This window comes from Cupressus sempervirens, chromosome 7 (genome assembly GCF_028749045.1).
Source record: "Cupressus sempervirens isolate cs-2001-9-10 chromosome 7, ASM2874904v1, whole genome shotgun sequence".
Lineage (NCBI taxonomy): Eukaryota > Viridiplantae > Streptophyta > Pinopsida > Cupressales > Cupressaceae > Cupressus > Cupressus sempervirens.
In genome coordinates, this window is record NC_143124.1 from 530,467,580 (window position 1) to 530,539,668 (window position 72,089).

General features: G+C 34.3%; 1 protein-coding gene and 1 pseudogene across 1 annotated transcript; both read left to right on the forward strand.

Annotated features, from left to right (window-relative positions):
* The first annotated feature begins 1,220 nt into the window (after positions 1 to 1,220).
* LOC149547852 (uncharacterized) lies at positions 1,221 to 10,006 on the forward strand. The gene is made up of 14 exons (XM_089794194.1): positions 1,221 to 1,334; positions 1,417 to 1,539; positions 1,627 to 1,919; positions 2,003 to 2,097; positions 2,324 to 2,424; positions 2,508 to 2,627; positions 2,711 to 2,997; positions 3,072 to 3,229; positions 3,375 to 4,387; positions 4,573 to 4,830; positions 4,931 to 6,149; positions 6,515 to 7,479; positions 7,871 to 8,182; positions 8,292 to 10,006. Exons 1-14 carry the CDS (start codon positions 1,221 to 1,223, stop codon positions 9,792 to 9,794), a joined length of 6,561 nt encoding a protein of 2,186 aa, XP_089650320.1. The 3' UTR covers positions 9,795 to 10,006.
* A 6,887-nt stretch (positions 10,007 to 16,893) lies between these two features.
* On the forward strand, positions 16,894 to 52,763 carry LOC149547853 (monothiol glutaredoxin-S11-like; annotated as a pseudogene).
* Positions 52,764 to 72,089: the final 19,326 nt, after the last annotated feature.

A 72,089-nucleotide genomic window follows, 5' to 3' on the forward strand; every position in this document is an offset into this window, starting at 1 on the left:
ATTACAGAGAAGTCGTGTCATATGCCTTGCAATGAAGGTCATATTTTTCACAGGGACTGCATTGAACAATGGTTAAAGAGGATAAATCAATTCCCCATCTACAGGAAGGAAACATAGTCCAAAACTTAAATTATATCCTACAGTCATCGAAGACTTGGGATGTTGGAAACCTGGTCTTGATTTCATGATAAAGTCTAGTAATTGGGCACAATTCATGTAAGATTTAGTTCAAATTGTGGGAACACAATAAATGATTATATAGGCCCTGAGTATTTAAGAATTGCATTATTGTAACAATTTCAACAATTTGAAAAAGTAAATTTTTATATCTATTTCACTCTGTTTAGATGAAGGATAACAGATTCATAATTGCAAGTATTTTTACGAACTAATAAAAAAAATATTTTATATTTGAAATGAACTTCATAACCCTATATAACTCAATATCAAATACATCAATAGTACGTGTATAAACAATATTAAAAATTATAAAAAATTGTAAACACTGTAAACGAAAGTCTCCCAATGTAACTGTACAAACTCCTGCTAACTTAAAGCCAAAAGCTCACCATGTTTAACAACGAGATTCAAACAATTGAATACCTAGATGAAGAATGGTAGTCTGGAAATGAAGTTGTTAGAAATTTATATTGATCTCTGTCTTCATTGAATGCCGTGTCCCCCATGATTTTATGGAGCACTATCTCATTGGGATCCGTCAGAGTACGGCGTTGCCGGACGGACGGAGGAGGCCGGATGGGATGCATGGGGATGGCATAAGGATGGGGCATCCAGGCAGTCGATCCTCCTGCCTGGGTAGCCGTTGCCCTAATGAACAACCTTATTTCATGTTTCGAGGAATGGAAGCACATGTTCACATTAAAATTCATTACTACAGAAAATGTTCAACGCGATAATGCACATTAAAATACTACCTTTGTTCTTTGATAATTGTATAACGATAAACAATTCATTATCGGTATCCTCTCCTGAGCGTTTTTTCTTGAGGTGAAAAGTCACAAATCACCTTGGCGTCCGATTCTGGCGCAATGCAATCTGGTCGAGGGGAAGGGTCACGATGCTACATATAAAACAAAGCTTTTATGTACTCCGACTCTGGCATGATTGCATTGGTTTGCATTTGTCTGCATTGATCTAGTGTTATCGCAGGAGACCAAAGATCAGAGATTGACAGATCTCATTTTTATTTTCCATACAGAATGGGTAATATGTTTTCCTGCTGTTCAAATGCCATTCCTTTTCCTGAGGTGGACCATCTTGAGGAAGTAATCTCCTTCATTGAGACGCCCTTGGACGCCATTTTCATTGACAAGGTATTTACAATTTATTCCTAATTGCTTTCCTTCTGTTCTATTTCAAGGAATGCTTAACCTCCAATAAATCATCTTGTGGCAGCCAAAAGAGAGCACATTTGAAGCAGAGATTACAAATATTTCAGCTGGAGTGGCTTCTTCCATCGACTACGGATCCTGTTTCCTGGAGAATGTAGCTGGACGTGTCAAAAGGCATAGTTCCAAGGTCTTAAACGAGTCTTTAGTTTTAAGTAATATCATGCCACAGATCGTCTACACTGTTTGTGAAATGTTCCATATTGGGTGTTTGCAGATTGACATTCAGAAAGTAGTTAGTGGGACTCTGAGAGGAGCAGAGCAAATTCACTGGGTTGGAGCTGCTATTTCTGTCGTGGCCTACGTGTTGGACCAAACTGACAAGAGCTCTACGCTAATTAGCAGTAGGAAGGAATGCGTTGAGGTTTTGCGCTTCATGTGTGGCGTGGTCAAACACATTCAGCAACGAATCAAACGCTTGCCCGAGGAAAAGTTGAACGATCTGGTTGCGTTCATTGTAAAAGGATCGTTTTTCTGTATGTCACAAATGCAATCTACCAGCCTCTCTAGGTAATAAATTTCATAGACTACCTGTTACTCTTGACGAGACTATAGTCCGGTGCAACTGATAAAATTTGAGGTGTACGGAACAGTTATTTTTCAGGGCTAGTGGATGGGGTGGAGATAAACAGTCTTCAAGCCAGATTGATCACCAACTATGAAGAGCTCGAACCGTACCCAGATGAAGGTAACCATTCTCTCTCATTATTTTGCCGAGCACGGATGCCGTGAAAATTCTTTCATAAATCACATGAGTTGTACAGCTAAGTCGAGAAAACAATATGATACTTTCGCATACTATTTCTCTTTTTCTGGATCTGCTTCTCTCTAGTTGGTTTACACTCACCAGTTTAGACCATTTCGCTTGCCAAAATCATAATGGGTAACGCTGGGTTTGTCCTGTATTTCTCCAGATGACAAGCAGAAGATTTTCGATTGGCCCAAGGATGTTGTTACGAGCAACCTGTATGAATTAATTTCTTACATTGAAAAGTATTTGGCAAAACTCGACAAGGTATGCGAAACTCGTTTTATTTTAGTTTTCCCGTGTATTCCATTGCGACGTTAAATGTAATAAAAATGTTTGTAACTTTTCAGGCAGAAGAGATCACATCTGAATCAGATGGGATTGCTTCGGGTCGAGTGGCCTCTTCTATCGAATATGGCAAACACTTGTTGCGGAGAGTATGGAAACGTTGTCAGAGGCATGGTTTCAAGGTATTATAGTACCTTTATCTTGTTGATCTCCATGGATTAAGATGAAGAAGTTCTCTTAAAAGTTATTAATATTTCGTCCGCAGAGTGGCGAAACGATCAAAGTGGTGATAGATGTTCTGAAAGAAGCGTCTCAGATCCAGTGGGTAGGAGCAGGGCTAACCGTGGTAGCATACGTATTGCAAAAAGTGGACGATGCTTCCACCATCAAGGAGGAATGCGTTGATTTTTTAAAGCATATGTGTCACTTGGCTACACACATCAAGGGACTGGATGGGCAAATACCTCAAGAGAAGCTGCATGATGTGGCTGAGTTTATTTTCGAAGGATCATTCTTCTGTCTTTCTCGAATACAATCTAGCAACCTCTCCAGGTAACATTTCCCACAATTTGATTATAGTCGAGAGTAATTTAATGTCCATATTATTGATTGATTCTACTGTACAGGATATTCTCTTCCGTGGTGGATAGTGAAGAGATGAAGAAGCTTCAATCAAAACTGGGCCAGAGTCATCAAGATTTGACGTTGGAAGCTCTGATTGAAGCTTTGCATCGAATGCCTAAGGCGTTACCTCTCTCACAGGGCGAGAAGAATCTCAATGCAGGTTTTTTCTCGCGGCGGCTCCCTTCTTAGTGTAATTAATTGGGTTTATTTTTCGGGCATTAGTAGAAATCAGTCCCCAATAAGTACGCATAATCGCTTTCAATAATCGTTTCACCTGATATAGGTAATTTCCATTGATTTTGCAGTGGGCATCGATGAGTCGGTGTTGGAGCTCACAAAGATGTTGGCCATGGACGACAAGCAAGATGTATCAAGCAGAGCGGTCGTGGTTTACGGGGTCGGCGGTATGGGTAAGACATGTTTGGGGAATGAGGTCTTCAGCTGCCTGGATCTCAGAGGCTTCAAATACTGCCATCTGATCATCAAACAGGACTGTTCTGAAGACGATCTTCAGAAGCTCCAAAAGCAGATCTTGAGCGATTTGTTTGGCCAAAATTCGAACTTGAGGGATTCTGATGAGGGTCATCGAGAGATCTGCAAGGTCTTCAGAGAAAAAGCAAGAGAACACTTGTTTATGTTCATAGACAATGCGCTGAAAGGCAGTGATCTTGCCAAAATTTTGCCCGACGACTTGTCAACAATGCCTAAGCGTAGCCGAATGCTTGTGACCACCAGAAAACTGGACGAGACTGACATGCTTAACAAGCCAGATGTTATTACTAGAGTGGCATATCCTATAAATTGTCTTCCTCCCAACGAGGCCAAAAAGTTGTTGTCCACGAAAGCTTTAGGCATTCCCCTTGGAACATTTGATGCAAGCTCGGATATCGATGGCTTGCTGAGTGCCTGTGGTGGCATTCCTCTAGTCTTAAATCTTGTTGGTATCAGACTGTGTAAACATCGTAACAACCTGTCCGCCTTCAACAGTACCATTGAAACGTTCAGGGATTCGCTGGAGAAAGGAGAGGATGAATCAACTGAAAAAGTAGTAGATGTGGTGTTTAAGAGTTTGCCGGGGGATCGATATAAAGATGCTTTTCTGGATATAGCAGCTTTCTTTTCTTCCTGTGAGAGGCACATTGTGAGTAATATTGTTGGTGAAGATGAACTTCTGGCGCTAGAAGAGGCAGCATTGGTGAAGATATCCGATGGCAATGTAGAACTTCATGATGTCGTTCTAAATCGGGGAAGGAAATTGTCAGAATCGGATAGAATAACAGATCTGATATCTCTGGCTGATATTATTGAAGATACAGAGGTATATTTCCTCTCTGATCTTTACTTTTCATAGAATTGTTTACAAGAGACCCTTGATGAATAAATCTTTCGTCACTGGGGTAAACTCATATATACAACATGAATCTACTCTGGTCTATAGGAGAGCTTTAATGTGTGTTATAACTTGTTTGTTTATTATTCTAGTCTTATACTTTCTACTTGCAGCGACTTGAGAAATTGAAAGGAATTCGTCTTGAAGGGGAATTTCATCTTCAGGCCAAACATCTGGATAAGATGCACAAGTGTTTAAGAGTTTTGATTCTTGGTCAAAATGAAGTCACTGGAGCATGCTCTAGAAAATTCGAAAATCTAAGGTATCTAAGCATTGGTAATGAAAATTGTTGTTCCCCAATGGAGTTAAATAAGCTTCCGAGGCTAGCAATTTTCAAGGGTCGCATAAGGAGTGATGACTGCTTTTGCAACGTAAGTCTACCATCTCATTTCTCTGTCTATTGTTTAAAATAGAAATTATAGATCTGCTTTTCTTTCTAGGGTTGATTCGGAAGATCAACTGTATTTGCAGGCACCTCATTCCTTGCGCAGCTTGACAGTGTACGGTTTGGAATCCGTTTGGTTAGATGGAAGCTTTGACAAACTGTCTCATCTGGAAGAGCTGAGTATATGTCGAAAGGAGAATTATGTCAAGAGGCTTCCAGAGAGCTTTGGTGAACTTCGATTTCTTCGTTGCTTAGATTTGTACTATTTTACAGAACTCACTTCTTTGCCCAATACTTTTGGTCAACTGAGTAAGTTGAAGGAGTTGACTATACGGGACTGCCCAAAGTTGTCTAGTCTGTCTGACGATTTTGGGCATTTGAGGTCTTTGGAATCTCTTACAATTGAGGAATGCGAAAGTTTGGAGAGGTTTAATGATACAATTGGCCAATTGAGCAGCTTGAAGGAGCTGATTATAGAAGACTGTAAAATGTTGTGTAGTCTTGGTGATACCTTTGGTCAATTGAACAACTTGAGGAAGTTGACCATAAAAGAATGTCCAATGTTGTCTGGTCTCTCTGACAATTTTGGACATTTGATGTCTTTAGAATCTCTAACAATTGAAGTCTGCTATAGTCTGTTGAGTCTCGGTGATAGCTTTGGTGAAATGAGTAATTTAAAGGAATTGATTATAAAAGAGTGTACAATGTTGTCTGGTCTCTCTGACAATTTTGGACATTTGAAATCTTTGGAAATTCTGAAAATTTTGCACTGTCAACGTTTGGAGAGGCTTAGTGATACTTTTGGTCAACTTTGCAGCTTGAAGGGGTTGTATATTTTCAACTGTACAAGACTGACCAGTCTATGTGATGATTTTGGGCAGCTAAAGTCTTTGCAATATCTGGAAATAATAGACTGCAGAAGTTTGAAGAGGCTTAGCGATACCTTTGGCCAACTTAGCAACTTGAAGGAGTTATGTATCGAAGACTGTGAAAGCCTGTCCAGTTTGTGTGACAATTTTGGGCAGCTAAGCTCTTTGCAAGAGCTGACAATTTCTGGTTGCCAAAGACTCGAGAGGCTTAGTGATGATTTCGGATCATTAACATGTTTGACAACAATAGACGCGAGCAAATGTCCTGTGCTGGAAGGAAAGGCAGTGGAGCAGATGACTGAGTTAACGAGCTTGATGGAGTTAGACATCCGTGAAAGTCCCTTATTGATAGAATGTTGGCAAAAAATAGAGGACGGACACCCTCAAAATGTATTGACAGGAAGAGAACGGGACATCATGTTGAAATCCAATGCAGGTAATTTTTTATTTTCTTATTCCTAATTAGTAGATTTTGTTCAATTCGTACACGAAAGCACAAGATAAACTTTCTTGATAAGGAAATTTGAAAAGTTGCATTTTTATCGAATATAATTACATAACAGTTTATATTAATAAAAATACATCTCAGAGGCCAGCCTCTTAAGTTTATTGCATCAACAAAAAGTCAATGTGAAGATTATGTTTTGTATCTTTTCGCATTGAATTAAAGCTGTTTAGGGAATACAGTATATATATCATCTTAATCCTCTGCTTTCTAATAAATTTAAAATGCTGGAAACTAGTGTACTTTTTAAGCTGGATCTGATATAAATTAAACTCATTATATTCGACTCTTTGAAGTTGACATCATTGCGGCACGAGATGAAGTCATCAAGCTACTCGCCCTGAGGAATAAATCAGATACAAGAGCTGTGGTGCTTTTTGGGGTTGGGGGCATAGGGAAGACTACCCTGGCGATCGCTGTCATAAGCTCTCTCAAACTCGATGCCTACAAATACTTTAGAATCAATGTTCAGGGGGACAACTGTTTACAATCCCATTACTCCTATATGGAACGGCAAATTTCGTATTTATTGAGGTCCTCGTACTACATGTCTTCACCAAAGCCCATATTTTTGTTTATCGACAATGTTTTGAGTGGACGGGAGCTTCATAAAATTCTTCCAGGGAATCTCCGTTCGCTTCCAAAGGGAAGCAGGATGCTAATAACAACAAGAAGGCTAAATGAGACAAGGGTGATCAAACAGAGAGGCATCAAGCGCTATCCATACAAGATAGACGGCCTTTCAGAAGAAGGTTCAGAGAAGTTGCTGTGTAGAAAAGCTTTAGGCAGTGCTGACAAATGTTTTAATGGAAGCTTTGATATTGATAGTCTTGCGAAAATATGCGGCGGTATTCCACCGGTGTTAAATATGGCAGGCTCAAAATTGCGTGAACTTGGCAATGATGTTAGCGCTTGTGACAGAACTATTCAATTTTTAAGGGATACTCTCTCGAAAGTAGAGGGAGATTGGAGGGAAAAAGTAGTTGATGTGCTGTACAAAGGTCTGCGAGAAAATATGTACAAAAATGCTGTTTTAGATATAGCAGCATTTTTCAACAACTGCCGTGAAAGGACTGTGGGTTACATTGTTGGGGAGGCAGCGCTTAAAGCCATCGTAGATGCAGCCCTGGTACAGATATCCGAACAAGGGAAAGTGATTGTAGACTACAACGTCCAAGTTCGAGGAAGGGAGCTATCAGAACTAGAAGAGGGTCGAATAACAAATACAGAGTCCCTCCAAAGTGCTCTGAAAGATACAGAGGTACACTCTACCAATACATCAATGAATTTACCTATAGACTCTACTTCTATCTTTTTGTATATTTTGTTTCTAAGTTAAAACTCCTCGGAACACAAACGTGAATGACGTTGAAAAATTTAGATGATTTTACTCCGTAGGTAATAAAATTGTTCTGAAATTCGTGACTTTTTCCTTCGATTTTAGGGCTATAGCTCTCCCACTTAATAATTTTTCTCTTGCCTTAAAATTTTGCTAAGTTCCGCTGTTAATGAAGGAATTGATTGGAATTCCGGACAAGGCAAATGTGATGATTTATACAAGATAGTTCTGTTCTCTACACAAGTTTCTATGTGGTTTTAATCTTTCTCCCAGAAGCTTATTGTTTTTGTAATCTAATACTTCATATCTGCAGAGGCTTGAGAAAACTCAAGGAATTTGTCTTCTACGGAAATACTCCACTAGACTATCATTGTTTCCACGGACGTCCTCCTTTAATGATGCCGACATCCATCTTCAGGCAGCACATTTGGATAAGATGCACGAGTGTCTAAGAGTTCTGATTCTTTGTAAAGGGACAAAAGTCACTGGAGAATGCGCCCAAAAATTTGATAATCTAAGATATCTGAAAGTTAATAATGGAGATTGTTCACCGATTGAGTTGAACAAGCTTCCCAGCCTGGCAATTTTTGAAGGCCGCTTAAGGGGTGATGACAGGTTTTGCGACGTAAGTATAGTAATATCTTTATTTATCTGTTGTTTAGATTCTAGAATATAGGTATCAGATCTAGTTTTCTTTCTCAAGGGCTGATTTGGAATATCAACTGTGGGTGCAGTTACCCCATTCTTTGCGTAGGTTGAAGGTGGACGCTTTGGAATCCCTTGGGTTCGATGAAAACTTTGGCAAACTGTCTCGTCTAGAAGAGCTAAGTTTATCTCAAAATGAGCAGTATTTGACTAGACTTCCAGAGAGTTTTGGTCAACTTGACTCTCTGCGTTACCTAAAATTGTCCCATTTTAGAGAGCTCACTTCCTTGCCTGATACCTTTGGTCAATTGAGGAATTTGGAGGAGTTGCATATTAATGATTGTACAAAATTGTGTAGTCTCTCTGACAATTTTGGTAAATTGAGCAAGTTGAACAGGTTAAAAATAATTAACTGTCCAAACTTGCTTAATCCTTCTGATGGGTTTAGTCAACTGACCAACCTGAAGAACTTGGTTATAGTAAATTGTACAAACTTGGCTAGCCTTTCACATAGTTTTGGTCAGCTGAGCAACCTGAAGAAGTTGGTTATAGTAAATTGTAAAAACTTGTCCACTCTTTGTGACAATTTTGGGCAGCTAAAGTCTTTGGAATATCTGAGGATTCGTGGTTGCCGAAGGCTAGAGAGGCTTAGTGAAGATTTCGGATCGTTGCCATGTGTTGCTGCTATAGATGCATCAGGGTGCGCTGTATTGGAAGGAAATGCAGTGAATCAGATGATTGAGTTGAAGAGCTTGAAAGTGCTAAATATATGTGAAAGCCAACTGCTGTTAAAGCGTTGGGAAGAGGTAAAGGAGAACCACCCTCTACTTGTGCGGACAGAATCAGAAAGGGACATCTTCTTCAGAAATTCAATGTTCCGAGCTTTATTTGACGCAGAGAACAGGTTTCTGAATGTTGACGGAATGGTCGGAGAGTGGTCTCCAACCTTCGTGGAGGGTGAATATCAAAGAGTTGCATTCCTGGTGTCATGTTGTGATCTATGCTCTCCGTCAAACAAGAAGGCCTGTCAGATGGTGTTGAAGAAAATGGCGGAGCTTTCGAGTAGGGGTACTTCGCACATAATTTATGTGGGATTAACAGAGCAAGATGGGGAAAGAATTGGCGAGACTCTTCGCCACTTATCGCAAGGCATTAATAGCGGTGCTACTCTTTGTGCTTGGATTCCTTCCCATTACAAATGGAAGGAATTGTTTGGCTTTTCTGCATGTATGATGTTGAGCTCAACGTGGCGACTGAATACCTTTGTTGCATTGGCAGCCCTCTCGACTAGCGAGCAAGGCAATCCACGAGTGCAAGACATAAAGCAAATAATCCCCGAGGATAGTGACGAGGAAGACGAGGACAGGGCTATGCGCATGCATTATTGTATGGAGGAAGAGTTCAGGGACAGGGCTTTGCGCAGGCATTATTTTATGAAGGAAGACGAGGACGACAAGGTCGAAGACGAGGATGACGAGGATGGCAAGGATGACGAGGATGGGGATGATGAAATAGCAATGGTAGATTTGGGAGCTGACTTCTCAAGTCTATATTCGCATCTGCATACTAGTTTTGCTTTCTTGCACTCCTAGAAGCAAATAGTTGTGAAAACTTGAAATGATATTTAGGTTTCCTATTTTGATGGGATTTGAAGTATCTTCTTAAGATAGACATAATAAGTAGGTAAAGCTGAATATAATTGTAATATGCTTCTTACCAAAATATTATTTAAATTATAAATATTTTTGTAAAATATAATTTTAATATTTACATTTATTATGATAGCAGTGATGTAAATTTTCAATGTTTTTAGAATAGATTAATTTATTATATATGTTATTTGATTATACAATTTATTATATATCATGTTTTTTTTGAAAATTGTGTATTCTTGAAATGATATTTTAATGTAAAGAAATATAACATAAATAATAAATATAGATAGATTAAAAGTAAAAAAATATTAAAAATTTGTTAATTTTATTGTTCTTCAAAAAATAACTTACAATCTTATGTCTAAATAGAGGACACTAAACTATCATTTAAGAAAAACTAAATAATATTAAATTGTACGATGTAATAGAACTATGCATTGATAGATCTTAGATAAGTGGTTATATATGGGGAGGATAAAGTGACTACATTTTAACACATAAAATTAAAGTTTTAAACTGGTACACACATACATAAACTACCCTTATTCTTAGCAACTATAGATGGCAGGTAGAACAACATTCTTTATTAACTACAATTATATTTTGCTTGACTTCTTATGCCCTATAGAAAGAAATTAATGCTCTCTAACATTCCTCCTTAATCTCTTCCATTAATAACTTTAGCATCAATTATTCAAACTTTCTCATACATATTCAAAGTCCTCTTTTGGTAGAGCCTTTATGAAAATGTATGCCAATTGATCTTAGATTTATGAAAACCAGGATATATTTCACCATTGTTAATCATATCTATAATGAAATGGTATTTGGTATTAATATGCTTGCTCGTTTGGTGGAAGACATGATTCTTTGATAATGCAATTGTTGATTTATTATTGAAAAAGCTTGGTATTGGTTCCTCTCATGCTAGCAATAGGTCCTTCAATATTCTTCTCATCTAAATCTCTTAGTGTATTACTAACGTGGCAACTACGTCCTCAACTTCAACTAATGAAAGTGCCTTGACAACTTACTTCTTGCATGCCCCTAAGATTGCCCCTATACCATAATGAAAGAAATATTTGGATGTACTCTTCCTATTAACTATATCACCCATAAAATTGTTAGTATAACCAATCAAAGAAAATTTGAAAGTTTTTTAATATAAAGTTTTGTATCCACTTATTATTGTAGTATATCTTAGTAACATTTTCCCAACTTGCCAATGAGAATCTTGAGATGGATCCATAAACCTCAAAATCAAGCTAATACCACATATGATAGCTAGCCTCGTAGATGCCAAATATAATAAATTTCAATAAGTCTCATAAACAAACTTGAGTTAACATGTGACCCTTATTCTCTTTGCTAAGTTTGATTCCTGTTACAATTAGAGTTATTGCTAATTTTATAACCCATCATACAAAACTTTCTCAATACATCCTTGGCATACCCAGTTTCAAAAATAAAAATACCTATATCATATTGAAAAGTATCTCATCATCTCAAATTATTTAATCATTATTGTATTAAACATATCAATAGAGGGATTACACATAAAATTTAGGTAATCATACTAGCTTAAAATTAAAATGTGATTTTTTCATTGATTTTTATATATAATGTAGGCTCACTCCTACTTTTACTAAATCCATCACTCAAATATGAATTAATATGACTATACCATGATCTAGTTGATTTTTTAAAACCATACGAAGATTTATTCAATTTATACACTTTTCTTACATGTCTAAATACTTGATAACCTATTGGTTCTCGTCTTGAGTTCAAAAATTTAATAAATTCTTATAGACAAGAATCAAAACTTAAAAAGGTATTAAAGTAAAGTTGTAATCTTGAAAATTAAAATAAGTTGATTTTAGAATGGTTATGTGTTGAGGAGGCCTAAGATTATACAAATGTAGACCGTGTGTCAATTTATTTTGATTAGAAGTTTCTCTTGATTTTAAATTTGCAATGTCAAATTTTTTTTTTAATGATGTCAAGACTCTTTGTTATTAAATGATTATTTAGGAAATGCAAATTATTTAATTCTTAGTAAAAAAAGATATAAAATAAATAAATATAAGAAAATTTCTTCTCTTTAAATATTATTAATATTCTTAAAATTGATTAAAATCAATTTCTAATTATAAATTTCTTCAAAAGTTTAATCTAAAGAGTAGAATATTTAAACAATTTATACAAATATCAAATGTTATTGAAGTTGAGATTATATCCTTAATTCATATTTGACAGTTAAAATGACTTTGGAAAAATCAAATAGTATAAAAATTTCAAATTTTGTTAAAAGTAGACACATATATGCATTAAAATATAAAAAATTAATATATACCAACTAAAAAGATAAAATTAAAATATTGATATGAATTACGAGGGTGGGAAAGAGTTTTAGAAATTTAAAAAGTTAGTTACTCTTATTGTTATTTTTATTCGTTAATAGAGCAAACTTTTCATCCCCTTTTTAAATATTTTTTTTCCAATTTAATATTTATTTCTTTAATGAATTAAATATTTAACATAAAGTGCAAAGTAATTAAATATTAAAAATGTGGAGCTAAAGTGGAACTTACAATCTTTTAATTTTTCATAAAATAATTCCTCCAAGGATTAATTTTAATTCAGTATGTAAAAACATGTAAAATGTGGTGAAATAGGAAAATAAATTATTGGGAAAAGGCGATCTTGGAAGAAAGAAGTTGAAAAGGTAAAAGTTACAAGAAGTTATTCAACAACTTCTTGTGGAATAGTTTATTTAAGGGGGCAATTTTATTTTAAAGAGGGTTCTTTTTTGGCTCTAAAATAAGAATTTTGTAACTAGATTTAAGCTTGCATTTAAATGAATACTTTGTCAAGATCTTTTCATTTATCATGCATTTATTTACTTTGATGGCCATTCTCCTATTAAAGGGGAGTGATCTATGTATCACTATTTTAAGAGATTATAGGTAAATTGAGTTTTATCAAATTTTGCAACAAGTATATTTGTAGATTTTTTGAGAGACACTGTGTTGATATTTGCATGTATTTTCATTGACGAAGTATTTATTTCATGTTCTTGATTATTAATGTACTTTGTTCCATTATTAAATATTCAAATCTTTTTTAGTTAGGTGAGAAGAGAGATTATTTTAAATATAAATCTGATCATGAATGTGAGGGAAGTGGGCTTTGTGCCATTTTATTGCATTCACATTATTCAATGTTCAATCCATCTGTATCTGCTTGCATGTTTATGGGTAGATGTTAATGATCTTTTTTTCTTTTTGGTGAAAATAATACTTGGTGTTCTTTCATTCATTGCATAGCTATCAAGAGGGGGTTGTACCTCTCAATAGTGAATGGTTATCAATTTAATGATAATCTCTCCAACTATTGGTGCAATTTGTTCTTCTCTTTGGGCTCCAGAGTCAGTTTGTGCATTTAATTTGAAGAACAACTATCTAAACTAACATATTTATGGTACTTGAAGATTTCATAATCATGGTTAATGAATGGGGTGAGAAAATGAATTGGTTTAAAAGAAGGTTCCTGCCAACTATTGAAGAAATATTGGCTATAGATGACCATACACTTCATCTATTTTGGAATGCCTACAAATAAAGTATATGTGAACTTAGAAGGAATAATAAAGCCTTGTGAAGACCACCAATTTTTGTGGTTGTTGAAATGTGTTCATAAGAGGTATTATGTGTTGAAGGATTTTTAGTAGGAGAGATACCAAGTCATGATAAAAAATTTGCACCAGGCCCAAAATTAAAAAAAATTGAGATTCCTTCGATACACATGCAAATAGAAAAGAAAGATCAAATATTCATTTCATCCATGGAGAAAACATCATCAGATGAATACACTAATATCTATGTCTTTGATCGTTTCTTGAAAGGCTCAGAGGATAATTTACTATGTGGAATTGTAGATGCAAATGACAATATCACCGAAGTTAGGAGAGGTGTATTTACTTGCAAATCTTGTGAATCAAATAAATATTCAAATGTTGATGAGTATGAACTCTCTTTTCTTCCTACTTTATAAACTTTTATTTTTGATATTTATCAAAAAGAGCAAATCCTAGAGAAAGTTTCTAATGAAATTCTTAATTTTTTTACAAATCATAATTTAGAAAAAGGAAGTTTTATTTTTAATGAGGATGATAAGGGAAAATTTTGATGGTTGTGGAAGAAAGTGATCAAGCATATTTTTGTGTGGTAAGGTTTGAACAATCATTTTGTCAAAAATTTGAGCAAGAAAGTGAAGAAAAGGAGGTACCCATGAAGGTAAAAAATTCTTATACTTCTCAGAGTAGTGACAAACTTGTTTGTGTAAAAATAAAGGAATTCTTAATCATCAAATTTGATCCCATACTAGAAGAACACAACCTTCAGAGATCAAACCAAGTCATTACATGTAAAAAAAAATGGTGCAATATGTGGTTCTAAAGAAGAGGGTCTAGTCTTTATTTTTTTCACTTTGTATTATGAAAAGTGGCCATATAGGCTTGAATAAATTTATAGAAAAATTTTGTAGGCAAGTAGTCTAAAATCTAAAAGTCAAGCAGTCACCAAGAGCAATTGTTCTTGGCTATAATTTAATGATCACAATCTGTTGTTGAGGAGTGGCTCATATTTCTAGAATCATGCCAATGGTTTGCATGAAAACCCCTAACACTTTCTCAAGGTAAGAATTTTATCCCTATAAATAGTTGTAAATAAAGTTTGTGTGTACCTCATTTTCCCCTCTTCTCCTTGCAATTTATTCCCTACATTATGCTCTCCTATGACTCTAATCCCATTTCATAAAGCACTAGTCTACTGTCCTCTTCATTCAAAATCTTTGTTGGACCAAAAATTTGGAGCTTGCCAATAATAGTGCACATCCTTAGTTATATGTGTTATTCTTGATCTCAATTAATAATCAATGCATCCCCACTCTATGCCTTAATGATCCAATTTATAATAGCTAGAATAATATAATCTAGGGTTTCCCAATGTCTTAGGATGTATTGGTTTCCAACCCCATGGTTGAAGAAATGTGCTTTGTACAACTATACAAGGTGTATGTTCTATTAAAGTTTTTTGCCATCCTTAAACCTCACACACTAAGGGAAAACTTAAGCTTTGAAAAAAAGTCAACTTTGATTATTTAATACTTCTAGTCTTTGAATCAAGCCTTAGCATGTGATGTTTAAGCTGTTGTAAGGTTCTTTTAGATTGGATTATCATTTCAAAAAGTGCATCAAAGTCCAATCAAGTTTAATACTTTCCAACTTCCCCGATTGTCCGATCAAGTGAAGAGGGTCCAATATGAGGACATGCTAGCCACAAAAATAATATGTGTCATTAATTCAGGAGATACATTTACAAGTAAGCTTATTCATCATTAGCTCTCATATTGGTAAAATGACTTCACTACTATGGATGACACCATGACCAATTGTAATGGAGTACCTTGTATGGTTAAAGAATACAATTATAGGTAGGTTGAGGCCATCCTTAAACATCACATACTAAGAAGAAATTAAGCTTGGAAAAAATAATTCAATTTTGTCTTCTTCAAATTTTTAGTTTATAAATTAAGCCTTATTATATGATGTTTAAGCCATGGTTGACATTAGTTGCAAAAAGAAGACTATCAAGCCTGATTAAATGTCCATACTTTGGAGGAGCATGTCACCTTTGTTAACTTAATTGATATCTACTCATTTGATAATGTAGTCATAATCCAAAGGTCATTTACAATGAGTACTTTGATGTGCTAGTTTCTAACCTAAGATTGAGCCCAATTGGAATGCTCACATTTTAAACTATGTCAATCATCCCAATTTGGAAAATTTCTAAACCTCCACAAAAACCTATAAATGATAATAGGGATAGTTTCTCCAATTAAGATAACACTTATACTTTTGGTGGTAACCTTCATCTCTTTATCAAGCCTCTGAAATATAATGACCGTCAAATGAAGAATGTAATTGTAGGATTCAAAGAACATTAAGGAAGATAACATTGCTCATTGTTCATGTCAAAATGGATAATTATGATGCATGGACTATGAAATCAGAATTGACATGTTGTGTAATCAAGTTCCATAACTTGGAACACAATTCATTTTGAAGTGTCTTAAAATTGAATATTTTGTGTAAAGAATGAGACCACGGTAGTTGGTACACCAAATTCCTAGTAACACAATTGGTTGGGCACATGAGTGCTTTCAAAACCTTTGTCAGGCATAATCAAAGTTAGTGGTTGTAGGGAAATTTTTTGTCCAAAAAAGGTACTTAGCGTAAATATTGCATTGTGTTCAATAAGCTCTTTGAATGAACTAAAATCCAAATCTACATCAAGCAAAGTATGATGAGAGATTATGAAGTTCTCTACATCTTGATGCAAAATATAGTCCCTAGATAGAGCCAGTTTTAGCACATAAATTTTTTTTATCCCCTTTGAAAAAAATTTAAAAATATTTTTTGTATTTTAATATTTATTTCTTTATATTAAGATCATTTACACATCTGGTGTTCCTTAAGAGCAACAATTACAACTTATTCAAGCTCCTTTCATGAAATCGCACTAGAAACAACAATTGGAAGATCAGGAGTCACAACTTAGAATCCACTTCTTACAATGAAACAAATACAATCAATAGAAGACCATGAGTCACAACTTATAATTCCACAAATATATGTCCACAATTAGAACTCATTGCTTCAACCAACTAAGCTAAACCCCTTGGACTAATATTTAATTCTTAAAAAATAAAAATATAGAATATACAGAGCAAAGTAATTAAATGTTAAATATGTGGAGATAAAGTAGAAATTAGAATATTTTATTTTCTCATAAATTAATTCCTTGAAGAATTACTTTTAATTTAGAATGTAAGAACATGTAAAATGGTGGTGAAATAGGAAAATGCATTAGTGGAAAAGGGGAACCTTGGAAATAAGAAGTTGAAAAGGTAGCAGTTACTCAACAACTTCTTGTGGGGTAGTTTCTTTATAGGGATTAATTTTATTACAATGGGGTTCTGGGTATGTGTAGGATTATGATGTGCCAAAAAGTGGCAATGTGAAAAAAATAGAGTTTGAAAACATTTAAAAGCGTTTCAAAATCTGCTCAGACTTTTTTCCACCCATCCTGATACCAAAACTAAAAAGTTAGGACCAAGTCTTATTGGGTATTCGATATGAAATTGGATACTCAATACCTGTAACATTGATTTAAAAAAACAAAAAAACTAAGGGCTCTTTTCACATTGCATTTTTTGTGTGTTTGAGAGTTCCCTCTGTTCCAATATCAGATCTTAGAACAGGTATACAATATTAGTATTTTTTTTTAATGTTTTGAATGAATCTTATTATAAATTAGTTATTTTTAATTGAATTTGTTAAAAATTGGGTTTTTGTTAATAGAAATTGTTGAAATTTAGGTTATTTTTAATAGAGATTATGTTTTGCAAATTAATAGGTATGGCTGACCAAAATGATGATACTGAGGCAAGAAATAATGTTCCTTGTAACTCTCCACCAAACGATCTAGTGCCCCCTCAAAACTGTCCACCAAATGATCCCCTACCCCCTCAAAACCCTCCTCAAATCGAAGATTTGATATTTGAAAATCTCACTGAGTTGAGGGTTTTGCGAACTACATATAATACTATATCTGCATTGGCTCCTATGTAATCCACGATAAACACCATAGTGGATAATATTGAAACACTTACCAATGAAAAAATGCCACTTTTCACCGGCATGACCAAATGCATACCATGTTTGATGATGGGTTGGACTATGATGAGTTTGCGACCCTAAATATAACTAAAGATGATTTGGTTAGCCTTTTTGCGAACCCAAAAATTGGTAAACAAGTCGAATGCACAAAGCCCAAACTATCAATTAAAGGGTACACAAATGAAGCTATGCATGCAAAATTTTGGGATCATTGGTGGATGGTTTTTGATGTCCCTCCACACAAAAATTTAGAGGTTCCATTTTATTTCCTTAGAAAATTGTATGCAAAATTTGTGTTGGGCCTCAAGGTGAACTATTGGAGCATGAAGCCCAACATGGGTGTAGGAGGAGGAGCTCCTTAAGATAGACCCTTTGTCTAGTGGAAGAAAGTTGGCACTTTTTCCCCCCCCTACTAATGTCTCCCCCCTCCTCAAGTGAAACATCCTGATATCATTGTAGAGGCTAGCTCTCAGACTATTAGAACCATCCATAGATTGAGTAGCCTATTGATATCCCAGGCTAGGTCAGTGTTACCTCCCCGTGTTGATGATGCTAGAACAAGTTCATCATTGATGATCTCATCACATGTTTGTGTGCCCGATACTTGCATAACATGCAAGAATATTTTTCTGGGTCCCATAGGTGATCTTTTTGAGTATCAATTTGTATTTGACGAGGATACACTAGATGTGCATACAGAGGCTACACACCCTAATGTGAGAGAGGAGGGGCATGGATTCCTTCTATGTTGGTACGTGTATACATTTTTTTGTTATGACATGTGTGATTTAAAGTTAATCTTTATAATAGAGTAATTTTAATTTTAACCCATACTGACTTATATATGTATGTAATTTTCATTCATGTTTAGTTGATGACTGGGGAGGAGCTCAAATAGGTTGATAATGTCACGCTCTTGGCTATTTCATTTGGCCTTGAGACATCTACGGTACATTATGTTGTGTTCTCATTGTTTTTTCTATTTGATATTGTAGCATATATGGTTTCTAATCTTTCTTTTTTCTTGTAGGTATCACTTGTCAATGGAGGACAGAGTGCGAGGGATGAGGTAGGACCCATTGACAAGGGAAAGGTAATTAGATGTTTTCTATTTGATTAAATATCGATGCATTCTTGTAACATGTTTGTGGTAAAGAAATTTAATTACATTCTTTATTGCATATAGCGTGGCTATTGGTGATGAGTCTAGGCAGATTCCATAGCACAGACGCTTTGGCATTTCCATTTGCACTGAGAGCCCCATTGTATGTATAAGTATCATTCATTTTTTATTTTCTTTGTTTTCATAAATAAATTCAAAACTGATTTCCATGATATTAACAACTAGTATTTTGTATCTCATAGGAAACACTTAATGCACAGGAGGTTGGACGCTAGAGGTTTGTATCTTTGCTGACACAACCATTATATCTAGAGGAGCTGACATAGGTAAGTTGTAGTTTGAATTATTGATTATATGTTATAAATTTAGTATGCTATGATTTATAATGTTATAGTTTAAGTTCTAGATTCATCTAACAAACATACTTGAACATACATAGGCCACAATCAGCAAGGTTCAAGTATTGCTGAGGACATATGAGAAGACTCCTGACCAGTGCAAGAGGTCAACAAGAGAGGTATTTATGATGAAATTTTAACACTATAAATCTTCATTAAAAAAATATCATTATGCATTTGAGTAATTCAATGTTAGATACATAGAATCATATAAATTTAGTAGTTTAACTTTGGGTTTTCCTTTTTTGTTTATGTAGGAGGCATCTGATCCACCTAGTGCAGTGAAGAGGATGCATTTTGATCATCCACCAACAACCTAGGATAGTATAGTTGTTATAGGATGCGTCATGAGACATTTTGAGATGGCATATACCACATTGTTTACAGAAACATTGATATTATACACATTCCGATGGCATGATTAGCCACATTTTGTAGATGGATCTATGTATTTTGATATATATTTGTGTAATTTGTCTATGGATACATGAACTTTGATATATATTTGTGTAATTTTTCTATGGATACATGTATTTTGATATATATTTTTTTCATTTATATGCACAATGATATACAAATTAATTTAGTATAGTATTGTTCAATTTATCGTGGATCATGTGTATTGTTCATGTTTATGGAATATCATTCATTTTGATCATGTTTGTTATATTCGATTCAATGCAATAATTTGTGAATAACATTTTAACAAAATTTATTATCAAATTTTGATGCAATGTTTAATTTGAAATGCTATCATATATTTTTAATTTGATATAATCTCTACAATCTACCTCCTTCACTTTGGTACATCAACTTTACAAAGAAAAATGAGAACAAGTGCTATTATGAAACTTTACTACACATTCAAATTACCAATCCCACATGACATTTTGGCAATGCAAGAAAGATTTAAAGCTTCTATCATCATCATGACATTGATATGTATGAGTTTGGATCAACCAACAACTCTACAATAACTAAAAATCAATATCTCAAACAAATTTCTACTAGATGTTGTTGTTAGCACATTAAAATCACAGTCATAGCAAGGTCATTTCACACCTTATATAGGTGTTTCCAACCTTGTATGGTTGTGCTCAAACCCCTAACTAACTCTTTGCACTCATTTTCAACTTTTCAAGAAAAAGTTGCAAAAGTTGAAAAATTGCGATTTTGTAGCTTTTTGCCATAACTTAAAATTCTTAATTAGACGAGTTCAAAAAACTTGGTAAGGGGTCCTATTAGGTTGATTTAGACATTCCAAGATGGTTTTTGACCCTTGGTCAACTTTTCTACCACATTGGTTAACTAACCCCTATTGAGCAACTTATAGGCATAACAACAACCTAGGAGCAAAAACCCACTTAGCAACTAAGTTAACTTTACCTAAGGACCTAATAGGTCTTATTAAACCACTAGTGATGTGGCTAGCATAACTACAAGTCAAAATGACAAGAAAGAAGCACTAGGAACAAACTAGACTACCTAGGTGCTCCTACACCAGGGTGGCCATGGATAATGAAGGCTCTCTGTGGCCAAAACAAGGTTGTCAATAGGGTTCACCTACCCATTTGGAGCTAACGGTAGTGACGATTCAATGCCAAGATCAACGGTTTCAAAGTTATGCTGTGATGCACCTATGAACTGAGGCACACTACGAGTTTTGACATCGAGCAAGATCGTTGTGCTGAATCCAAATGAAATGTGATCTCTCAAAAATGAGAGAGGTTATTTTAAACCTCAAAATGACTATCCTGTAGCATTTTCTATTTCATTGATTGCCCCCACGAGCTTTGAGTTACAACCCTTAGAAGATTGACCTTGACACATACTTAGAGCACCTTAGAGACTCTTCAGTACAGGGTGGCCGTGAATGATGGAGGCTCTTCATGGCCAGAACAAGGGTGTCCCTAGGGTTCAGCTACCCATTTGGAGCTAATAGCACTGACAATTCGATATCAAGATCAACGGTTTCAAATTTACACTGTGATGCACCTATGAACTTAGGCACATTGTGAGTTTTGGCATCGAACAAGATCCCTGTGCCGAATCCAAATAGAATGTGATCTGTTGAAAATTAGATAGGTTATTCTAGGCCTCAACATGGCCATCTTGTAGCATTCAAAAATTTCATTGGTAGCCCCCATGAGCTCCGAGTTACAACCCTCGTAAGATCGACCTCAACACACACTTAGAGCACCTTGGAGAATCTTTAGTATGGGGTGGCCACGAACGATGGAGGCTCTCTGTGTCTAAAAAAAGGGTGTCACTAGGGTTCACCTACCCATCTAGAGCTAATGGTATTGATGATTCGATGCCAAGAATAGTGGTTTCAAAGTTACGTTGTGATGCACCTATGAACTGAGACACATTACGAGTTATGGCATTGAGCAAGATCGTTGCACTGAATCCAAACAGAATGTGATCTCTCAAAAATGAGATAGGTTATTGTAAGCCTCAACATGACCTCATGTAACATTTGAAATTTTGTCGATAGCCCTCATGAGCTTTGAGTTACGACCCTTAGAAGATCAACCTCGAGATGCACTTAGAGCACCTTGGAGACTCTTCAGTACGAGATGGCCGCGGATGATGGAGGCTCTCTACGGCTAGAAAAAGGGTGTCATTAGGGTTCACTTTCCCATCCAGAGCTAATAGCATTGATGATTTGATGCCAAGATCATCAGTTTCAAAGTTACGTTGTGATGTAACTATGAACTGAGGCACATTGTGAGTTTTGGCATCAAGCAAGATCACTGTACCAAATCCAAACAGAATGTGATCTCTTGAAAATGAGATAGGTTATTTTAGGCCTTGACATGAACATCTTGTAGCATTCAACATTTGATCGATAGCCCCCATGAGCTCTGAGTTACGATCCTCGAAAGATCGACCTCGACACACACTTGGAGCACCTTAGAGACTCTTCAATATGAGGTGGCCGTGAACGATGGAGGCTCTCCATGTCCAGAAAAAGGGTGTCACTAGGGTACACCCAACCATCTAGATCTAATGGTACTGACAATTCGATGTCAAGATTAGTGGTTTCAAAGTTACGCTGTGATGCATGTATGAACTAAGGCACACTGCGAGTTTTGGCATCAAGTGAGATCGCTGTGCCAAATCCAAAAGGAATGTGATATCTCAAAAATGAGATACATTATTTTAGGCCTTGGCATGATTTTCCTATAGAATTTTACATTTCATCGATAGCCCCCACGAGCTCCAAGTTACGACCCTTGGAAGATCGACCTTGACACACACTTAGAGCTCCTTGGAGACTCTTAGGTACGTGGTGGTCGCGAATGATGGAGGCTCTCTACAACCGAAACAAGAGTGTCACTAGGGTTCACTTGCCCATTTCGAGCTAATAGAACTGATGATTCGATGCCAAGATTAGTGGTTTTAAAGTTACGCTATGATGCACCTACGAACTGAGGCACACTACGAGTTTTGGCATCTAGCGAGATTGTTGTGTTGAATCCAAATGAAATGTGATCTCTCAAAAATGAGATAGGTTATTTTTGGCCTCACCATGAGCATCATGTAGAATTTTACTTTTTATCAATAATCCCCACGAGTTTCAAGTTATGACCCTCAGAAGATTGACCTTGACATGCTCTTAGAACACCTTGGAGACTCTTCGGTACGGGGTGGCTGTGAATGATGGAGGTTCTTTGCGGCCATAAAAAGGGTGTCACTAGGGTTCAACTACCCATCTAGAGCTAATGGCACTGATGATTCAATGCCAAGATCAGTAGTTTCAAAGTTACACTGTGATGCACCTATGGACTGAGGCACACTACGAGTTTTTGCATTGAGTGAGTTCACTGTGCCGAATCTAAATGGAATGTGATCACTCAAAAATGAGATAGGTTATTTTAGGCCTCAGTGTGACCATCCTATAGAATTTTACATTTCATTGATATCCCCCATGAGCTCCAAGTTAAGACCCTCGAAAGATCGACCTTGACACTCACTTAGAACACCTTGGAGACTCTTCGGTATGGGGTGGCTGCTGACGATGGAGGCTCTCTGTGGTTAGAAAAAGGGTGTCACTAGGGTTAGTATTAAGTAAAAGCATTATTTTTTACCTCTCTAAAGTTTTTGGCATTGGGCATAGCGCAAGTTTGGTGTTAGCATTTATTAAAATCATCATTTTTTAGGTCCCTCCACATAAATTGCATTAAGTAAGATCATCTTTGTTTCTTACATTAAATCAACAAGTTTACATTTACAATGTCTCAAGTGTTTCATCATTATTACATCAAGACACAACTACCAAAAATTGTAGTGTCAAAAATAGAATAGATTTTTCTTAATTTTGCTCCTTATTTAGTTTTTTTATCTTCATGCATGGCTACTCTTCATGATGTACCTACATTCCAATATCATAAAAAATATTAGTAACTTATTGTATTAAACAAGATAATCATCTGCTCACTGAATCATTATAAACAAAATAATATAAGAAGTAAATATACCTAGTTGAGTGTTCCAGTAGGGTCCTCTCTCTGTTTTAGGGTCTCCAATAGGGCTTCATAATCAAGTTCTTTTACTTTTGGTCTTCCTTGATGCTTCAACAACTTTACATTTGTTACTATAGTAAGATGCGAATATATGCGAGTTATTTTGTGCTTCTTATAGTCTTCAAATGTAGGAATTCAATTCCTTCTAAGCATGTATGTTTGCAGCCATGTTCCATCGACAACCACTAAACCAGTAGGATACGTGAATCCATCATCATTTGTGATCAGTTGTGTGAGCCTTTGTTTACCTCTTACACAATGTGCTAACCAATAATCTAATTTCTCATCTTTCCTCTATGGTGCAACCAATGTAAAGACATGTCCTAGGTGAAGAAGATCTGATAGATGGTTATGCTCAAGTGAACTTTCCATGTCATCATTTCTAATAGAGGGTATGATAGACAATGGAGTAAGATAATGTGGAGTCCATGTGTCCACCCACTCACTCGACTCATAGTGATCCAAATCACATTGAAAACAACTAGGAAGAAAGCAAATTAGTTGTCATGTCTAAATGGTCCATACACTAGAACCAGAGCTCTAGAATGAATGCATTTTTGATGAGTCTCTCACTATAGCACAATCTGATCTATCACCTATGGACCCTTCCTCAACCAACCAAAAGAACCTGTGTACTACTAAATCAAGAGTCCCCCCTATGATAATGTTGAACTACACCAATCAATAATGCTATGAGCATCAAGAAGCTCTGCTCCTAAAATCTTTAATTTATCCTAAAATAGAGCTCCCTTCACACATGCCCCTACTCCATCATGTTCCCCTTTCCCATGGCCAAACTAAAAAAAATTCCAAATATGAGGCACTTCCTCTCTACGTGCATCCTACATAACCAATAAAACATGCGAGCATTCTTAAATTGACCTATACAATTATTTGACCAAAGGATATATCTATCCATAACAATTACATGCTCCTGTAAGAAATCAATATAATTCTCGAAACAATGTTGCACAAACTTGTGAGAGTGAGATCTATCATCACTCATATAAAAATGGCACTCTCTAATAATCTTCTGCTTATCTTTTGCACTATCAAGGGCATGTCTATATGTTATGTGGACAAAAATATAAATTTGAATGGATTTGTAATACTGAGATTATGTCGATAATATGTAGTTCTTAGCAAAGTCAACAACCGATATAATAATGCCAATGGGAAAAGTCTGCTTACACATTCAAAATTGTTGATCCAACCACTGAGACCTATGACTATGTCTTGAATACTTGTAGAATAGATTGTCTTAAAATCTGAAATAAAACTAGCCACACTGATTTCTTTTGCAACCAATTCACACTTAAAGCCCTCACCCGCACTCTTCAATGTGCATTTCACCATTTCATATACCATTTTTTATACTATTGTCTTCCCAAGATCTTGTTCGCACCCCTCATGGAAACATGTGTCAAACTTGGATAAGCCACCACATTTATAACACTTCTCATATAAGCAAGCATTTCTATAAAAGAAACAACCATCAACTCTACGACATAAAAAAAGATCTAACAAGTCTCTTGATGATTTTGGAAGACCACTAGCACCACAAATCTCCATCATTTCTTTACTATGCAAAGTAGACAAATGGAGCATAATAGTTCATGGTGCATAGAAAAATTGACATGATATTTGCAACATGTATTTCAAATTTTAAGTGGCACACAATAAAATGACTTCAAAGATTCAAAAGCATTTTATGATATATGAAATCTTGGATGACTCTCTCTAAATTGTTTGAACAACATAGTTTGACTTACCTCCAAATAATGTTTAGGATGTGGTGTGTGGTCTCTAATGCCAATTCTCAACTTCAACACATCTTTAGTATTGGGTGATACTCTTGAGCTAGAGTGCCAAAATTGTGTAATTTCTTCCTTCACATCATCGGATAGCTTCTTATCAAAATGTGAAAGTCTCCCATCAAAAGCCCATGTTTGATTTTGAAGAGGATCATCAATTCTCTCTCATATACTAAGTGCTCTTCTCAAAGTAGTACAGTTTAGATTCAAGTCAATACAAGTTTGTCTCATATATCTACCCTTTCTCAAATGATGACTTACCAAAGAGGTTTTAATAACCCTTCAAGCAGCTATCTTACCCTTCTCCCTACTATTTTTCCCAATTTTATTAAGAGCACTGAAAAGATTCTTTACAATAATGAGATTTCTTTCCAATTTTTTATCCACACGAATCTTCAATTTGGAAAGCATATGTATCATCTTTTGTAGCTTTAATAAGTGCATAAAAAGTTGACATTGCTCCACCACTATCTTGTTGTCTAAAAACATCTTATATAGTCTTGAAGCCAATAATCAAATGGTTCTTTCTGATTTTTTCCCTTCCAAATTGGTAATAATCATTTCATCAATTTCAATTATCCATTTTGGTGTTCTAGAACCTTCAAGTCGATTATAATTAGGAGATATGTAATGTTCCTATGCATTGTCATTTTCGACATGGTCAATCATGCAATTTACATTATGACCTGGTAGCATTTCATTCTCCAAATTTTCAATCCCAACATTATCGTTATCAATTGGTATATTTTCATTCCCCAATTGCACATATTCATTATCTGACTCTATGATTTCACCTTCGATCAATACATTATCAACTTGACTCACATTTAACAACATCTTGTCTCTTCCTTTGGTAATTTAGCTTGTCCATTTCCCTATATGCTGCAATGTCTTCATTCGATACCTTCCTTTTGTGTTTAGCCTTTCGATGACTACTACTCCCCATTCAGAAAATAATCAGACACCTAATCATATATTATAGAACCTTTTTCGATCATATGGACCCCAAAAAATTAGTTTTCTCCAAATCTGTGCAAATGACCCGTAAAAAATGTGATTGTCAGGTCTACAGTGACAAGGAATATATTGGGAAAAGCATGGTACTATTTGTGGTACCCAATCTCATATCAGGTATATGATACCAAATCAGATACCAAATATGGGATCAAGTACCTAAAATTGATGCCAAAATTTTGGGGGGAAGTGAATAAATTTAGTGGGCAATGTGAACAAATTTGATTATTATATATGATTAATATATATGATTATTATATTATATTATTATAATTTTACCTATTATTATTAAATATAATATAGTAATATATATTATTATTATGACCTAGAAATATTTTATATATATATATATATATATATATATATATATATATATATATAATGATTTTTACTATAATTATTAAATATAATATAGTAATATATATTATTATTGTTATTATAATTATAACCTATAAATATAGTATATTAATATATATATATATATATGATTATTATATTATATTATAATGATTTTTACTATTATTAAACATAATATAGTAATTTCATGACAACATATGTCCCTAGGGGCCCTAGGGCCCCTAAGGACCGATTTGGTTGGTTCGAATGCATCTGACCCCTCTTGATGCATTTCATGACAACATATGTCCCTAGGGCCCCTAGGGCCCCTAGAGACCCATTTGGTTGGTTCAAATGCATCGAAAAGGGTCATAGGTTAACCTATGACCACTTTCAATGCATTTCATGACAAGATATGTCCACGACCCCTAGAAATCTATTTGGTTAGTTCCAATGTGTCATAGGTTAACCTATGACCCCTTTTGATGCATTGAAAGAAACCAAATGGGTCCTAGGGGTCCTAGGGCCCCTAGGGATATGTTTCATGATAACATATGTCCCTAGGGGCCTTAGGACCCCTAAGGACTGATTTGGCTGGTTTCAATTCATCAAAAGGGGTCATGGGTTAACCTATAAACCCTTTCGATGCATTTCATGACAATATATGTCCCTAGGGGCCCTATGGACAGATTTGGTTGGTTCAAATGCATCGAAAGAGGTCATAGGTCTCTCAATGCATTTCATGACAACATATGTCCCTAGGGGCTCTAAGGGACCCATTTGGTTGGTTCAAATGCATCGACACATTTCATGACAACATATGTCCCTAGGGGCTCTAGGGCCCTTAGGGACCAATTTGGTTGGTTCCAATGTATCGAAAGGGGTCACAGGTTAACCTATGACCCCTTTCAATGCATTTCATGACAACATATGTCCATAGGGGCCCTAGGACCCCTAAGGAATGATTAGTTTGGTTTCAATGTGTCAAAAGGGGTCATAGGTTTCAATGCATTTCATGAAAATATGTCCCTAGGGCCCCTAGGGACCCATTTGGTTGGTTTGAATGCATCGAAACCTGTGACCCCTATCAACGCATTTCATGACAGCATATGCCCCTAGGGGCCCTAGGGCCCTTAGGGATCGATTTGGTTGGTTCTAATGTGTCGAAAGGGGTCATAGGTTAACCTATGACCCCTTTCAATGCATTTCATGACAACATATGTCCCAAGGGGCCATGGATTTGGTTGGTTCAAATGCGTTGAAAGGGGTCATAGGTTACCCTATAACCCATTTCGATGCATTTCATGACAACATATGTCCCTAGGGGCCCTAGGGACAGATTTGGTTGGTTTGAATTTGTCGAAAGGGGTCATAGGTTAACTTATGATCCCGTTCAATTCATTTCATAACATATGTCCCTAGGGGCCCTAGGACCCCTAGGGACCCATTTGGTTGGTTCAAATGCATTGAAAGGGGTCATAATTTAACCTATGACCCCTTTTGACTCATTTCATGACAACATATGTCACTAGGGGCCCTAGGGCCCTTAGGGACCCATTTGGTTGGTTCCAATGACCCCTTCCGATGCATTTCATGACAACATATGTCCCTAGGAGCCCTAGGACCCCTAGGGACCGATTTGGTTGGTTCAAATATTTCGAAAGGGGTCATAAGTTAAACTATGACCCCTTTTGATGCATTTGATGACAACATATGTCCTTAGGGCCTAGAGGGTCTCTAGGGACCCATTTGGTTGATTCCAATGCGTCAAAAGGGGTCATAGGTTAACCTATGACCTCTTTTGATGCATTTCATGACAACATATGTCCCTAGGGGTAGTAGGGACCCTAGGGACCAATTTGGTTGGTTCTAATGTGTTGAAAGGGGTCATAGGTTTTGACGCATTTCATGACAACATATGTCATTAGGGGGCCCTAGGGCCCCTAGGGACATATTTGGTTGGTTTGAATGCATTGAAAAGGGTCATAGGTTAACTTATGACCCCTCTTGATGCATTTCATAACAACATATGTCCCTAAGGACCCTAAGACCTCTAGGGACCCATTTGGTTTGTTCCAATGTGTCGAAAGTGGTCATAGGTTAAATTATGACCCCTTATAATGCATTTCATGACAACATATGTCCCTAGGGGTGCTAGGACCCCTAGGGACCCATTTGGTTGGTTCCAATGCATCGAAAGGGGTCATAGGTTAATGTATGACCCCTCTCGATGCATTTCATGACTACATATGTCCCTAGGTGCCCTAGGGCCCTTAGGGACCCATTTGGCTGGTTCCAATGCATCAAAATGGGTCGTAAGTTAACCTATGACCCCTCTCAACATATTTCATGAAAACATATGTCCTTAGGGGCCCTAGGGCCCCTAGGGACTAATTTGGTTGGTTTCAATATGTCAAAATGGGTCATAGGTTAACCTATGATGCTTTTCGACGCATTTCATGACAACATATGTCCCTAGGGACCCATTTGGTTGGTTTCAATGCATAGAAAGGGGTCATAGGTTAACCTATGACCCATTTTGATGCATTTCATGACAACATATGTCCCTAGGGCCCCTCGGGCCCCTAGGGATTCATTTGGTTGGTTCCAATGCGTCGAAAGAGGTCATAGGTTAACGTATGACCCCTTTCGATGCATTTCATAACATATGTCCCTAGGGGCCCTAAGGCCTATAGGGACCCATTTGGTTGGTTCCAATGTGTCGAAAGGGGTCATAGGTTAACCTATGACCCCTTTCAATGCATTTGAATGAAACAAATCTATCCCATAGGGACATGTTGTCATGAAATGCATCGAAAGGGGTCATAGGTTAACCTATGACCCCTTTCGATGCATTTCATGATAAAATATGTCCCTAGGGGCCTTAGGACCCCTAGGGAGACATTTGGTTGGTTCAAATGCATCGAGAGACTATGACCCCTCTCAATGCATTTCATGACAACATATGTCCCGAGGGGCCCTAGGACCCTTAGGGACCCATTTGGTTGGTTTGAATGTGTCGGAAGGGGTCATAGGTCTCTAGATGCATTTCATGACAACATATGTCCCTAGGGGTCCTAGGACCCCTAAGGACCCATTTGGTTGGTTCAAATGCATCTAAAGGGGTCATAGGTTAACCTATGACCCTTTTCGACACATTTAATGACAACATATCCCTAGGGGCCCTAGGACTCCTAGGGACCGATTTGGTTGGTTCCAATGTGTCAAAAGGGGTCATAGGTTAACCGATGAACCCTTGTGACACATTATATATAGGGCCCCTAGGGACCCATTTGGTTGGTTTGAATCCCTTTTTAACGCATTTCATGACAACATATGTCCCTAGGTCCTAGGGCCCCATTTGGTTGGTTCCAATGAGTCGAAACCTATGACTCCTTTCGATGCGTTTCATGAAAATATTATATTTAATAATAATAATATAATACTGTACATTTTAATATAAAAATAATATGATACTATATATTTTAATATAATAATATTACTAGATTATATAACAATAATAATCATATATATTACTTTATTATATTTAATAATAATATAACCATATATATTACTATATATAATAATAATAATCATATAATATTACTATATATATTTAATAATAATTATCATATATATTACTATATTATATTTAGTTATAATAATAATTATATATATTACTATGTTATATTTAATAATAATAATCATAATCATAATCATAATCATATATAATAATAATAGTTAATTATAATAATCATAATCATATGTAATAATGATACACTAGTAAATTTGGACTCAATTTTCGATGAATTTTGGCCAAAATTTCAACCTAGGTTGGTCAAAATTTTGACTAAGCAGTTTGTGGTAAATTTTCTCATTGAAATTTTGAATTTTTTTAAGAATTGGTGGAAATTTTGACCAATTCTTGGTAGAAAACTATCAAGAATTGGTGGAAATTTCCACCAATGTTTGGTCAATTTTTTTTAGAATTGGTGAAAATTTTGACCAATTCTTGCTAGAAAACTATCAAGAATTGGTCAAAATTTCTACCTGTACACTTGAAAATGTGCACTTCTCTAAATCATTCTATCCGAGGTTCTCCATAGATTGGAAAGCTCAAATGCTGACTTAGAGCTCCCTAGTCATGGAGTGCAAGGGGCATACAAATGAGCATATAGGAGCTCTCAGCTGAGCCTTAGAAATACAACCCTTCCTAGTAAACCACAAAATGGGAGATTCTTTAGACAAGAGAAAGAGTGCTAGTGTCAAAGAACTCTTAGATCATGCAATGCAAAAATGAAACTAAATTAGGATGAGATGCACAATGCAAGCTATGCTAAAAATGAGATGAGAATGTTACAAATCCAACTATTAATCTATGTGATCTATTTATTTGAAGGAAACTACACTATCATGCCATATGATCTTAAGACTAATATGAAGGAAATGAGAGAATGAGACAAGGAAAAGAAGTTTTCCACAAAGCTCCAAAGAAACCTGTTAGAAAACCTGCAGCATGACAATATTCAAAAGATGGATGGATCCTTTGAGGGGGAAAGCTCTCTCCCTTTTAAAGATGTACGGACGGTGGAGATCAAGATGAAGATGGTGGATGATCAACGGTTGAATTCGAAAATAGGAGTGATCCATGTACACACACAAGTCAACCAATAGAATATAAGTTGACTTGTCACATAAGACAAAAAGTCTCACAAGCCTTTTCTTTTAATTGTAAAATAGAAAAAGGACTTTATTTGTGCACTTTAAGTGGGTTAGAAGAATGGGGTCTTTTATTTAATTAAAAGGGGACATGTTCTTTTAATCAAATAATGAACTTAGGATAGCATAGTCAAACTATAGGTTATAATCAAATAAATTGATTATTAGCAATTTGGTCTAGATAAACGATTAAATTAATTTAGCCAAAATGCTAAGAAGGGGGCTAATAGTCTAGATGACCATTTTTAGGTGATTATATTTTCCCCTCTTTGACTAATGCGTGATCGATTTGGGAACATATTATGTCAAAGAAAATAGAAAGCCAAGTAGGTGGTGATAGATATAGATATCTGATTTCAAAGAATGAAATGCAGAAATAGATAACAAGCCCTAAATGCACAGCCTGATAGCGGTAGTACTGAACATTAGGAAGATGATGTTAGGATCCAAAAAGAATTTAACACCTTGCAAAGCAAATAGATCGAGAGCAAGTGATAAGTTCAAACAAATGCTCCTAAGAAATAGATAGCTGTAACAATCAACAATAGAGTATTTCTGCCCCCTCAGGATCGAAATTGAAATGAGGTAAGGGGATGCAAAAACTGGCTAGACATGAGAAAATTAGAATATAGCAATGTCCAAGATGACAGATAGATGATTAGAACCCAAGAATGACTAGAAAAAAAAATGATAAAATGCCCCAGTTTGACTAGAGTTGACCTTGAAGGATATATCATAAAAATTAGGTCGAAACGAGTAGAAAGGTGATTTTAGACATGAAACAGTGAGTTGAAGTAGATATGAAGTATGGAAATGATGAAGAAATGAAGAAATGAAGATGCCCCAGTGATGATTCAAAGATTAGACCTCAAAAGGTCAGCTAACTGCTCAGAAGAAAGTAGAATTTTAAAAGACAATTTTGACCATCAAGATGAACTCGAATTTGGATTTTGATCCCAAAAATGAATCTAGGACATTGAAATTATTTAAGAGGTCAAAACTTTATATAATGTGATGATAAGACAGAAAAGAGATGAAGTGAAAGATTAAGAAGGTGAAAAGACATGAACAAGAAGAAAGTAAAGAAAAATATAAAAGGAGTTAGCCGATATGTCTGCGAAAAGATGATGAGAGAGCTCTCCCCATATGCAAGAATGCAAGAGTAAGCTAGAAAATGAACCTAAAATGCAAGATAATATGAAAAGTGGTTTACCAGCAAGAAGTGCATAACATTTAGACTCTTAATTTCATCATTGAGCATTTATTAGGGACATCATGAGATCATACAACCATCACTAGTATAACTATGAGGATATGAATATGATCGATATTAGATAGGTATGTGTAAATCCAATCTAAGCATCAGAGACATGTAAGTCAAGATAACTACACGATTAGATTCCCTAAGTTTAATTTAGCAAGATTACACCTGTATCAAGGCATACGCGCCAGGATAAACCCTGAGTGTGGTCTTGCAAAATAGTCAAGGATGATACATTTGTAAGTCAAAGTGTTGAATAGGACCAGCATAAATGCTTACAACACTATAGACAAACAAAAGTATACCCACAAGTAGAAATCAAGAAAATATGTCCCATGCCCCCAATCTTCTAGTCAATGACATCCTCGAAAGACTATTAGAGAGGGAACACATGGCAAAGAAATCATCACAGACAACACACAAAGTAGATAAAGATCAGCATAGCTCAGTTGTTTAAGTGTTAAAGTGCATGTGTGCAAGTCACTTGGCCATTTCTTCAAGACTTGATTCTGATAGTGAGAAAAATTGCGACATCGGAGACCGTAGGTAAACTATCTAAAAAGTGTTGAAAAACACTTGATGTCAAGGTGGGGGAAGTGCTGAGAAACACTATTTTGTGAGTTGTCCAAGAAACCCTAATGCACAAGAATACCTCAATAGGCTAAGCAGTTGTGCCTCCAAGACGAGGACAAGAAAAAATTCCAAGCTAGGAAATGTGTAACAAAATAGGTGATTGAGACTGATAGACAGAGGTGCAAGGGTCTCAAGTAGCACCTATTTCTAGATTTTCACCACTTGACAGATTTTATTTTTTTCAGGACTTTTTAAAATTTTTTTGTATTTTTTTTTTTTTTGGTGATACATCAAAGCACCTATTGCTAGGTTTTCACTAAGATGATCATTTTTTTCAGGGCATTTTCTGATTTTTAGGATATCATATATGATTTTTCTAGATTTTTTAGAAGGTTTTAGAGATTACTAGTTCTCAAGCAAGATCACATCATTTTCTCCTAATGTCTAGCAAGGTATAGGACATGATGCAGAAACAAGCCAGTGGATAAGCAATAATGCATAAGAAAGGAATGTAAAGCAAGTGAAAGTGATCCTCAAGAACTGACTCCTCAAGAGTACCCAAGCTAGGGAAAGAGGTGAAATAGTCATATGAAGCATGTTTTGGATAAGCAATAGAAGAAATGAGCAAGATAGCATGTAGGATAAGCAGTGAAGCCAACAAGTGAGATAGCATGAAGCATGTAGTCCAAAAGAGTAGACATGTCAAGAGAACTATGAGAACCATATTTCATTTATTATGATCAAGATCAAGGGGTCAACTAGATAGTATAGCAATGGGATAGAGAAATAAGAATAAAGCTCAAGATAGAGGCTATGAGGGAATGAGAAAGCACAAATAGAGAATCTCATGGATAAGATAGCCAATATGCAAAGATAGCTCAACATTGTCAAGATCAAAGAGAGAAGAGGGGATAGATGGATGATGGAAGAATTACGCATGATGCCTATTTGCCAGGTTTTCATCATGATACTTATCCAAGGTGCCACAAGAAGTAGTTTTCACCATAGGATAAATTTATTTCTCTTTACTTTTGCTACCAAGGTGCCACAAGAAGTAGTTTTCACCAAGGCACATTTTCATTTTTTTTTTCATTTTTTGAATTTTTAGAAAGAGCTCAAGCTTTTTGAATGTTGATAGTGCTCCTATAGGAAAGATAAGTCATGATAAGCCAAGACCATAGAAAAGTATGCTCAAAGATGTTGATAGGGTGATGAAAGGGAAATGGTAGTAGGAAGAATATATGGAGGATAAGAGTTCATGTATAGAAAGTTAGTGTAAGCTTTAGAGGATTTCATGAGGGTAGCTGAAATATTGGACAAGATCAACATTGACACACACCTTGAAGGGTATTGGAACGATGGAGGAATCATGGATGAAGTACCTTGAGGTTTAGATGTATGAGGTGGTAGAAAAGATTTGGAAAAAAGTGGAGTGGAAGGCTTTGGAATATTTTTAGAAATATTTTTGGAAGGAGATGGAATGGAAGCCTTTGGAAGCTTGAATGTCAACTTTGAAATATTTTCAATATTCAAGTCTTTTAAAAGAGACTTGGGAATCCACATAGCTTTAGATTTTCCTTGTTCTTTGAGTGCTTGAGAGTGCATTTCTTCACTGATGGATTTAGGAACCCACATTTTCTTTGATTTATCTCTCTTAATAGTGGACCTTTGTGGTCTCTTTTGTGCATTTTCCTATTCTTAGCATTCACATGTCGATTAGATGGGACATAGTGATCTTTCTTTTTCAATGGATTTTTATGTTTATTCTCACTTCCAAAGGACTTGGGATTTGTGGATGAATAAGGATGATATGATTGGTTTAGATGTATAGATGGGTGAAAAGTCATCAAGGATGAGTGTCTTTGTTGATCTTGAGGTATTATAGGAGAGCTAGGGAATGAGCTATAAGTGAATGTAGGAGATAGAGGAACATAAGGCCCCAATATGGATGGAAGGTTTGAATGCTTTAGCTTAGATGGAAAAGGACCAAGGATTGATTTAGAAGATGCAAAGGGATAGTGGGAAGGGATATCAACATCTTTAGAATGAGCAACATGGTCAAAGCCATCAATAGACTCATAAGTACCTTTGATAGGAACAACATTTTTAATAGAAGCACTTGAAGCTTGAGCACAATTTTGAAGTGGATGTGGAGAAGTAGAACATGAGGGGATGCTTTGATCTTCAAAAGTAGCTTTGGATAGCATATGAAGAGAACTTTTCTCATAATTTTCAGTAAGCTCAAGGGAGATAATGGAAGTGGTATCTTCATCATACTTAGGAGGTGGACAAGATTTAGGATATGGAGGGGAAAAATATTGAAAGAGATGAAAGGGTTCTTGATCTTGATCTTTGTTGACATTTATAGCTTTTTCTTTTTGAGAGTCCTCTTGACATGGAGACACTTCTAAGGACAAGGGAGAATGAAGAGTGAATGGAGTAGTGCTTGGATTAGGCATAGTAGTGCATGAAGGTTGAGGATGTTTAGGATTAGTAGCATGAAAAATATTTGAAACCAAGTGAAGGTTAGCTTGAGTTTCTTTTAGAGGTAGCCCTTGAGGATACACTTAGTCTATGTGGAAAGCATTAGGTTCTTTATTTGATGGATGCGTGTTGGAAAGATTTGAAGTATTGGGAGATGCACGAGTGTTGGAAGAAGTGGAAGATGTAATAGAGCCGCTACTAGACATAGGTTCATTAATGTAATCTTGCTCAAGAAAAGTATCCTCATCGCATGAATCATTAGAGGTATCAATAATTCCATTATCAATAAGATCTTGGATTTTATGTTTTAGCTCAATGCAATTTGAAGTACTATGCTCATTAGATTGATGATAAGCACAATAAGCATCCAAGAAAGGATTTCCATAGGAGCTAGACTTAGGTAACATGATGATCTTATTGCCAAGAAGTTTTTGCAAAGTGTCATCATAAGAATTTTCCAAGGGAGCAAAATTTCTATCAAAAGTATGTCTAGAGTCCTTTGGTTGTTTCTCAAGTGAATGGAATGCATTCATGTCTTCATCATTGTCTTCGTCAAAGATAGGTCCATCATGATATCTTGGAATAGGCTCAAAGTAGGTATCACTTGCTTGTTGTCTAAAGAGGTCTTTAGATCTAGAAGATGAAGACATTTGATGTCTTGAAGTAGATCATGTAGACCTAGAAGAAGAGGATGAACTCAAAGAAGGTGACTCACATGCATGTAAAGACCTTAAGGAAGATTCATGTAATGATGCAATCTTCTCCTCTAACCTTTTCTCAAGTTTAGATTTCATTTTTGTCATGCGCTTAGAGAGATGAAGGTAAGAAAGATCATTTGTCTCTTCTAGTTCTTTGTATTGTGCATATAGATCTTGAAACTCTTTAGTGACATGGAGGATATCATGATCATCTAGATTCGGTTGAATTTTGGTAGAACAAGGCTTAGATCCCATAGTTTTAGATGCAAAGCCAAGCATAAAAGAGCCTAGAGGATAACTTGATGTTGAAACTATAGGAGTAGAGTGTTCACTTGCCAAGATAGTAGAGAGAGATTAAAGTGACTTGTCAAACAATATGTCCAAGAAACTTATGACATGAATGACTCAAGTCAATAGCTAGGCAAGATGCCCAAATAGCCAAATAGATAGAGCAAGCAGGGTGACAAGTGAACAACTTTCCCAACCCAAGAGTGTTGTCAAGAAATCAAGGTAACCATTTTAGCAAAAGGATAACTAGCAAGCATGCATAGACCATGAAGACAAAAAGACCAAGAGCACTAAGACCAAACAGCCACTTTAAGCATGTTCAAGAACTAGAGACATATAAAAGAAAAATCAAATGATGAGACTCCCCTTAGCAAGCAACACAAGAAAATGTTTGCATTTGATGTTTTGACTTGGTTAACAAAGTTTGACAATAGTTGATAGCATAGCAAGTTTGATGTTCAAAAGCAATTTCTTTCCAAGCAAGATAGTGACACATGGAGTATTCTTCAAACAATCAAGCAAGGGACAAAGCAACCTTGCATGATACAAGCATAGGTGACATCTCAAAAGAATTCTCTAGAATTATCGTCATTTGTATGTTCAAAATATTTTCATTGGTATACGACATTTGAGAACACATCAAGCAATATCTACCTAAAAGACATGGTTCATTACTCAACAACTTGGCCCATGCTTGATGCTCCTTTGCCTCACACCAAGTGGTTTCCCACAAGAGATATTGGCTTTTTCATAGAAATGCCATAAGCATAACCAAGGGAAAACAGATGGTGAGTGTAAAATCTTGGGGTGATCAGGGTAGTCCACTAGGATCGATCCTTGCACCAAGAAGTTGAGTGGCTAAAAAAGGTAGTTACTAACTTAGGGTGTTTAGATAGGGCTTCCGTTCATAGTGTTCCTCTTGCTCCCAATTATGGGACACCTCACCTTGCGATGAGTAACCGATCTCGCGACCATAAGAGTACCTTAAGCATTCTTGCCTAGTGATCTCCCTATGGTCAAAATTCCATAAGCGATCACACTAGGTGAAGATAAACACTACGTCTACCAAGGTTTTGTGTCCTTGATAGCCTTGAGTTTATAGTGGGTTGGAAGATCTGGGTAGTCTGCTTGTCCCCACTTGGGTTGTTCCTCTCAGGTTGTCCGAGAGAAGGCCCTCTAAAGGATTCTAAACTACACAAAGAGTGGATCAACTTTTGGAAGTCAAGATTTTTGATTCGCCACAAGGGTGAAGAGCATACTCTCCTATTCCAATCATTTTCTCCCAAACAAACCAAGAAGATTCAGTTGCCTCTTACTCTTGAAATCAAATGGTAAGTCAAGATTTCTGATTCACCACAAGGGTGGGGTGAAGAGCATACTCTCCTATCACCAAAAGATCCAATTGTAAGTTTTAATGTGCCTAAAAATAAACAACTAGTATATGTCGCACATGTAAAAGTAAAGAACAAGAAAAATTGGGTTTTTATGCGTTGGGCAGCCCTGCAAACAATCGTTAGTAGCCCTTGTGCATTTGAAGCTTTGACATGCGTTCTTTTTATGCAATGTTTCGATTTTTTTTCACAAGGATGGAAACTTGCAATCACAACTTGTTAGCACCACAAGTTAGTGTGAAATAACATAAAATACTACAATAAAAATTGGTTAGTTGCCTCAAATATCCAAGTTATCTTCCAATCAAGTGTATGCAAAGAAAGTGCAAACTAATCACAAATACTCTCATTTTTACTCTTTGCTTTTGACCTAGTCAACAAGATTAGACTTTTTTATTATTATTTCGGAACCAAAAACATAAATGAAAAGAAGAGACCTCTACTAAAAATTAGAGAGATTTCCAAAAATTCAAGAAATTCAAAAAAATCTCTTCATTTGAGCCCTAGAGACCGATTTTGTCAAAATAGGCCAGATTTATCAAATCGAATTTTTGATCCTTAATAAGACCTCAAAAGTCAAAATACAAAGAAATAACCCCCATTATAATTCAAAAATATTTCTGAAAATGTAAGTTTTTCTGAAAAATACACTTATTTGCGATCAAAAATGGATTTTTATGAAAAATAAAGAAAAAATTATAACTTCTACAAATCACTTCAAAATGCTTATAAAATTCTATTGAGACATTTTGAGCACATACCCAACCTACAAACAAAATTTCAAAACCAAACTCTAAGCAATTTAAAAGATATGATTAAATCTTTAAACCAACTAGATTTTTGGCCCTCAAACCAATCTACTTATGGGTTGGCCTTAAAACCAAAGTGATAATTCTACAAAAGCATTTGATTAGATCTAATATGCTGCTGTAAAAAACTAGAGATAAGAAATAAAAGCAAATGGAGCTAAAAATTTGATTCAAGCCCCATGGTGGGCGTCAAAAATGTACACTCGAAAGTGTCTCACTCTAAACCCTTCTATCCAAACGATTCCATGAGTTCGAAATGTTCGGATGCTGGCTTAGAGCTCCCTATCCACGGAGTGCAAGAGAGTATATTTAAAGAATAAGAAAGCTCTCAGATGAGCCTTAGAGATACTCTTCTTGCTAGTAAACCATGTAATGAGAGGTTCCAAAGACAAGATGCAAGAATGCAAATGTCCCAAGGAGTTTCTCAAGAATGCAATGCAAATGAAGATTAAGCTAGAATGAGATGCAAAGTGGAGATATGCTAAAACATGTATGAGAGTGTTACAATACCATTATTAAGCTATGTGAGATTAAGCTACATGTAAAAATGAAAGCTAAGCTAAGCTAGAATGCCATGATGCCATGAATGAGAGAATGTAGACAAGAAATAGAAGTTCTCCACAAAGCTCCAAAGAAATCTGTTAGAAAACTTACAACATAACAATGTTCAAAATAAGGATCGATTGAGGGGGAAAGCTCTCTCCCTTTTAAAGATGTATAGATGGTAGAGATCAAGATGAAGATGGTGGATGATCAATGGTGGAATTTGAAAAAAGGAGTGATCCATGTGCACACACAAGTCAACCAATAGAATATAAGTTGACTTGTCACATAAGACAAAAGTCACAAAGCCTTTTCTTTTAATTGCAAAATAGGAAAAGGACTTTATGTGTGCACTTTAAGTGGATTAGAAGAATGGGGTTTTTTATTTAATTAAAAGGGGACATGTTCTTTTAATCAAATAATGAACTTAGGATAGTATAGTCAAACTATTGGTTATAATCAAATAAATTGATTATTAGAAATTTGGTCTAGGTAAATGATTAAATTAATTTAGCCAAAATGTTGAAAAGGGGGCTAATAGTCTAGATGACTATTTTTAGGTGATTACACTACCAATGTTTGGTCAATTTTTTTAATAATTGGTGGAAATTTTGACCAAGTATTGGTAGAAAAATATCAAGAATTGGTCAATTTTTTTAATGTTGTATCAAGCAATTGTTTCTTATCGAAGCCATTTAATTTTCTATCTTTTAAATCTCTACAAAGATAAAGTTGGAGTAGGAAATTTTTTCTTCTCAAAGGTGTCTTTTGATTGTAAAGCATCCATTCCATTATCTGTTCAACAAATAAGACATATCTAGTTCAACAAATAATGGAATGGACGCTTTACAATCAAAGGACACCTTTGAGAAGAAAAATTCTCTTGCTCCAACTTTTTCTTTTTAGAGATTTAAAAGATTGCAAATTAAATGGCTTGGATAAGAAACAATTGCTTGATACAACATGGAACAAATGGACATTTATGCATAGGGCACCATCAATTATGTGAGTGATGTAGATGCAACCAATTTTTTTGGGGTCAAAGCCACCAATTAATATAAGGTTTCTAATCTCCACGAGGTCAACATTGTGGTTGTAAGGGTTGTGGAGAGGGCACTTCTTCATTCTCCACTTCATCACTAATTAACTTGCACCAAAAATCGATAGTCTTCATCTTCGTTGTGGGATCTTATCCCCTATGTGAGTGCTGATGTAGAAGCCGAAGCAGAAACAATAAGTGAAAGCATGTTGAATAAGGTTTCTAATCTTGACTTGGTCAACATTGTTGATTTAAGGGTTATGGACTGGGCAATTCTTCAATGTCCAATTAGGGGTAGCATTGCATCCTCTTTAATTGTTACATGTACAACCTCAGGAGGAAATAGGTTGTTGGCCGCTTCTTCTAGCCTTGCACTTTCTTCTTTGCGGGTTTTTCTTAAATAGAGCTCTACATCCATCCCCAGTTTCAAGTGATTTGGTAATGCATCTATTTCCTGCAAAAAATAATACCCATTTCATGTTTTAGTTTCTGATAGGTCTTGCTCAACTCTTTCATTTGGAGAGGAGGTTTTCGTCATGGCAGCAATGCATAAAATATCTTAAGGTAAAACTGAAGATGAAAATGAGTACAAGCATAAGGTTGACATACCTCAGACAAGCTTCACCCTTAGAGAAATTCAAGAACACGTGAACCAAAAAAACAAAAGCTGTGGGATCAGAAACAGATATTAAATAGTGTAAGAAAACTCGACAACTATGCACAACAAGTAATATGAAAGGTAAACTCCACAACTATGCACAAGTTATATGAAAGGTAAATATGCACAGCCTGATGATTAGTAATCATCCATATGAAAGCATGATACTTAGAATATCAACAATGATACTAAACCTGATCCCTGATCAGTATGTTAAACTATAAAAAATGTCTTCAACTCAATATGAATTAATAGATAATACAATAGAGATTCTCAACAGACTTGTATGCATATCTGTATATAAATGTGTACCAATTATATCTCTAATTTGATATATATCAAGCTTTTAGTTAATACATAGGTCAGGATGAGTTCAATTGATCATTGGATAATTGAGGAATCAATAGTATACAATTGGATGGATTCAGTAGAATGATAAAAGTGGCCAACTGACTTATCAAGATGATATACATAATGAATATGATACTAATGGCAATATTGTGTAAGGAGAAAAGACAATCCATAGCTATGATTTTTTTATAACAAACAAAAATAATTCATATATTAAGGAAAGCATCCATGATTGCCACTGAAGGAAATATAATTAGTTGACCAAATTAGCAAGTTTGATTAAGTTACATGAAGAAGTGTGACATGTTCCATGAGACAAAATGGTTTTATGTGACTTCTACCATCATGCCTCCTCAAAACATATCAAAGAAGACTAAATTACTTCTCAAGGGACATCAATCAAATTTATTCATATTTACACACCATAATCAAGTCATTAAGGAGCCTTGTCACAACCAAGAAAGGTTGTATTGATACATAATTATCAAGATAAAGAAATGCATGTGCATCTAGACTCAAATAGAGATAACGTCACAAAAAGATCATCACATAAACAAGATGGACAATAATTAGAGATGGTGATAATCATATTTTCAGATTCATAAAGAGATTGTTATAAATGGCGATTGCATCAATAATTCATTTACCCATTTATACATTCTCAAGTTGTAATAGACTTCTCTTTAGATCAATCATCATATTAGGATTATTTTTTGGATCAAAAAATGTACTCATCCAATCCATACAAGATTGACTCACAAACATATCCAAATATTTGTCTCACAAAATCAAATATTGCATTTGCAACTCATTCAATCTATAAAGAGATGAATCAGAAACATATCAAACTTCTTGCCATCCTAAATTTGATTTTGTTATTCTAAGAGTATTATTGATATTACTGAAATTGACATAACTGATGTAATTGACAAACATAACATTCAAACTTACACAACTTCTTGTTGCATTCCATTACTATCTGGAGGCAAACCTTGGGAAGAATCCCACTTTACCAAAGATGATCCCATGTCATCAAAAGTAGACCTTGTTGATGTGAATTAACTTTTGTTGTGCTGCATCTTGCATAATAAGAACATTATTGTAATAAGGATTTAGGATGCTAGGAGGGCTAGTAGGGCTAAAATGCATTTATTCCTATGAGTTTGTATTACATCAAAGTTATAAATCAAAATAAAGAGGGCTCACAAACTTCTCCTCTATTTCCCTATAAATATTGATCCTCTTCATTAAATGACTTTTAATTGATCATCATGGGATGGGATGCCCCAGTCAATGCATAGATTCCTTTAGTTTATGTACACAAAAATTACATTCTCCCTGAATTCGATTCATTGGAATATGGATGATCTAAATTTATACTATTAAGGATTAATGCAATATTTTGAGTGATCATACATTGACTGAACAAAAAATGTGGCTATTAATTAGCTTGGGTTTTACTATTGTGACTCCTTTCTTTCTTTTACAGGATGTATTGCCACCAAAAGAGATGATTCCTGTAGAGAATCATTTTAAGATGGTAGATTTGATCATATGCTTAGGAACTAGATATCCTTTTAAAATCTAGAAGCAATTAGACAAGCTATTGCGTGCCTCTTTACTACTAATATTTCAAGAATAATGGAACAGTTGAGCTTCTTACAGCTGCAGGACTGTTCATGAAGATATATGAAGTAAAATTTATGTCTATTTTATTAGACTATTAAACTTAAGACTTTAATGCAAAGAATAAATTATAACATGATCAATAGCCACACTATTATGTGTTTTTTGCAATTATCATAACTATATATTTTGTAAATAATCATACCTTTTAACTTCTTTTGGCAAGGCTCCACTTCCATCAAAGCATGGCTCTTCATGTTTTCCTTGACAAGCCAAGGTTAGTGACAAGGAGATTCAACTTAATAGCCCATCAATTTATATAAATTACAAGAATGGCACAAAAAATTAAACATTTATCTCCTTGATATCAGTCCCTTAGATAGTACTAAGGGTAGGCCATTGCGAAGGACAAGGGACAACCTTCTATGCAAGGTCAGATGTTGGGTCCATGGCAGAGGAAACATTGTTGTGTATATTAGTGGACTATATAGATAAGTACTCTTGTATTTCATTGTGGCAATGCCATGTTGATAATATTAATCCATGTGATATCCGCATAACAAAATTTATAATTTCTTATACCATTCTTGTAAACAAACTTACTTGATGAGTGAAACCATCTATATGGGGCAAACTAGATCAAATGTAAATTTGTAACTTGTGTATGTTGAAAATTAGCAATCAATGAGATGCTACAAATGTACTCTATCTAACCAACTCATGCCAGAAAATAAAATATGAAAATAATGAAGAAGAAAAAAGATGGAAAGTAGTCAATATCATATTTATGTATTTCTATTGTAAAGAACAAAGCCTACATTGAAAATTGACAAAAGCTATTAGCAAAAGTTCTCACTAAAATAAATTTCTCTAATACCAAAATATTTTGCATTTCCCATCCGATTGAGATGGGCCTTTAATCTATAAGAAAAGAGTAACACAAATCTTGAGAAATCAAATTGGTTAAAAAATATGTCTTCGAGTATGATCCACCAATTCCAAGTTATTAAAGTCCAGTTCACCTAAAACTGAGAACAAAACTATGTCTCCTTACTTAATCTACTCTAAACTTTTTAAGACAACGTCCACATGAGCCCCAAACACACATATAAATTTTGTTCTTCCAACCTCTGATACAGAGACATAGTTCAGAGTGCAGAGTGTAGACAACACAAACTATTTATTTATGCCCCATGACATCCCCAAGAATTGCTAGAAGTATAAAAAGAGAAAAAAAAAGAAAGCACGAATTCAATGACACTCTAGTTAGCATAGATTTAAAGGGATTAGTTTCAAAGTTTAAAGACCAGATTAAATGTTGAAGATAATTCAACCCTTTTTTCTTAGTTAATTTCATGCAGGAGCATCTTGGGTTTTCTTGGTGATGATTTTGGAGTTCATGGGAGGAGGCTTGGTAGTTACTTTGGTGGGTGCTTGGACTGGTACTCAGTTGAATTAGGACTGGTGCTTAGCATGCTTTGGAGCTTGGCATGGTTTGGGAGCTCAGCATGGTCTATGGGACTCGACATGGTCTTTGGAGCTCGGCATGGTCTTTAGAGCTTGACATGGTCTATGGAGCTTAGCATGGTCTTTGGAGCTTAGCATGGTCTATGGAGCTCGACATGGTCTTGGAGCTCAGCATGGTCTTGGAGCTCGGCATGGTCTTTGGTTGCTTGGCATGGTCTGGGAAATTTGTGTCTGTTTCAAGCTATATAACTAATTTTCTACAATGAGTTAGAGGATGAAAATTTCAAGGATTGAAGAGGGCCTATATTTCTACCTATGGTTTGAAGAACGAGTTCTAACTCATTTGGATCTAGGATATATGATAATTTTACTCAAACATCAATTTTGTGCATTTAGTTATTTTTGCAAGCCGACTTGTGGCATTTAAATTATGTATTTGTATTTAATTTGTGTTCTAGGAAATTTTTTGGCTTACATTGGTACAATTAGGGGTTGTAGGGAAGTATTTAGTAATTATTCATCCATCGTGGAGAAGAGGAGGAGCTTGGAAGAGCAAATTTTGAGAAAGGCTAGTAGCTACGGCTTGGAAAACAAGGAGATTGCTTGGTGGGCTTGTGAGCACAAGTTGAGATCTTCCTTGGGGGTTTCTACCAAAGTGTGCATCTGGACTGGCTAGGGTTTGATTTGGATCTTGAGGGATCTTGCAAAATTGTTATTGTAATTTCTATTGTATTTGGCCGTAACTGGAAGGCCTTACAACCTGACACATTGCATGTAATAGTTATTTTATAAATAAAGAGTTGTGATTTGGTATCCGATCTTGCATTCTTGCTTCTTGCTATTATGTTTTCACTATGTGGTGGTTATTTGCTAGGGGTTAGGACATCTCCTTTGGGGATTCTCCTACCTTTACTACGTTAGGTGGTATTAGAGCGAAGGTTGTTCCTGAGTGTGTAGATAGATCATTGAAGTTGAGGCAGTTTGCACCAGGAGTTGGGTTGGAGAAGGAGATCTGATTTGATCTTGATCTGGTGGTGAAGTTTCTTTTTGGAGTCCTAGATATTTTGGTTGTGAGGTGCCAGATCATGGTTTTGGCTTGTAATTGCAAAGGGCTTACATATGGATCGATTGATGCAAAGATGGAAGACCGATCTTATTGAGGCATGATTGAAGAGAGATTTTTGGATTGCACATTTGTGGTCTTGGACTTGTGATGTGGTTCCTGATTGTTCATGCAAGGTGGCAAGTTGCAATCTAACTTGCAAACAATTCAAGGTTGTCATAAGGAGCATAGGAAGGATTTGTTGCAGAGGGTTTACAAAGATCTTGGGAGATGACCCTGAGAGGATTGGACCTTGAGATGATTGCAAAACTCCATGATATAGTGGAGAGGAAGTTTTCTGAGATGTATGCTCAGTTTGATGCTAGTTTGGCTGATCGAGATAAGGAGGTTGATTAGTTTGAAACCAGTTCAGCTAAGGATAGGATGAGGAAGGCATTTTGTAGATGTTTGTGGAGCTTGAGTCTACCGATCCAAAAGAGAGTTGTTTGGCCGGTTAAGAGACTTGTTCATGAGAGAAGATGACATAACAAGGTTGAGATGGAAGAGTTTGGTTTTGTTGATCAAATTGTGGAGTTTGGTACAAAATTTGCAGAGCAGCTAGAGGTTGTTGCTGAGGATATTCTTAACCTTGTTGATGCTGGGATAAAGGTTGGTTTTCATGATTAGTTGTTTGGATCTGTTATGGAAATTATAGAGTGCTCAGTTATGTATCATCTGGTTGTTCTTAGTGGTGAGTTATGTATTATAGAGCATCTTGTTGTAAGCAATAAGATTTTTGGTGTTGTGAGTTTGGCATGTATTGATGGAGATCTACATATTTTTGATGATATGGAGTTTGTTGCTACTAGTGTGGATTCACTAGTTGTTGGTGTGGATGAGGATTTGCTGATGAAGCATTATGTTCAGTTTGTTCCTGGGAGTGAGCATGTTGATTGGATGGTTGAGATTCTATTGTTTGACATAATGATGCAAATGTGGATGATGTGCAAATTGGTTTTCTTGTCCCTGTTGGAGTGGAAACCTTTGGTGAAGATGAAGGTGGTTGTTACTCTTTCTTTGGGCATCAAAGTATGGGACACACTTTTCTATTTACTTGGGGAGTATGATGAAGGAGCATCTTGGGTTTTCTTGGTGACTACTTTGGAGTTCATTGGAGGAGGTTTGGTAGTTGCTTTGGTGGGTGCTTGGACTAGTACTTGGTCAAAGAAGGACCGGTGCTCGACATGCTTTAGAGCTTGGCATGGTTTGGGAGCTTGGCATGGTCTTTGGAGCTCGACATAGCCTTTGGAGCTCGACATGGTCTATGGAGTTCAACATGGTCTTGGAGTTCAGCATGGTCTATGGAGCTTGGCATGGTCTTGGAGCTCAGCATGGTCTTTGGTTGCTCGACATGGTCTTTGGTTGCTTGACATGGTCTTTGGTTGCTTGGCATGGTCTAGGAATTTGGTGTCTATTTCAGGTTGTATAACTAATTTTTCACAATGAGTTAGAGGATAAAAATTTCAAAGATTGAAGAGGACCTATATTTCTACCTACAATTTGAAGCACAAGTTCTAATTCATCCAGATCTAGGAGATATCACAATTTTACTTAGACATCAATTTTGGGCATTTGACTATTGTTGCAAGCTGCCTTGTGGCATTTAATTTATGTATTTGTATTTAATTTGTTTTCTGGGCCAACTTGTGGCTTAGATTGGTATAAGTAGGGGTTGTGGGGAAGTCTTTAGTCATTATTCATCCATTGTGGAGAAGAGGGGGAGCTTTGAAGAGTGAATTTTGAGAAGGGCTAGTAGCTACATCTTGGAAAACAAGGAGATTGCTTGGTGGTCTTGCAAGCACAAGTTGAGATCCTTGGGGGTTTCTACCAGATTGTGAATCTAGACTAGCTAGGGTTTGATTTGGATCCTAAGGGATCTTGCAGAACTATTATTGTAATTGCTATTGTATTTGGCTATAACCGGAAGGCCTTACAGCCTAACACATTGCATGTAATAGTTATTTTATAAATAAAGAGTTGTGATTTGGTATTAGATCTTGCATTATTGATTCTTGTTGTTGTGTTTCCACTATGTGGTGGTTATGTTTTGGGGGCTAAGAAATCTCCTTTGGGGATTCTCTTACTTTGCACTACATCATAATTACATTTTCTTTCCTGAAGAGGATCAAATTATGATAGATTCATGTCATTTAGATGACCTATCTAGAAGAACCTAGAAATTGGTGGTGCATTAAAATTGAAGCTGGAGTAATAGCCAAATTATGGATCTACTTAGTTACCTTAATTTTTTAAAAAAATTCAAGCCCTAACAACCTTAATGCCTGCAAAAAGTGAAACCTATGCTATAAAAGATAGAGATGAATCCTTTTGAAGAGAATAATTCTTTTTGTACTTTACTTTGAGGTGAGTTTCAGAATGAGCATATGGTTTTATCTCATCTATTCTATATTCCCTAAAGATCTATTGTCTTTCATTTTTTATCAAAATCACCCAAATTTGATAAACAAATCTGATGTGTAGAAAGAAAGAATAGAGTAATGAGAAACACCATTGATTGACTCACCTTCATGCAATGTAATAGAATGTTTGTAGTAAAAGAAAGATGTCTAAATGTAATCCTATGCTATAAAAGATATAGATGAATCCTTTTGAAGAGAATAATTCTTTTTGTACTTTACTTTGAGGTGAGTTTCAAAATGAGCATATGGTTTTATCTCATCTATTCTCTATTCCGTAAAGATCTATTGTCTTTCATTTTTTTATCAAAATCACCCAAATTTGATAAAAAAATCTGATGTGCAGAAAGAAAGAGCAAGGTAATCAGAAACACCATTGGTTGACTCACCTTCATATAGTGTAATAGAATGTTTGCGTAAAACAAAGATGTTTGAATGTAATCAGTATGGAAAAGAAAATAGGAAGTACCATGTAATCACCTTGGAAATTCATTTTAGATAAAAACCAAATAGAGATTTAACAAGAGGGATCATATTGCAACTAAAATAATGTACTACTGTAAATATTGCACATCATGTGACAAAAGATATTTCCCTACTAGCCCTCCTAAATAGGTATTTCAACCACTCACAAACCTTACAAAACACTTGGTAGACAAACTACAGTTTCAAATACCCTTTTGAGAGAAGAGTGGAAACCTATACTCAATATCAACACCATCATTTATGAGTTGTATCATCTTTTTATAGTAAGTAAGAGCTATTGAATTTTTCAGACACTCCATATGATTATTTTGATTAATGTCTATAACATATTTGATTGTAAGACTCTTTGCAACTAGTAATGGCTATGTTGTCAATGAGTAAGGTTTTTTATTTCAAGGAACAATTTTGATTTTTTGAAATTTAAATATTATAAAATAGCATAAAGAATTTGAATTGGATTTCTGTCGGTGTGATAAAATATTGAAGATATTCAAGTTACTTAACATGATTAATGTGGTTTTTTTGCAGCAACCAAATTATGAGGATACTCTTAACTATGAAACTACAACTGTATTGAGCGACACTCCAAAGACATTTGAAGCAAATGCGAGAAGGGTCATGTTAGGGGGTTATGTTGGGTCCACCTATTTTCCAAGGTGCATGTGAGACCCATTATGCATACTGATCCAATCTTTAGATTGTAACTTGGAATACTAGATTTCACCCTTGTGATCTTTGGGAGCAAGATTAATGCATCACTTTCATCTTTTATCTTCAATTCAACTAAATTAGGAATGAGAGAGATTTCCACAAAAATGTGTTTATGTTTTCTTTGGTTTATGTGCTCTCAAATAAATTATTAGCATGTTACATGTGACCAAGAAAAATTAAGAAAGCTTGATTGAAATGATCTTTTGTGCATGTGAGAATGTGATGTTGAACTATATAATCCTAATCATTGCTTATGATAGACATAATATTATGTAAAAGAGGCTATGGAGCTTAGCTGGCTATTCCAATCATGGTCAATACCTACATATGTATCATGCTACCATCGGTAGAAAGAATCTAAAAATATTTAAGAACTTTTAGTCATAAGCTTTAATGATGATAATGCTATGTGGAATAAGTTCAAAAATGTTATTGTCACTAATACAAAAGGGGATAATGTTCAATACACAAAAACTAGTGCAAGATAAGTAGAACATAAACTAGAAGTATGAATATGTTTAAGCTAGATGAGAGTTTATCTATTTTTCTTAATCAGTTAAACAGATTTGTATTTCTTAACATTGATTATTTAGGACACTTGGGAATTGATAGAAACATATTTGTATTGCTTAACATTCATCATTTAGGACACTTGGGAACTGATAGGACATTGTTCATTTTTCTTTGTTCTCTTTTCATTATTAATTAAGTTTGAAGATAAATCTTTTCAATTTTCTTCCTTGTGTTTTGGTGCTTGTCATAGAATTCACTTCTATTATTGTTGGTTTTTGTTTGTTATTTGGTATTTATTTATATCTTTAGCTCATCTTATCTTGATGATGAATATGATCTAAAATTTTGATTTTAAAATTGTTTCCATAATCAAATTCAAAAGCTTTCAAATTCAATAAAATAGACCAAAAATTTAATGGTATCAATGATTCATTCTTGCTAATTTTGAGCACCAAAAGAGAAAGAGGAGAAATTAGTTTAATAAAGCTAGAATATGACACATCAATTGATTCAAAAATTAAAATCCAAAGAGAGACATTAATGTGTAGCACAATTTATAGCAGCCACTAAGACCCTTGGGCCTACATAATCCTAGTTAGTAGTCTAATAACTTGGTTGTGGCATCTAATCCCAAGGACTCTATGCAAGGGGAAATTACCAATGGAAAAAAAGTCAAATTTAGTTATGTTTTCTAAACTCTTCTTACTAGAATTTCAACAAGAGAAACAGGCTAATTTTTGCCATCTAGAGCTTGGTTTTAGTCAGTATTTTTTGGTTATAGAGATTTATACCTTAGGTTTTCCACATTGATATTGTTAAAAATTGATCTTAATTTTTTAATTAGTCAAACATTTATTTGATAATAGGGGTGTATAAGTGAATCCAATTTTTTTGATGTGTTTGATATATATTTCTTTTAGAGCTAGTAGGCTATACAAATTGGGATTGCGTTGAGGGTTGCATAAGCATATTTCAACATCTGTTATTTTATGCTTTATTGGAATTTTGTATGTGCATTTTAGTTAAAATGTGGATTGCAAATTAAATTAAAATGTGGGGAAATTTAAAAAAAAAGAGATAAAAAATCAACACTTTTCTCATGTATATATTAAATTTCATCATGAGTTTCGTGTTGATATAAATTTCTTATTTAGTTTTTTCTACATTGATATCCACTACAAGACCATTTCACACTATATATGTATGAGACGATGCAAAACCTTTTTCAGATGCATTTTTGCCAAGGTTTCTAGTCTACATGTAGAATTGGTAAGACATATTTTGTTACTATGATATCAATGATAATAAATCCAAACTAATGTTCCTATGTTAGAAAATGGTGCTCAGAAAAATTAGGCTTTCACTACTGTGGTTGCATGTTTGGTTTATCTCTAATTTTCTTTCCCATTTATCAAGTTATGAGTGTTTTTCTGGAGTTTCAACACCCTAATACATGCTAATATTTGCAGCATGGGAAAGTTGTAGATACACTGGAGGGTACAAATCCATCAAATTGGCCAACAAAGTGGCCAAAGTGTCTGGTTCCATAGACATTTCCAAGATAGCCAGTCCTACTAGTCTTGGAATGTTTGCTAGTTCAACGGTTATCAAAAGAGTGAAACAAATATATAAGTCACCTTAGACTACTAAAACTGATATAGAGTCTAGTGACGCAATTAAGAGAAAATTACAAGAACTTGTGAATTCCAAACCAGTCATGTTGTTTATGAAAGGGACACCCGAGAAGCCATGATGTGGATTTAGTAGAAAGGTTGTGGATCTTTTGAAAATAGAGGGTGTGGAATATGGAAACTTTGATATTCTAAGTGATGAACAAGTGCAGGAGGGCTTGAAGGCATTATCCAACTGGCTAACCTTTCCACAATTGTATTATAAGGGCAAGCTGCTTGGAAGCTATGATATCACCCTTGAATTGCGTGAAAGTGGGGAACTGAAACAAATATTTAAAGACCATGGCTTGCTCTTAACCGCTCATGAGTCTAGTGAATTAATTGCAAAAGCTACTTCTATTGAACCTAAACCTTATACTGCTATCTCAGAGCCTGATAATGGTGGTATAGTGGACTCAACTGGTATAAGTGAATCATTAAGTTCTCGGCTAGAGAACATTATTAATTCCAACTCAATCATGTTATTTATAAAGGGCACTCCTAAAGAACCACGTTGTGGTTTTAGTCGAAAGTCTATTGAAATTCTTAGAGAGGAAGGGCTAGAATTTGGGAGCTTCAACATTCTGAATGACGAAGAGGTAAGGCATGGTCTTAAAACTTCTTCTAACTAGTCTAGCTATCCATGGTTGTACATAAAAGGTGAGCTTATAGGTGGATTAGATATCATGATAGAAATGCACAAAAGTGGAGAGCTGAAAAAAGGAGTGCTACCCAAAGAGTCACTTGATGATCGGTTGAAAAAATTGGTTAGTTCTTCTCCTCTCATGCTCTTTATGAAAGGCACACCTGATGCCCATCGATGTGGCTTCAACTCAAAGGTTGTAAATGCTTTGAATGAAGAGGGTTTAGAATTTGGTCATTTTGACATTTTAAGTGATGAAGAAGTCAGAGAAGGCCTGGAGAATTATTCTAATTGGCCAACATTTCCATAGTTATATCACAAAGGTGAGCTTATTGGGGGATTTTACATTGTTTTGGAAATGCATAAGGTAGGAGAGCTAAAGTCATCCTTGACATAATAGAACCAATATGTAAAAGGGGATAAAGATTCTAAACACAAGCTTATCTGGTTGTTGACTTTTGGCTTTTTGGTACTATTGTATGGCTTCATCCTTTATTAGGTTTGCCAGAGAGAGAGTAGGATTCTATGAATGGTGACTCAAGTTTTTGAATTATTAAAGGAAGTGTATACTATTTAGCTCATCTCAACAATTTTTGCAACTCTTTGTTGCATTTATAATGCTAAAAGTTGGTAATTTAGGTGCAAATGAAGACATTGATTTTATTTTCTTTACATTTTGACTCATAAGACCTTATTTTTAACTACGTAGCTTTCAAGTTGCTTCTATTCTGTTAATTGGGTCTCCTTTCAATGTTGATTTTCATATTTCATGGTTAATATGGAAGATGCTATTGCAGGGATTCTTGAGCAATTAATATGCAAATTTTATTAATATATTGTCTCATGTCTTCTTATTTTTGAGCTTGGAACTGTTGTTACTTGTGTTTCTAAGTGTTTCTTTCCTTGGAATTAAATGGAGAGGAGCATGCTGCCATATGCGTTTCTAGTTGGTCCAATATTTACTATAGTAATTAAAGGAAGACAATTGTTTGCATGAACAAGTGAAATTGAAATAGTATTAAGCTACACTATTGTTTATTGCATGCCCACAATGTGGCAAAGACATTGAATTAGATTTGGTAAGTTTGATGCTTATTGTTTTGGACACATTGCAAGATATGTGACTTACACTAAAATCAATCAAGCACGCCTAGTTCCAAGACCGTATGAAGACTGCAATATGAGGGTAGATGTGAATGCCAAAGATTGTGGTGTAAGAATGTTGACAAAAATGAAAAAAATTTAACATGCCCACAAAAATACTTAAAATACAGTAAAATATGGGCTTTGTTGAATGACATTTTAACTAGTCAAACATTAATATTCGACAACTACAGGCATACCAATTTTTTTGGTCAAGAGGATAACCATTGTGAATTATGTTGTAATCCATTGGTGTTGGGAGCTCAAATCCTAAGAGCATGAATAATCAAGATCATTTGGTTAAGTGTTAAGACAAAGATATCCATTTCACCAAAATTGGTTGGGCCCGTATGATCTAGTATTGTCTTTTTAGTGTTAGAGTCTTTCCATTTGACAATATAATAATACTTAATTATTTCTAATCTTTCCATAGCCTTTGAGAGTAGAAAACACAAGGACATAGAAAGAACATGATCAATGCTAAGATGTTACTAATTATGTGTTCCCTTGCAAAGTTTAGATAAAAGTTGATTGCAAGCAATTCATAGTAAAGACTGACCACAATAGTCAAAATTCTTCCTAAGAAAAAAAATTCTAAGACTTAAATAGTAGATGACAAAAATTGGTGAATAACTTGCAAGAATTTGAATTCAACATTGAATACATGAAAGGCTAAAATGATGTTCTAACCAATACCTCATCAAAAAGATTTAGCTTGTCTGAGTATCAATCAATACCCAAGAAGATCAATTGCATAAACCCTATGGGACTTTGCAAGAATAGGCATATTCTTCCTACACTGATTGATCACTAAAAAATGAGCCTTACAAAATTGTATGAGCTTTACAAAACTGTACCCGTGATAAATTGTAGGGGGTTGGGGCACATAGTTTTGATGCAAAGTGCTAGATCAATAATGCAGGGTTAAGTTCCCATCAAGATTTCAAGAATTTAAAAAGGCCTTGACTCAAGATAATGAGGGAAAATAGTTTTGTTCAATGTGATGAAAATATCTGCAAAAGATTTGTACACAATACAATTTTCCCATGATCCAAACAAAGAGAGTGGACAAATTATAAAAGATGTAATTAATAAACAATATGTTCTCACCTTATCATGCATCTTGAAATCGATAATATAAACACATTTTGTTGAAAGAGCACACTATTGCAAAACTAGAATTAAAAAAAAAGTAATCATAAAAAGAGAAACAATTATGTGGCAGATGAACACCCAGGGTGAAGATTCTTCTGATAAAGCTAACAAAACATTCTCAATTATTAGGTACATATGAATTCTTGAGGTAGACATTCACTAAATTTTTTGCCTTGATCATAATGACAAGAATTATCTATTTCTTCTTCAAAGATTCTTTCATGAATTATTCATTTCTTTCTCAGAAATTCTATCTCTAAATTATCCATTAATTGTTGCTGAGATTTTCCTTACTGTATTATTGGGAAACTAATTCTGTCTCCTTTTCTTCTACCCATTAACACTTTTAGACACTTATGATCATCACTTGCCTCTCACTGCAATGCCTCGATTTATTATTTCTGTTGATTTAGTGTTTGTATGAAGGGACTACTGGGCTTAGAAGGACATTTGAAGTAAATTGACTCCATATCACAAATTTTTTGAGTTCATATTTTAACTTGATTTTACATCGACATAATAATGGAAAAGGATTTCTAATTTATTTTTAGTTCTATTAAAGTAGAGCATACACATTATTTCTATGTAAGTTTATAAACCTTCAAGATATTTCAAGCCTAATCTCAAAAGAACCCAGTGAAGTAAACATAGACTATAATGTCACATGAGTAGACATGAGAATCATCTTTATAGACTATCACACATTCCCTCCCCTTGTAGAAGTGGATGTCTGCTACTACCTATTTCAAGGAAAATACAAACTCATAATTCAAATTTAGTTCTAAACCTATTGGTTTATCAGTGCCTTCTATTAGAAATTATTATGCAATATTTTAAAGATAACTTTCATGATTCTTTCACTGGGGAAGTGATTAGAATAGATCAGGTATATGACTCAACTCTTATTGGATAGAAGACTTGTCTGCACATCCACTACATTGTATTTTTAGCCTTTTACTTTTGTTACTCTTCAATAATTGTATGGAATTTTTTACTTTTAAGAACTTGGTCAAACATTAGTGTAGCGCTAGGGTGTATTTTCAAAAGAATGGACTTATGGGAATTTAGATTAATGGGCACTGAATGATAAATTATACACATGAGTAGAAACATAAGTCTCATATTGTATTTTGCTAAATAAATTTGGTAGAAAAATCTTAGGAATTTATTCAACCATTTTTAGGATTCAAGTAACATTGGCAAGAGACATGAGGCTATAGAACTTGCACTAATGCCCATTAGAATTAAATGTGCATAAACATTGAGTAATAGTGACAAATCTGCTTCATAGTTTTGATGAACTGATCAAACTTATGTGATTATATGGAACCCTAGAGTGGGCAAGAGAATTAGAGTGATATTATAACAAGATTTGGGTATTCAAGTTAGTTTATGAAAATCTATGAAATTTTAACTATGAACTCAATTTTTCCCTACTATTTCAATAGTAATATGCAGAGGAAGATGTTGATGAAATATTCAGAGAATAATTTTCACAACCAACTTCTTGCAAGTATCCTATGACTGAAACAGAGAGGAAAATAGTACAATAAAATCCACAATTTAAATTAAATACTTTGGCTAAATTCGTGATTCACATTAGACATAGATCTATCTATTTGAAACCCCCACAAAAATTAATAGCAAGAGATGAATCGTAGAAATGATCAAATTAATCTAAATCAATTTTGTTCTAATTGAAGAGACAATGAAAACCTACAAACATAGGGAAAATGAACAAAGATTCTCTAATGAATAAAATGATATTGAACATACTAGAAGGGATATTGCTCACCCTAAACTACTGATGTCAATGCCAGAAGAATGAGCTCATAGTTGTGGATAATGGAGGTGGTTGGAAGCTATAAAATGTTTTAGAGAAACATTCTCTAGTTTTTATTGCATCATCCAAGCTTGATTCCTTCTACTCAACAACAAGAAAATGTGTTTTCAAAGTGGATCCTCATGACATTGAATAGGCACTCACATATATTCATTCTCAAAGCAACTTCCAACAAATCATCACTATGCATAATATGTAATAATTTATTTGGATGACATATCAAATGATTTGTGCCCCCAATGGAGTAACCCTTGCCTATGGGTTCTATGTCTATGCTCCTACCTTTTTTTTTATTGATACCTTTGCTAGATCTATGGGCACGGGCCCTATAAATTGAAGGCTAATTAAATTGAATACAATTTTAGGGGCGATGACCTATCGAAATAATGGACTTCTTTTTTAAGCTAGGCACTCTGCAATCTCTACTTTAGGAAGGATCTCCCATTGCATGCATGGGTATAAATCCAGAATAAATTCTACGGGTTTTCATTTGAACAACAAGAGAATCTCTAGAGAAGTCAAAGAACCCTACAACACAGAGCCAAAATGAGAAAAGCCCACTTGACGCACGAATGAATCCCAATTTTGCCTGCGCTTATACCTTTATTACCCACAAATGAATGATTTTTTTTCTATTTTACCTGTGAATGAATGAAACATTTTCTTTTTTTTATTATAACATTGTGTTGGTCGAAATTCAACTTGGGAAAACATAGGTTGGTCAAAATTTTGACCAATTCAGGCATAGAATTTTTATTTTTGACCAAGGCAGGAATGAAAACAAAAAAAAGAAGGAATCATAGTTTTAGTCAAAAATTTTGGTAGAAAAACAAGTGCAAATGTACTAGTGATAATAATGCCTGCACTTCCCAAATTTTTGTTTCCCTCTAATATTGGTCATTTCCCTCCAAAATTTTCAATGTGGATGTTTTCCCTCCAAAACTTCAAAAATTGGAAAATTAGGAGTTTTCGGGTACTCGATTTCATATCGGGTATCTGATCTATAATCGGATACCTGATTTGAAATTGGGTACCTGATTAGGCTTGATATTTACCAAACCTATTTGGTCAACTCAAAAAATGTGTTTGAGAAAGGTTTCACTGACATTCAGACTTTGAGTAGCCATTTGACAATATTATTTTCATTGAAATTGAATGAAACAAAAAGGTTTTTTTTTTTATAATAATCTCTAGATTCCATCTATATAGTTATTGTCAAATTCTAAGTTCGATAAGTATTTATTAGTTAATTTTTAATGAAGATGATTGTAAAGTGTTCATTGACATACTGATTGAGAAATAGCTATAACTTTCAAATGGTATAACATTTTTGAAATCAAAAAGTTGTGTCACATTCTACGCTTCGCCTAGTATAAGGAAAAATAAATAAATAAATTTGGTAAAGTTTTCAATTGGTTAAGGTGGTCAGATACAGGAGTTTTTTTATTATGGAAAAGTTATAGTGGAAAATTCATATTTAATTATTTATTAGGAATAAAAATAATAAAAAATATGCGTCACATCCAGGCATGAGTCTACTTTTTATATCTATAATTATATTAAAAAATATTATCATTTGATTTTGATTAAGGTGGTCAGACATACACCTACTTTTATTTTCACCCTAAAATTTTTGTAGTACTGCATTAAAATCCAAACTTTTGACCAATCAAATATTTTTTTCTCCAAATAAGGCATAGTAGTTTAGAAACTGCATTCAATTTCCTATAGATTATATTCTTACAATTTTTTGATATAAATTGCAAAACCACTTTAAAATTATGTGTCAAGTTGACATAACCCTGATTTGCTAGTTTTTCACTACCACTTAAGGCCATAGTTTGGTTGACCACAATCCTGCACATACCCTTCTTTTGGTTGAGAGTTTTTCTTCCTATCTCTAAAAATAGGAAATTTTTAACTAGATTTCAGCTTGCATTTAAATGAATACTTTTTCAAACACTTTTCTTTTCTCGTGCATTTATTCCCTTTCATGGTCTTTGACTTGTAAAAGGGGAATGATAGGTGTATCACTATTCCAGGAAGTTAAATTGGTGAACCGTGTTTATCAATCTTTGCAATTGTATATTTGAATATTTTACACATATGTTGGGAGTTTGTGTGATGTTGACATTTCCATGAATTTTAATTGATTAAGTATTTATTTAATGTTCTTGATTATTAATGGAATTTTTTCTATTGATAAATATTTAAACCTTTTTTGATCTCAAGAATCCATTCTCTTGTTAAGAGAGATTATTTTAAATATAAATCTAATTGTGAATGTGAGGGAAGTGGGATTTGTATCATTTTATTGCCTTCACCTTATTCAATATTCAATCCATTTGCATCTACTTACATGGTTATAGCTAGATGTTAATGGCCTTTATTTCTTTCTGGTGGAAAGCATACTTGGTGTTCTTTCATTCATCACATATTTGTCAAGAAGGACTTGTACCTATCAATTTAGAGGAAGATTATCAATTCCATGATAATCTCTCCAATTGTTGGTGCAATTTTTTTTCCTCTCTGGGCGTCTGGAGTTAGTTTGTGCATTATTTTTTTGAAGAACAAATTTGGAAACTAACATTGATATATTTCAAATCTTGTTTTACTTATAAATCTTTTTTTTTAAGAGATATTTAAAAAAAAAAAAATGTTTTGTGTTACTCTTTTTAATAAGAGATAAATATGAATTACTAAAATGATTATAATATTAGTATTGCAAAAAATTTCTTGATGATTTTTTTTCTTCCTTACCAAAATTATAATACTTAATGTTCATATATATATACAAGTATTCATTTTAATAAAAATAAGTCAAATCAAATCAAATATAATGAAATGATAAGAATGAAAATATTACTACTAGCACTTGTAAGGAGGTTCGAGAGATAAGTTGAAAGGAATATAGTTAGAATTAAAATGTAAAAAATAAAAAATAAAATTTTCTATATAAATAAAATTTTGTTAATATTAGTTATTTATATATATTTTTATCAGTAATAAGACCAAGTTTATGAAATAAGTAAATACATTAGAGTATTTAAGAGTAACCAAATAAACTTGAAAGTGCTTGGATGAGGTCCATGCATTGGATCCTCTACATATAGAGAAACTCTAGCCTTTATCATCCTTGCAACCACAATTAAAAAAGTTTCCATTGTTGTTGTAGTTACAAAGGTGTACTAGAATTACTTACAACCAAAATTACTATGGGAATCACATAATAAAGAAGAGAACCATCAACACTTCCAAAAGTAAGCAAGATAAATACTAGAGACAATAAAAATAATTTCCACAATATCTATTGAACAAAAAATATTCCTTTTCTATTGATCCCCACCTTGTAATTTGCATTGTCAAAATGAAGGGGAATACTTGTAAATTCATTTTTGTTCATTGAGGCATTATGTTAACATTTTTCCCATTTAAAAACCAAAATTGGCAATTCCTCCTATTGTCCTAAAGAGTGAAAACTCACAAAAGCATTAAAAAAACACGCTTTCCCTCCTAAACATCAAATAATTAATTTTTTGTTTGTAAAAGATGATAACAAAACATCACGGGAAAGAACAACCTACATAAAAGCATAATAGACAAAAAATGCAGCAGGGAAGCAAAACCTTACTTCATCTAAGGGCATTCAGGATGAAACTTTGAATCCTCACTCTTAACATTGCATTTATTTTGGCTTCTAACCAATATTCTTCATTATTTTCTTCTTCTCAAATCTATGTAATTCAACTAGTTGTTCCTCATCACTAGTTATCCACCTAACACATACTTTAATTTGAGTTATGTCCTTATCAATAATATTTTTCATGACTACTAGCTTGAGTAAATATCAGACCGTTCTTGCCTCTTTAAACCATTTATGCCTTGGGTTGTCATCAAATCTCTACATAAATGGAGTGTATTTTGTACCTACAATTTTTTCAATTACAATTTTCTTCTCACCCAAATTTATTCCAATTCCAAGGATAGATGTATCTAAGATGTAACGCCTTGCCAAGGGATCCAAAAGAATTAACCTAAAGTTTTACTAAGTTTGCTAAACATTTTTTTTTAAACAAGAAAGATTAATCATACGCATCAAACACATAGTAGTGCAAACAATAACATACAATCAACTATAAGCATACATAACAGGTTACATTCCTTAAGGATCCCAAGACATTGAGTCACATTTAAATTTATTTGATACTAAGTCTAACAATTACCACGTCCACATGAAAGAATAATTAAAATTCCAAAGTCCATTTAAATAATATACATTTATTCTGAATGCCACTTGACAAATAAAATTTGAAATGCTCAATCATCCACTGTACATGTCACAAGGTATGAAAGGCTAAAAGAATATACATTTATAAAAATAGATTACATCATCTTTCTCGAATCCATGATACAAAGTACAATACAATAAATGAAACCATCCATCATAAAGATATAACTACACATCATAAAAGATGTAAACATCCATCATAAGATACATAGATAGAATGAAATGAAGTGTAGACAAGGAAGCTCCAACCACGGTGACTATAGATGGATCTCAATGGTAAGAGTAAAAAGCACTACCACCTGACTGTGTGGAACCTAAATGGCCTACTCCCACTGCCCTGACGAGATAGTCTCAAGTCCCAAACAAGATATCGAACCAACTATTAAAAGTACTCTTTAAGTCTAGGATATCCTAAAAGTATTCTAACTCAAGGGTTCCAAGATAAATCGACATCTATACCTAGAGGCACACAAGACATGTAGGAAACCTACTATGTAAGCGGACAAGTATCATCACACGAATCACGCTAGATTTACCCTGGCAACCTCTCAGGACCTTGGCCCCCTAGTGATCCCTATGCAGCCACTAGTATCCTCTCATACTAACAAGGCATAATATGGATGCAAGGTCGCAACCAAGCATTCTCTCTACTCCCATCCTAGTCTATACTAGCATTCGAGGTACAAGCGAGAACATAGAAAGACTATTATTAGGTTCATTTTACTCTCATTTAGTGTAGTGTTTTCACTTATTAAACAACTTACAATGGGTTACCCTGGGAACCACTTAGGACCTCGACCTCCATTGCAAGCCACTTGCCAACATTACATATAGATAACCTACCCTAGGATCATGAAATCACAAATCAAAGAATCATATAAAATCACCTCAGTCCTATACAAGTGACTAAGAAGCATCAAAAGATAGTTCACAACAACACATCAGTTCTCTACAAGCAACTGGAAAGAATCCCAAAAATATTGATTGAAGACTCAAAATGGTTAAGTCAAATATGTCATAATGTGACATCACCAAGAACAAAGCAAACACCTCAGTCTTGTCAAAGTGATTGGAAAGCAACCCAAATATAACTTATCGAGGACTCAAAAAAGGTTAAGTCAAGAATGTCATACATTTCACCTCAGTTTCACAAGGGAACACTGGAAATCAATAACAATCAATGCATCAAAACATCTCATAGAGCATACCAAACACATTACCATGGTTGAGTATAAAAGATCGAGATCAATGTAATAATATCACAAACACAAACTCCCAAGCCTCTGGTAACATCCTAAGATTGGTCAATACTCTAGTCAACCCAAACCCAAGACATAGAGAACATACATATAACAAAGTGTAGGTTTCATAGTTTGGTTTGATTTGAAACATGCAGTTAAGTTAAACAGTAAGGATTTAGTTTTAATTTTCTCAAAGTATTATAATTACTCAGATTTTTGAATAGTAAAATTTTACTAGTATTACAAACCATTTTCATATATCTGAACCATATAAACACATCCAAGTTTATAAAAAAAAACATTAATTCTCCCAATTAATTTGTTTGATTTTTAATTTACTTTAGAATTATATTTAAATAATAAAGTAATAAATCAAAATTTTAAATAATTAAATTTTAAATTTTAACAATACTTATTAAAATTATTAATAATAATAATTATCGATTATTACCATGATAATTTTAATTTAATTAAACTTAGGAAAAAATTTCCTAAAAAGGAAACCTGCTAAAAATAGAAACTTTCAAAAATAGAAACCAACTAAGAATATAAACTTTCCAAAATGGACACCTATTAAAAAATATAAATTTCCCAAAAATAGAAGCCTATTAAAAACAAAAACTTTCCCAAAATAGAAACTTGCTAAAAGTAGAGACTTTCTAAAAATAGAAACCTACTGAAAATAGAGAATTTCTAAAAATAGAAACTAGCTAACAATATAAACTTTCCAAAATGGAAACCTATTAAAAAACATCAAATTTTCAAAAATAGAAACCTGTTAAAAATAGAAACTTTCTTGAAATAGAAACTTGCTAAAAATAGAGACTTTCTTAAAATAGAAACTTGCTAAAAATAGAACCTTTCTAAAAAATAGAAACTAGCTAAAAATAGAGACTTTCTAAAAATAAAGACCTACTAAATTTTTTCTAAAAACAAATCCTGCTAAAATAGAGACTTTCTGAAAATAGAAACATGCTAAAAATAGAGACTTTTAAAAAATAGAAACCTACTAAAAATAGAAATCTTCTAAAAACATAAACTTTCCAAAATAGCCCTAATAAAGAAATTTGAACCAACTAGTCAAATTCTATAAAATGAAATTTGTTTTCTTTTCAGAACCCAAAACCCAATTTGACAATTCCATATACAAAATCTCAATTTAACAATAAGGGTTTCAATTTAACTCTTTCACAGATGTATTCAAGAACAAAGAATAGTAAATCTTAACATGAGGGTTTTCTAGTTTCCAATTTGTATACAGATGTTTGCTGAGAATGATGAATAACCAAATCCACACACAAGGTTTTCAATCATTAAATTGCTTACAGAAGTTCTCAAAAATGAAGAACAATAAATATACAAAACAGGGGTCTCAACCAAGAAGAATTCGAAAAATAGAAACACAACAGACATAAAGAAGACATGAATTCAAAGGATGGAAAACCACTGTACAAATAAACCACAAGATCCTACCTAGATTTGATGCTAAAACGATAATCACATGAAGCACACAAAACAATCCCCTTTCTCTAAAAACTTCCTTCTTCGAAATTGCTCCTCCAAAACTTGTGTAATTGCATAATGAGCTCTAGATCTCTGATAAAGAGTTCTTCCTTGATTTGGGGCTCTGATTGTGCAATCACGCAATCTTTGATAAAGAGTTCTCCCTTTATTTGGGGCTCTAATTGTGCAATTATGCGAGGGAACTCACTGATCAATTATTATTTATTACTTGTTATCTTTTACCTCTTCATGCACAAACTTTTAGATATTAAAATATCTTTATTAAATTAATTAGCTTTCTCACTTTATTTAATTTATTATATTTTAATTTCATGCATACACTTTATGCAATTTAATTAAAATAGACTTTATTAAATAATTGCAAACTCTCTCTTTAATTAATTTATTATATTTCAATTTCATGCATAAGCTTATGCAATTTAATTAAAATAAACTTTATTAAATTATATTTTCTCTCTCTTATTAAATCATAAGCTGCTTTAATAATATATTTATTAATTCAACTAACAATATTATTTAGATTTTATTAATTAAAATAAAACTTCTAAATAAATTATTATTAAATTAAATAAATATAAAACACCAAAATTAGAATCATAACTTTATCTTTTTCAAGCACGTTTATTGAATTATAAAATAACTTTATTTAATTTCATTTGACTTCTCTTTTTAATTAATTTATTAAATTTTAATCTCATGCACACTTTATACAATCTTAAATTTTTTAATAAATTAATATCTTTTTCACTTTTTTAATTTATTTTTGAAACATTAATTGATAAAATATTTATTAACTTAAATAATAATAGTATTTGGCATTTATTTAAAAATGAAATCTAAATGTATTATTATTAAATTAAATAAATATTATCTCTTTCAAAAAATTAAACTTATAACTTTTATCTTTAAATTTAATTCTTTTTATTTAATTAATTTCTTAATTAATTAAATGTTAAAAATAGCATAATAAATTTCTATTAAATTAATTCATTAATTTAATAATTTAATCTGACTTAATTAATAGGAAAATCACCAAAGACTTATAAAATAAAATATGAAAACCCATCATAGAAAAACACATACAAAATCAAACTAAAGGGTTATAATCACGAATTAACATCATTCGACTCATTCGAAAGGTAATCAACTTAGATACTTGTCCTAATTTTCTAAGACAAATGGCTTAAAGGTTTAGGATTTGGACTTAAGAATTTATCTCCCTCTCTTACTATTGAGATAATGCGATAGGGTACGCTCATCTTGAAAATTCAAGGAAGTCAATACCTGGTACCTGCAACCTGCATAAATTCATGCATGTACAAACACAATATTCTAAGCTAAATTGACAATGGCAGGAAGTGGTGCATTGTGTAGATCCTGACTAGCAGGTGACTACGACTCCCTTCCTTAACCACATTAGAAATGCCATACATAAAGAAAACATACACGAACACCGTACACATGCAGTATGGGGTAAGTATCCATAAGAAAACACATATGATAATCCATCTAACTAATCATCATTTGTAACTAAAAATACTGTAATAATCATCATGCATACATGAAGTATAGAGTACCAAGTAATCTGATCATATATCAATTGAATTTGAAACAATATATGATAATCTCAAAACAATACTACTAATCATTAAGCATAAAAACTGGCCTAAACAAGTTCAACAATAATAGAAAAATGTAAACTAGGGGCAGGCACTACATATAATATCCTCTAATAAATAATCCCAAGGAACCAATTGGAGTCTCACAAACCTAATAATTTTCTTACCTTCTCTAAGTTGTAATGTGCATGTGAGAATCACTAAGTAGATGTTCATGTTGGCACAGTGTCTATTTTCCAACTGGTAGAACATCTAAACAAGCAACTAATTTGGAACATTCACCAATTTTTTAGTAAGTAAACTTGAACATTTTTTCCACCCTAATTGTTCCACTATAACATGAAATGGGTTATGTTTCTTTTGACATTGAAGGGTAAAAGTTGATTACATTTTCATAGTACCAAAAAAACTAACATATGTTAAACCTTTACAACTAAAGAGAATTGTGAGTAAGAGGTAACACAATACAAAGGTTTAAGGTGGTGAATGATGACATGCATTAAAATCATGTTACATTCAATATTGTACTTAAGGGAAATGAAAACCTCCTAACACCCTCATTTGCATGCTGAATTTATGAGTTGGGAGATATGTTGTAATGAGGGAAAGAGACAAATTTGGTTTATTCCTCCAAATTGACATCGAAATAATTCTCCATGATAGTTTTAGAAATGTTGAGATTTAAAGCCTAATTTGACATGTGGCCACTTTTTAATTCCTTGATCTTTCAATGTGTGTAATCTTATAATTCTCTAGGGACGATGATTCATTCTTGATTATGAAGATGTAATTTTGAAGGTGTCAAGCCTCAAATTCATATTTGATAATGCCATTAATAATAATTAGTGAATCACCTTCAAAATGCAGCTTTGTAACCCCTAGTTTTTAAAATGCTCTAATAACCAAAATAGTTTCTTCTACTTTAGCCACATTGTTTATTCCATCTTGAGAATGTTTACCCCAACAATAAATGAGGTCCCCTCTTTCATCTCTAATTATGAATCCTATACTAGAAAGTCCAGAATTCCCTTAAAAAAAATCATCAAATTTACATTTCCACCACCCTTCTTGGGGTCTTTCCCTTTCGATTGACCCAAAAGATGAGAGGAGAGAAGGATGAACCCCAAAAAACCCATACATGGGTATGAACTTGATACTAGGTTAGGCTTGTTGGATTAGTTTGTCCTCCCCCCTGCTCCCCCATGTGAAAGGGGTTGAGGGATTGGAAAACCTAGAAGTTGTTTCTCTAGTTTCTTCTCAAATAGCATTATTGGTTCTCAACTTTGGTCTTTCAAAATATTATTCTTTGTTCTAAAAGATCCTTTGTTATGCTATTTCCAAATCCCAAATTAAGAGGGATGGCCTTAAAGTCCAACCACTAGAGAATGAGGACTTCAAAGGGGGTTTTGGCCAATCTTGAAACATATTTTTGATTTTTTTTTTTAGAGGGCCTTTCCTTCCAAATTAATTTGCAACATTAACTAATATTTTTCTATAAATTTATAGGAAAGTAATACCTCTACACTATCACATAAGACACATTTAGAAGGTCCTTGGAAATATAGGTTTTCATTCTTCCTTCTTTCAAAACTTTACTCCTATTTTCAAGCCATGTAAAGGTTCCCACCTTGGGAAGATACTCATTGCCCCAAAAGATCTCAATTGGCCAAAGTTCCTCTTCTAAAGATCTATCTAGAAGGACATACCCTAGTTTTATTGAATAAACCCCATTTTTAGTAACACACCTAATGATGTTGTCCACCTCATTACTTCAAGTAATTTGTTTGCATTAAAGAGTGTATGTAATTGACTTTGATTTATTTTGAGTAATTCAATATTTTCAATATTTTTCTAGTCTCTAATTATTTCTAGGAGGTCCTCCCTTTGTTCTGTATAGTCTTTCATATTTTTTCCCCAATTGTATTTGTGTCATTGTTTAAGAGAAGTCCATTCTACATTGTGTGAAATATTTTCATAGTCACCCTAGGAGTCATCCAAAAAGGAAACAACAAATCCATCATCCACTTGCCAAGTTAAATGATCAATCACTACCTGACGATAAGAAACTAGAAAATTCCAAATTGTTGAACCTTTAGGAGGATTTTTGATGGTCATAATTCTATCATTTTGATCAAAATATAAATAATTTTATTTTAAAATCCACACCCAAAGTTGATAAGATTGTGTATACATGCTCCACACAAATTTTGCACCCAAGGCTTCATTTAGAGTGCCAATTTATGAGGCTTGGCACTCCAACATTTTTATTAGTACATACCTTATCCTAGACCAAAAGGGGAGTTTATCATTATTAGTAGCATCATTCCAAAATAATCTCCTCTTTCTTTGTTCAATTTTTTTAACAATCTTATTCATTTAAGGCACATAATTGAATAGATTGAAATGTTCGAGATAACTGATCTTAACATGAAAATTCTACCAGTTGAGGAGATCCACCTGCTCTTCCATCTTCCCATCTTAAAAAAAAAATTATTGACAAAAAAATCTATAACAAATATTTACTTATTTTTATCTCTTTAGTTTTTTTGTCTATTAGTTTCAAACACTTAGTCATATAGAAGGAAAAGTTGGTCGGTCATCATTGTGACCGAGTCACTTTACATTGGGCAAGTTATATATTTTTTTAAGACCTATAAATAATCTTGTATATATCGAGATCTATAGAAGCTGAACAAGTTTGTGGACATCAAACATCCCTATGTAAGATGATTTTAGTGAATGTTGAGTAAAGAAGAATCAGTGAGTTGATGTCAAGTTATACAGAAGGAATCAAGCAAGTTAAGGCTAAGCATTAGTAGGCAAAATAGTTATGACTGAGCATTAGATGTGCCAAGTAACACAGTTTAAATTATTTTTTTGGAATGTCACAAACTATGAGGCTATCTTGAGTGGGCATGTAAATTAAATTTAATGTTTGTAGAGTTAGTTACAGAGTTTGTTACACATTTTGACATAGATCGCCAATCCATATGAAGGAAAGTTACACAATCAAATTAAGAGGCAAAAGGGGAAGCATCTAGATCATTGATAATGTTTTAGAAGACTCTACAGATGTCTATTTAAGGGAACAACCTAATCCTATTATGTATTAATGCGATGTGTTCCAATTACACCTGCAAAGGAATTGTCTTTTGGAGTAGGAAGTAAAATTTTAAAATAATAGAGTATAGTGACTGAGTGAAGAGCAAAGAAAATATATATCAAATAGGAGATTATATCAAAGAGTGGAAAGAGAAGATTTTTAATAAATATTATGAGTTCAAATTGAATGATCAGGTACTTATACATTTTGGCAAGTGAATTAGGGTAAATATCTTAACAGTGTGGTGCTAGCAGGCCTAAGTGAATATCTTAATAGAGTGCTTACTTCAATATAAGTTTTAATTCCTTTAATCAAGGTAGACTTAATAGTCTTGTAAAGCTCTTAACAAGGAAGACCCCTCATAGGGTAAATTATCTGAAGTGATCACATTTGTAGTCCTAATAGGAAAACTTTGTTACTGCAGTAGAGAAGATTTATGGGTGTCATCCACACCCCAAATTTACCTTCACCTTGGAGGGTTTCTAGGTAACCAAAATCTTTTGTGTTATATGTTTAATTTCAAGCTTATGCATGTGATGAATAACTAGATTTATTTCAGCATTACAAGTTTAAGGTTATGTTGTTCATGATCTAGACATGAGATAGATTAAGTGGTGAATATAGTTAAGCTATCTTGAAGGATAAAAGTTTTAGTGATCTTGATTCTACCCCCTCTTAGTATCTCACATTCCAAATAAACTTCCAACAATTGGTATTAGAGCCTAGTTCTCTTAGAAGAATTTTAAACACTTGAGATTTGAGATCTTGGAGATGGAGGCTTACAAATTGGGAAAGATGATTGAGAATCATATGATTGTCATCCAAATCATATTGCAACAACTTGAAATAGCAAGAGAGGAGTTAAAGAAATCCTTAACAAAAAAGAAGGATATGGCCATTGAACAAAATGATATACTCTATCAAGAAGTAGACACCAAAAGAATATTTGATAATGGAAATTCTAGTGAGAGTGATGCAACAATAGAAAACCTAAGTAGAATAATAACATTCTGAATGAAGAAGTTAGAGGATTGAAGAGAGTACATGAAATCCAATCAGTAAGGATACGTGAGGTGACTAAATAGAAAAGAAAGCTAAAGAAGAAAGAGTCATTACAAAAGAAAAGAAAAGACAAATGGCTACCAAAATTGAAGAAATGTCATGACATGCAAAATCTTACAAATACTCAACTAGATATGATGAATCAACTGCTACTTGCAAATCAAGAACTGAATAGAAAGGACATAGAAATTGTGAATTTGAAATCACAAAGTGACTAAGGAATGCATTAAGATCTAAGTGTTAGATACAATTGTTCAATTGTGTGTTGTCTTTGATGTTACACAAATTTCATATCAGTTATCAGACAGAGTCTACCGAGCTCAGTTGATCAACAAAGAGAGTTTACTGAGCATTCCTTAAAGTTACACTATGGAAACAATTTCTACCAAGTTCACTTAGGCATCGAAGGTTTCTGTGGCAGAAGTTAGTTTCTACTGAGCTCACAAGGTTAGCAAAGGAAAGTCAGTATTTACCGAGTTCACTCGGTCTCCAAAGGATTTTGCATAATTTGCAATGTTCATCGACCTTTAGTTGGTTAACACTGGAAATCATTTTTGGAGTAGTGTTTACCGAGTAGGGTTGCCCAATGAAGGATTTCATTATTTTGGAAAATTAAGTTTAATTGTTTCATGTAATGTTTGTAGCCAATTGATGTAATGATCATTGGTAAATGTAACTTGTAAATGAGCCGACTTGATAATTTGTAAGGTATAAATAAAAGGTCAAGTTGTGAATTCTAAATTGTAATGAGAAAGCATGCAAGTGAGTTGATTGTGTGAAGAGGAAAGTGTGAGAAAATTTTGAAGAAGGATTAGATATCCTTAAGGAGTAGAAAAGTTAAATTCGATCAGTGAGGATCTAGTGAAGCAGGACAGAGATCTGTATCAGCAAAGTTCAATTGCATCTCATTCAAGTCACCTCATTGTTACTTTCTCACAATTGTAGTAGTGATTTCTAAATCTCTTAACAGAGTTGGTTTAACAACCATTTTTGTAAAACCTCTAACAAGCTAGACAGTTCTATTGAATTGTTCTAAAGCCCTCTAGCAAGGCCACTCCTAGTAGGGTGATCAAATTCTCTAACAAGATCACACCTAACAGTGTGTTTTGTAACCTTTAACAGGGTTGGCTCCTAATAGGGCTCACTTCATAAGAGTGAAAATCAATAGCTAGTTACTTGGTAGTTTTTCTCATATTGGATTTCCATGTTAAATCTGGTGTCTCTTGTGTTCATGTTATTTCTTTTATATATGCATGTTAAGTCTTTGTGAATACTTAAAGATCAATAATAAGTTAACATACATCTACCGAGTTACAAAATTTTTCTGTGTGGCTATTGAGTGATAGCAGTAGCTAGTTTCTCAAGACATCTAAGGGATATGTGGATTTGTTTTTGTGGTAACTGATTCACCCCCCCATGTTACTCCACCTATATTTCCAACAATTGTTATCAGAGCATTTGGTGCTTGCAGGAAGGATTTCAAGGATCTAAGCTAAAGATCAGGATGTCTTACAAGAGGGAAATTCCAAGGCTTAACAAGGCTAACTTTTTAGCATGGCAAGGTCTCATGAGACTCCATCTGGCTTCCACTGGAGATACAAGATTGAAATATCTTGATGAAGCATATGTGACTCCTTTTGGTACACTATCTATCAATGACATTGTTGAGAAAAGACTCATAACACCATGATGATAGACATCACATCTACCCTAAGCTATGAAGAATTTGATGATGTCAAGGACTAAAAAATGCCTTTGAAATGTGGAACAAGTTGAAGGATATCTATGGAGGTGATGAAAATATGAGAAGAGCCAAAGCAAAATGTCTAAGAGGACAATTTGATCAAATGATGATGAGAGAGGATGAAAACATTGCCAAATATGTTGAAAGAGTCAAAGTAGTCATCAGTGAAATCAAGGCTTCTAGAGGAGATATCAAGGAGAAAATAGTTGTAAGTAAAGTTCTTAGAACATTACTTCTCATTTATGCAATTAGAGTTTATGCAATTCAAGAAAGAAGATGTGAAGGAAATCATAAGATAAACTTAGAGGCCATAGTACGAAGATTGACTGCATTTGAGCTAGATAACTATGACAACTATGTTCCAGCTCCCAAGAACATTGAATCAACATTTGAAGCCAAGCTTTCACTCAAAGAAAAAGGCAAGAAGATAAAGGATTATTGGTTAGAAAGTGAAGAAGAATCAGAACAAAGTTCTGACAGTGATCTTGAGGTGGTTGAAGCTCTACTAGCCAGGAAATATTCTAAAGGCAAAAGAAAATACAAAGATAAGGTTCCTCTAATCTATTTTTCATGTGAGAAAATTGGTCATATTGCTGCTAGGTGCCCAAACAAGCAAAACAAGTATGAGAAGAAAGGTCATATGTGCATTGGCAAGAAAGATTTCAAATCATTCAAGAACAAAGGTAAGAAAACATGTTTCATGGCTAAGGATTCTAATGATTCTGATGATGGTGAAGATGAAATTGTTTACATTGCTGTGAAAGATGAATCTGATAATGATGAGGAAGATAAAATGGCACTTATCTCTCATGTGAGAAAAAATGATACATGGATCATAGACAGTGGTTGTTCACATCATATGACTGGTGAAAAAATAAAGTTTGAATATTTTGAAGACTATGATGGTGGTAGTGTGAGGTTTGGTAATAATGAACCTTGTTGCATAAAAGGAAGAGGAAGAATCTCACTAACCAAAGAGCTTGTATGTGATAATGCTTATTGGGTTGAAGGACTAAAACTTAATCTGTTGAGTGTGACACAATTGCTCAATAATGGATTCAAGGTGAAATTCATGCATGGAAAAGAAAGACTGTTGGATG

Excerpts from the sequence above, each read along its gene's own strand:
- LOC149547852 (XM_089794194.1), top strand. The coding sequence starts at position 1,221 with ATGGGTAATATGTTTTCCTGCTGTTCAAATGCCATTCCTTTTCCTGAG. Across the intron at positions 1,920-2,002 it reads CAATCTACCAGCCTCTCTAG|TTATTTTTCAGGGCTAGTGG; the intron begins GTAATAAATTTC and ends TGTACGGAACAG. Across the intron at positions 8,183-8,291 it reads GTGATGACAGGTTTTGCGAC|TTACCCCATTCTTTGCGTAG; the intron begins GTAAGTATAGTA and ends CTGTGGGTGCAG.